Source organism: Python bivittatus, unplaced genomic scaffold, assembly GCF_059951505.1.
Source record: "Python bivittatus isolate LINGU-HERP-01145 unplaced genomic scaffold, Pbiv_v1 ctg000580_np1212, whole genome shotgun sequence".
Taxonomy (NCBI): Eukaryota; Metazoa; Chordata; class Lepidosauria; order Squamata; family Pythonidae; genus Python; species Python bivittatus.
The window spans coordinates 5,951,986-6,013,551 of NW_028277087.1; the positions used below are offsets into that span (position 1 = coordinate 5,951,986).

Sequence of the window (61,566 nt, forward strand, 5' to 3'; positions counted from 1 at the left end):
AACGAACCTCTGAAGTGGATTATAGTAGCACTTCTCAAGAACCCAAGTCTGTAATTCTATGAATTAAAATTAAATATAGATAATGCAAACACTCACAATGGTATTTAACCATTTCCTCCTTCTGCCAAATTTAAAAGTTACCATTTTGCAAGGGCATTTAGAGGTCTCTGGGAATGCCAGTCCAGGCTTTCACATGCAGCCTGGAGGTCTCAGGTTGAGCTTCTGGTGTCCAAGACCCACCAGTTAGGTTCACACAACATGTTAACCCAAAATAAAACCAGCTATACTGTGACTTAATCTAACCTATGAACCTAGCCATTGTGTTGAATTCAGAGATATATAAAGTTGCCTTGGGAAGAATTCCTTCCTTCCTTCCTTCCTTCCTTCCTTCCTTCCTTCCTTCCTTCCTTCCTTCCTTCCTTCCTTCCTTCCTTCCTTCCTCCCTCCCTCCCTCCCCTCCCCTCCCCTCCCCTTCCCTTCCCTTCCCTTCCCTTCCCTTCCCTTCCCTTCCCTTCCCTTCCCTTCCCTTCCCTTCCCTTCCCTTCCCTTCCCTTCCCTTCTCTGCTCCTACAGTAGAGTAATTCTGACTGCAGGAATTGCACTGGTTGTCAGGAGGCATCTGGGTGCAACTCAGTGTGCTGGTTCTATCCTATGAAACCCTTTATGGCTCATGGCTTCATTACCATCAGCTCTTCTCAGTAGAATTTGTCCATTCAATAAGTACTGGCTAAGAGGGCATGCTATGGATTCCTCCCTCCAGATGTTAATGGGGCAGGAGTCCAGAAACAGGCCTTCTTGGCTGTAGACCCCTTGCTCTGGAATAGCCTGCATCCCCAAGATTAAGATGATCCCTTACAATCTTGCTTTGAGCAGTGATTGGACTAGATGTTGTAGTGCAGATAGAGCAGTGTTTCTCAACCTTGTCAACTTTAAGATGAGTGGACTTCAACTCCCAGAATTCCCCAGCCAGCATGGCTGGCTGGGGAATTCTGGGAGTTGAAGTCCACTCATCTAAAGTTGACAAGGTTGAGAAACACTGGCCTAGGCAAAAGGGGCTGAAACATTTTTAAAGTCTGGAACAACAAGATAACTTTTGGAAGTGGCTCAGGCAGACACCTCCCTAATTCACATGAGTATAAGAAGGGGGAGGAGGTCCAGTACAATCCAGCTTGCAAGACTCTGTTCTTAGAGCCAGTCTCAATAAAAGTCATTTTAGCCTTCCCGTAGAGTGGATTTCCTGGCCTGGTCTACTTAGTGGGGCTGACGGTATGCCATCTTGAGCTGCTGAATAAAAAGCCAGATATAGATAAACGCTGTAGTTTGTATTTCTCAAATAACCCCTGGAAGGCCATCGGTGGATGTCCCCCCATACAATTGCTTGGTCGATGGCTGCCCAGGAGCAGGGATAGCCCCCCCTTCTCTAAGACACCCCCCCAGGCCAGAACCCCTGTCACCTCCTTCACCTTTCCAGAACCAACGGCATTTCAGGCATTTTAATTTCTTTCTTAACAAGCAATGATTAATATGTTAATAATTTTGGTCCTCCAAGGGGGCTTGCTCATATTGACCATTCCCGTAGGCTCTGCTTTGCTGGTTTACCTGCGGCCCCTTTTTACCCCCCCCCCCCCGTTTTCATCTTCAATGCTTTTTTTCACATTGCGATTTTAAGGCGTTTGGGAGCCACTCTTGGGGAAACTGTGTTTTGATGGGCGGCGGGATTTGTTTAACAAATAAACAAAGAGGGCTGAAAGAAAGAGAGAAAGGAATCCCCCCTCAACCTCCCCAATTAATGCCTTTGGATCTTGCTTTGCCTCGCCCTGTCTTGTTCGGTTCCCCCCGCTCTGTTCTTTTCTCTTAAGGGAGAAGGAATTATGGGGTCGGTGGGTTTTCCCGCCCTGGGTTATTCATCCTGGTGACAGCAGGATTGCCGTGGGTCTTCTCCCCCCCCCCACAGCCTCTTCTCGCCCCTTGTTCTAATTACAGACCGGCTGAAATGTATGCTAATGAGGAGTAACGGCTGCTTTCTGAAGCTGCAGTTAGCAAAGGGGCCAGTTTATCATTGGGCTGGCCAAGACAAGGCCCGGGTCACAGACGGCCCCTGCCTCCATTTACCACATTGCAGATGATCATCGTCCCCCTTCTCCCCCGGGTCTCTAACTATCATCCTTACTGGGCATTTGGGAGTTCACAGTGTTCCGGAAAATCTTTTTAAGATGGGTTGAGACGCAGATAGGTTTGCTAGAAGATTGGGAGAGGTGACCCCCCTCTTCCACCACCGATAGTTAAAACTCAAGGTTGCATTCACATTGCGCTTAGGGAAAAATCATAGACTCATTGAATCCTAGGGTTGAAAGGGACCTTTGAGGTCATCTACTCCAACCCTTTGCCCATAGCAGGAATCCCCCAAACCATTCCAGACAAATGCCTGTTGAAATCAGGAGTCTGATAGCACCTTTTCAGAGGAATGAAGGCTATGAAAAGGCATAAGCTTTGGGGAGCTTTTGCTCACTTCAAGGGGCTAGCCCAGTGTTTCTCAACCTTAGCAACTTTTAAGATATGTGGACTTCAACTCCCAGAATTCCCCAGCCAGCCTTGCTGGCTGGGGAATTCTGGGAGTTGAAGTCCACTCATCTTAACACTGCCAAGGTGGAGAAACACTGGGCTAGACTAAGGGAGGATTTGAATTGGGGTGAGGCAGCAGGGAGAGAGGGAAAGCAGGGAGAGAGGGAAAGTTCATACAGATGCAGGTTAGATGTGAGACAGTTGACAAGTACCTGATCAATTAACAGCTGTAATGTTTTAAAAACCCATTGTGTTCAGTGAGACCTTCTGAGATAGCTTAAAATCTTTTGATGAATGGGAGTTCAGCAATCTCTCACTCAACTGAGATGTTAAAGTTTCCTTTTTCCAAATTGATTACTTTGAGATCTGCAAAGAGGCTCCTGGGAGGTTGAAATGCTCTAAGATCACTTTGCTCTTGTCTTGAGTCCTGATTTCAAACTTGTATCCATTCATTCTTTTGCACAAAGTTTGTCCCCTATGTCCATCGTAGAATCCAGAGGGGCATTGCTGGCAGATGTTGGCATATATCCCATTAGAGCACTGTTTCTCAACCTCAGCAACTTTAAGATGTGTGGACTTCAACTCCCAGAATTCCCCAGCCAGCATTCATAGATTTCAACTCCCAGAATTCCCCAGGCAGCATGGGAGTTGAAGTCCACACATTTTAAAGTTGCTGAGGTTGAGAAACAGGGCATTAAGGGAAGAGCGTGAGAAGGCATCTCTAATGAGCTGTAGTTCATGAAAACCTCTCTGCCTTTTAATACAATTTGTTAGTTGGAAAAGATGCAAATTTCTGATTTTTGGCTGCATTAACCAACGTGACTTTTCTACAATAGCACTTAGAGGTTCATGTTGACTGGGAGGCACTAAACTTCGAGAGGTTCAAGACCAAATTGCATGACGCAAATTGATAGGACAGGAACACTGGGGAAAGCCACAGTTTTCCTTTTTCCTGCTTTTTGGGAGGGTGGATTGGGAATGTCTTCTTTGTTATTATAGATGTGTTGCATCTTTTTATGGGCTAATCTGAACCTGAATGTGTGCCACTATTTTTCATTAGCTGTGGTCAAAGGGAACTCCAAAGGCCACAAAAATGAGATTCAGGGGCTCTTGCCCTAACCATCATTTCCCTAGCTGTGGTTTATTGAATAAACCAAGTTGCACAATGTGCTAGGTGGTAACTCATGATTTACAGAATACCAGTTGGATTCACATTGTGCCAAGTCCAAGGAAATCACATTATGGCTTGACGCTCTGTTGAGCCCAGCCAAAACCTTGAGAGAAGAGATGGTATTTTGAGACAGGGGGTAAGAGAGAACACTTTCTAGTTCAACAGTTAAGGTCAATGAAAAGTTCCCAGCTTAAGAACGAGATCTCATTTGACTTAAGACTGTTTTCTATGGCCACAGAAACTAGGACCAGAAATAAGGGCTATATGTTGCAGTTACTGAGATTTTGTTTAAATATAAGGAAGAGCTTCCTGATTGAAAAATCTGTACAATAATAAAACAGCCTACTTAGGGGCTTCTGGGTTCTCTGTCTCTGGAGCTGTTTAAGAAGATGGTTTAAGTAGCTTTCTACCCAATTGGGGTTACCAGATACCTGAGCAGGCAAAGGAGGACAATGACAATTGGAAAGAAGGACAAATCGGGGGTGGGAGGGAAGGAAGGCACACTAACTTCCTCAGCATCCACGACAAAAATTACAGTGAAAAATGGCAAAAATGGCAAAAAAAGTACTTAGGCCAAATGTATAATTTTCCAGCATCAGAAAGTGGTTTTTCACTGGCAGGAATGTGCTACAGCCTCTTAGAGGGCCAAAGGCTTCAGTGTGTGCAGTAACTGATTAAGATCTTGTCAGTTTCAGACAGCAGGGCAAGCCAGGGTCCTAATCAACTAATTCAGAGCTTGTTGATTTGCAATTAGCACTTTTTAAGCTTCTCAGGAAGAGATACTCAAAAATTCAGACATGATTTGATTTTAAGGCTATGCATGCGGGACGGAGGACATGAGGACAAAAAGGAAGACATGTCCTGATGTCCAGTAACCCTATAAACAATGCATGTTTCCCATGCTGGCTGGGGAATTCTGGGAGTTGAAGTCCACACATCTGAAAGTTGCCCAGATTGAGAAACACTGATGTAGTGAGTTGGACTGGATGATCCTTGGAGTGTCCACAGGCGTGTTCTAAAATATGATGGCCACAACAGCGTGTTCAAAGCCCTGCTTGTTTTTTACGTGCAGACGGGAATCTGTTGGGGTTCCTTCCAGTTCTGAAATTCTAGACTTCTATGAAGCCCTTGAAGAAGACCAGATTAGAAGTCTGCTCCAGCTGGTCTTCACATCTAGGCAGGGCTAATCCTGGTTTTTACTGGGTTGGGTAATCATCCTGGAGTTCCAGGGCTACTGGTGAGACTGGGAAGGGAACAGAATGTCCTGGAAGACATCATCAAAGCTCTTCCATAGCACTGCCAGGAAAATGGCATAGATGATGGGATCAGAAGCTGAGGACGACCTGATTTAGACTGGAAGTGGATTAGTGACAGTGACAGGGGGATCCAAGGCTGCAACAGGGTTAGCATTTGGATCTATCAGGAAGCTGTGTTATGCCAAGGGTGGAAGCCAGTTTATTCTGGATGGTTGGAAGGGTTGGTTCATTATTCCCAGTCATTCTGAGCCCATTTTAGGGTTTAACAGCAATTCTCACACGTTTACCACTTCAGCTGTTTGGACTCTGAGCCCTTTCCGCGTGTTGCGCGAGGCAATTTGGGAGCCCGTTTGCTCATTCCTGCTCTAATTGGAGAAACTCCTTTCAGATATTTAGGGAAACCCAGGGCGTCCAAGGAAGAGTGCATGTGCCAAAAAGTGAAGATGGTAGCCCATCTGCCTGGTCAAAGCCACTTTCTTATGCCTGCTCTGAAGGTGTAAGGTCTCTGCCCCACCCGGTTGATAAACATAGGAAGAGCTGCTGATAAGAAAACCCCTGAAACCGTAGCGATCCACTATCGATCAGATTTATGTTTTAGTATAAATCTAAGCATTCCCAGCCAGCACAGGCATAGAGTCTGGGGATGCTGAGGCTTGCAATTTGACATACATGGAGGATACTAGCAGGGCAGGACAGACTCTCTAGACAGAGGTGTCATGGGGGTCAAAAAAGTCAAGATGGCAGCTGTGACCACACAAAACCCTGCCATTTTCTGTATGTGCTTTATGTGCAATGCGCCTAAAAATGTGTGAATTTCACTGCACGGTTGTGGCACCATCTTGGGTGTGCTGTTTCACCCTCCCCCAGCCACCCCCACAGATGCTCTTGCATACAGCCGGTTCCTGCCTTCACCTCAAAGCAATGCAAAATTAATCCTGAGAATCCATCTTCCTTTTTAAAAAAAATCCTATTAAGTATCATTTCCATGGGATCCCTTTTTTTCCAAGGGCCATTTCAACTTCATAAAACGATCAAAGTTAAAACTGCTATGAAAAAAGCCTCCCGATTGAGTCTGGAAACGTGCAAAACCTCAAAGAAAGAAAACGGGCATTTGATGTGGTGCTCCTCCATTGTTTTAGAGGGAGGAGGCCGCCTTTTCAAGACCGTTTCTTCTCACAGTCCCCGGCGTGCGCATCCACGAACAGACAAGGCACGTTGCCCTTCGGCGTTAACCTCCCTTGCCAACGTTGGCTTTATTTAGTGCCTGCCGGTTGCCATAGCAAAGCCGGGCTCCGTACAAACAACACGGACACAAGGGGAGTGTGGGAAAAGGCCTGATTTGAATATATGCTAATGCCAGGCATGCAAATGGAGAGGCCATCAATCAGCACCCGCACGGCTATTCAGTTAGTGAGCAGCAGATTGGCCGCCGGGAGGGCCCACCCTTCATTCTGCGCTGTGGAACACCCCCCTGCCCACCCTTCGCCCCCGTCAGGTTAAGATCAAACAGAATGCCAGGCGGGCATTTTCACAAAAGCAGCCCCCCGTCTCTGCCCCCTCCCCAAACCCCACGGCTGTAATCAGAAGGCCGTGTGGATGGCACCGTTGGCCATCATAGGTGGCATCCCCCCCTTGTCCCTTGTGCCGGGCTGTTTGTCTCTCCCATTCAGAGCGGCCACAATGGTTTTCCAAGGGAAGATTCGGGGGGGGGGGGCAATTTTAGCAGGCAAGATCCTTTGGCTGCTTATTTATGGAGGACGCTGTCTGAGAACTCACGGCCGGTTCTCACGACTGCGTTTTATTCTTACAAAGAGCCTGGGAGGTGGGCAAGGCCGAGGGCGAGTGGCGGGGACCCCAGGTTGTCTGCAGAGCTGCAGGACGGTTAGGAGTTTCGTCTCTCGTGTGATCCCCTCCTGGCCTTGGCACCAGGAAACCCACACTTTCGTTTAACCGGGCACGTAATTGGCAGGATCCCCACCCCAAACCCTAAACCAAACCCAAACTACTTCTTCCTTTCTTAATGTTTGCATTCCCTCAATTTTAGCTCTTACTTCTAGCACATTCGCCGACAAATAAGCCAATACCAAAAAAGCTTGATCACTTTATCCTACATGACACCGTTGATTTGGGGGTACAATTTTTGATAGAACTAAAGAGAACAAATTCACACATATATGTTTCTATGTCTCTGTGTGTGCAAACACACATTCAGATACAAATATGATACAAAAATGAGTTCATCAGGCAAAACCTCTGCCTGTTGTTTAGGTGTGTCGTGGCAGGCCACCATCTTGACTTTTCTGACCATACCCTGTGGACACTGCTGCTGGGCAGACCCTTCCTTTAGATTAGCCAGGCTTGGTCAGGCGCTGCCTCTCTTCTCGTTAATTTTGAAAGGCTGTTTTGATCCTTCCATGTTGCTTTGCATGCTATGCAAATCAGGCCCGCACATTAATCTGTAATATGATTTATTCATCAGGGCATACCATGTTGTGTGAACGTGGCTGTAAGGTCAAAGGCAAGTTATGCTGCCTAAGAAATATGGAGAAAAATCACTAAAGGTGGTGAACTAATTTTTGTTTCTAAAGCCCTAGAGTTCAACTAGAAATTATATACTTATATAGCATATTTATATCTGAATGTGTGTTTGCACACACAGAGACGTAGAAACATATATGTGTGAATTTGCTCCTTTTAGTTCTATCAAGCATTGCCCCCAGCGTTTGGGGTTACAGTCTTGTGTACCCCCAAATCAACCGTGTCATGTAGGATGAAGTGAACAAGATCAGGCTGGATTCTAGATCAGCCAATACCGACCTTCTCCTTTATGTGGATGGCAAATATGGTGTTGAAAGATTTGGGGGTTGCCATTTGTATATCTGGAAAGGAAAACCGAGATTGCACCAGGGACAATCAGCAGAGATTCAAAATGGAAGGAATATGAATTCAAACTCCAGTGGCCCAAATCTCACAAGATAGATACATTTCCATGAGATTTAGGGCAAGAATTTGTTGAGTATCTATGCAGATCACAGAAAGGTCCTCTTTATTCTAAGTACCGATAAACGGAAGAAATGAAAGATCTTCCATTTTGTTAAATAGAGGAAAGGGAAACATTTAGAAGCAAGAAGCAAAGGGGAAAAACTATAATTCCTTCCAATCCTTTTTGGTCTAGCCCTCCACTGATTCTTGCTGGGAGGAAGCAGAACATTTTGGGAAGCAAGGCCGCACTGCATCCTTTGCAGACCACCTTGCCCATGGTTTCAGGTGGCTGTTGTAGATTTACAGAACATCCCATTGCTTTGTGGCATTTCAAAGGTTAACGTATCGGCTGCATTCACACAAGCTTAATCTGGTTACTGAACTATGCTGTTTTCTGGATCCGCAGAATGCACTGAACCGTAAACTCACCAGAGGCTGAGTTTGCACAACATACTGGATGAGAAAATGTGCAAATGCATTACCTGGCGTGGTTGACACAGCTATTCAGCTGTGGCAGTGTTATTTTCTGGGTCACACCCATTCTTCTGATGCATGTGGGCATTCTTCCAAAATTCTCCATTGGAATTGATCTCTAGACTTTAGAACCTGTTTCTGAAATGTAATTGGGATATTTAGACCCTGTCCAGCTCCATGTTTTAGCTGCCAAATATTGTTCACAGAGACGAGAAAAGTTTGTCTCATTTTTCAGTCCCTTCCATTTATCTGTGTTTTATCACCCTCATCTCTGTCTTGCTGAACTGCCTAAGGCCTTATAGTTTGCCAGTATGCTAGCAGGTAGATAAAACACCAGAAAAAAGCAAAATAATTTTGATGTGACTCTATGCTGAAAGTCTTCTCACCTGATCTTTCACCAATGTGCAGGAATTTATGGGCACATGGTGTATGAAGAATCTTAATGCAATCATACCGATGATCAAGATGCTTTTGAATGGGATATATTGATGTGCATTAGTAAACACTGCAGAAAAAATTTGATGACATTTTATTGTATATAGAACCATAACCAATATCCTGCATATGTTATTAATATAGATATAGATATAAATGCAGTAACTGTTGAATCCCTTCATGTAGAGAGGTATTTTTCAAACTTGGCAACTTTAAGAGGTGTGGACTTTAACTCCCAGAATTCTGGGAGTTGAAGTCCACACCTCTTAAAAGTTGCCAAATTTGAAAAACACTGATGTAAAGAATCCCTACAACTGCAAGGTGCCATATACACTGAGTCTATCTCTCTGTTCAGTGTAGGAATCCAAATTAAAGCATCTCTAAAATACAGCTGTCCATCATTCATTTAGACACATCCAGTCAAAAGGAGCCCATTACTTCTTTGCGTGATTGGCTCCTCTGCCAAACTGCTGTTAGGAAAATGGGTTTTGTTTTGTTTTAAGAAAGCTCTCAACTGGAATCTCCTTCCTTAACCCAACTCCATTGTCCTTTGCTCTGGAATGATGTAGAGCAGTGTTTCTCAACCTTGGCAACTTTAAGATATGTGGACTTCAACTGCCAGAATTCCCCAGCCAGCATGGGTCTGGCAGTTGAAGTACGCACATCTTAAAGTTGCCAAGGTTGAGAAACCTTGGTGAAGGGTTTTGGGTGAAGAATTTCTACAATAGCTTTTCCAGAGTTTGTGTTAATTTATGGGCCTCTCATGTTCCTGCTGATTGTCTTTTTTTTTAACATAACCAATTGCTGCCCCTTTCTGGACCTCCTCCAACTTTACTTTGTCCTCTTTCAAGATCCCATATTTAAGTCCACCCCAGCCCCAGAAGATCCCTGGGCTAAGTTTCTGTTCCTCAGCCCAAAGGCCGCATCGGGGTTCAAGGTGTAGGTGCTGGACTGGGAGCAGGGAGACCCAGATTATAGCCCACCCCCACCCCCCTTAGCCACAGAAGCTCCATTTCCAAGAAAAGATTGGACAACCATTTGTCTGAGATGGTATGAAGACTCCTGCCTTGGGCCCTAGAACAGTGTTCCTCAACCTTGTCAACTTTAAGATGTGTGGACTTTAACTCCCAGAATTCCCCAGCCAGAAAGATGTTGAAGTCCACACATCTTAAAGTTGACAAGGTCGAGGAACACTGCCCTAGATGACCTCCAAGGTCCCTTCCAACACTATGATTCTATGAATATTGGAGAAGGGTAAGCTTTTAGCTACTGTGAGCTCGAGGAGGAAAAGTGGGGTATAAATCTAATGAATGAATATAGGACTGCACCTCCATAGCTTTTAAAATCTCTGTTGAGAGGGGCTTCATGGATCATGCTCCCTTCACAGGTTTATAAGGTATTCAACTATTTTGAATTAATCTGCAGAAGCAGAAAATATTCAGGGAGCAGCTTTATAAAAAAATAAATAGCAGACATCGCCATCTAGTGGTAGAAGCTTAACTCTACACCACCATCACAGAAAACTTGAGATGAAGGTTTGGGGGGTTTCTCCAGGTTCAACGTGGTTAGTGATTACCTAATTAATCCATTTCAAGAACACATGGAACCAGACACTGACCAAATGCATGCCCCCAACACATGAAGGTTCAAAACCAGTGAAACTCAGCATGTGGTGTGAATGCTATCATTGACATGGTTAAGCGTGTTGTGTGAACGCAGAAGTCCAAGATAGGAAGCAATTTCCCCATAGCAAACAAATACAAGGAGGCAGAAAACCACAACACAACTGAGATACCAGAATTATTTGAAAGACATTTATTTTTATTTCCAACTTGAATGCAAATCATTGAAAATGGTCCACCCTTCAGCATACTGTATAGATGTCAAGTACTCAATTGATAGGGTGGCAAAAATGTCCATTTTGCATTTACTCTGACACCACAACTCCCTCTCTCAAACCATTTATCAGAGAAACATAAAAATGACATGTTTGGGATCTGCAGACATTTGTCCCCATCCACCAACATTCTCTAACTAGAAAAAATGCAAAAAAGTTCAGTGAAAAAAGCAGGAAAATGACCCTGAAAGGTATCTCACTTTGACCCACTTGTCAAGAGTTCTGCTTGAATCCTTACAAATGCTCTTTTAAAGATGGCAAGAATGCTTCTGAACATACACAAAGTACCTTGCTTAATTACAGGGGTTGGTGACCTCCTGGTGGCTGGCAAGGTGTGGTGTACCTGAGGCCACAGTAGGTGTGGTGATGATGAAAAAACTGGTGGAGTTATGTGGGCAACGTGAAAGTTTGTGTTTATTTTTGGGCTTTGAGAAGTTATCCAGCTATTTTTAAATTGATATATACTTCAACAATGTAATTCTACTTCAAATCTTATACTACAGCCCTCTGCATTTCCCTTAGTGACAGGTGTGCCACTGATTTTTAGTCTCTGGACTACCAAATTTTAGCAGGTTAAGTCAGAAAGGAATTTGGGGGCAATGAAAGAAAGGTTTGGGATCAGAGATTACCACAACCACTCTGGAAGGAAAAGATAGTCCAGACACTCCATCTTATTTCACAAAAAAAGGAAAATATATTTGCCTATATATTTATATTCATTCCAGGGACCTTTTCCTGGGGAAATACGCACTTTTAAATTGCAGAGGAAGATTCCTGCAGCTTGATCACAGATGCCTCGTCTGTTCCAGCAGAGGAAAATAAAAAGGCACAGATAATGACTGGCCTTTAACAAATTTTTCTCACAGATCCTTGCTCTTATGGGCTGCTTCTTTGACCATTAGCTGCTGGAAATAAAATTGCCTGCTCCAGAGGTGTCCGCAGGGTGTGGTCGAAAAGTCAAGGTGGCAGCCACAACAGTGTGATTGAAGCTCCACCGGTTTCTATGTGCGTGCATGTGGACACCCGGAGCCTGCTCCAAGAATTTAATATATAGCCTTATGCTGAGCGCTATTGTCACAGCATCACTCAGCTGTGATCCTGCAGACACTTAGTCAGGATTCACACAACACACCCGGATGAAATGTGTTGCCATGGGTTGTGTGAATACAGCTTGTGTGCTTACTTCCTGATTCAATGGCCCTGCTTCCATGGAACATTCATCTGAGTTAATGGCAGGATGCTAATTTGTTATTGGAACATCAACAAGAGATTAATTGATCCAGTCAGTTTAATCAAAGCAAACGGTCATTTGCATAAAGTAACTTCTCCCACTATGGGAATGGGGGGGAGGGCAAAAAAAGTCAAGATGATAGCTGCAATGGTGCAATTGAAGCCCTGTCCCCTTTTTACACGCATCACAAACATAAAAAGGGGCAGGGTTTCAGTCATGTGCTCATGGCTGTCATGTTGAACTTTTTTAACACCCCCCTCCCTCAACACCCTTGACCTGGTTAGTGATGTTGTGGGATTACCTAAACTTAAACTGACCCATTCTGAATAACTAGACCTCCAAGAAAAAGAGCTGGGGAGACAGAACAGCTTAAAAGAATGCTTCTCTATCACAGAACATGCCTCCCAAATGCTGATTGGCTGCAACGGGCAAGTTGAGTCTGCCACTGGCTGGCTGACTGGCCAATCAGAAGGGCTAATGGAGAAAGGAAGCTTTGCTGGCATTCTGTGGTGCAAAGGCTCTGGCAGTTTCTCCACCTTAGCGACTTTAAGCGGTATGGACTTCAACTCCCAGAATTCCTCTGCCAACGCGCACTGATGACGTTACCTAGTTGGGTAGTAAAACGTCATTGCAGACAATCACCAAGCTCAGAGAGCACCAAGGACTCCACAGTTCAACAGCTACAGATATTCTCTTCAGTTGGCTTTAAGATGCCACGCTGGTTGGATTCACACACTGCAGTAAGCTGAGACCAAGCAAATCACACCGTAGCTCAGTGCGAGATGTACATTAACCTACAATCAAGCGCTTATTTGAAACATGGCTGGGTAGGGAGGCAACAGATTGTGGACTTCTCCTTCATAAATACCCTGCCAGGCAGCAGTAGGGGTGCAATTCATGTGCAGCTTAGTTGACAAATCACTGTGCAAAGGACAGGTGGGCCTTCCTTCCTCCCAAACATCTGGCCAAACTTCTCAAACACTAGCCTTATGTGTCACTCTGGACAAAATATTCTTAGCAATGCAATTTCAGGATCATTATTATTATCATTAATATTTTGGCTTCTCTCTGAAGCACGAGGCATCACAAGTAGGGGAAAAAAATGCAGTTTTCCTTATCAGCCTTAACTCATCTTTCCTCTCCTACCGTCTCTCTTTTCCCACCTTTCTAAAGGCAGCGGACTTATGCTGGTGATTAGCCACGTTTGCGACTCCAAAGTATTTTGCCTGTGGACAGAAGTCCCATTTTACAAGCGAGCAATGACAAGCATTATCCTTAGTTCACCGTTTCTGACGAAAGGTTTTTCAGAGCCATCTCTAACCTAAGCAGAATCACCACTGCTTATTGCTGGGAGAATTTTTACACAAGGGGAAGAAGAATGACACTTTTCTGTGTTTCAAATCTGCTGCCAATAACTTGCTCTGTTCTACCAGCTCCTGAGTTTTTCTTTTAAGGGGAGGCTTTTCTCGCACGTACAATTCTGCAATCAGTTGTTTCCCCACTCTGGCCCCACTATGACTGACAGAAGAACGCAATTTGGAGTGGCTTTTTCTCTTGCACATATGCACGCTCGTACATACAGCCACATCCACAGAGTACGTGTGAACAAGCTGAGCCCCTGATTATTTCTGCCACTCCTCTGTAGCAGACAGTGGCAGGCGATGGGAGGGAGCACTGGGTTGCTTCTGTTCTTCGGTCAGAGGCCTGGAGAGAAGGAACGAGTAATGATAACCCTTGATATAATCTTCCGGAGAATGGAGGTCCATGGGGACATTGTAGAGGTTGGAACGCACAGATGTGGAGAGCTGGGGAGCAGCCGAGGAACAGCTGGCTGTGGGGGAAGCCCGCTCCGACTTCACACTGACTTGTGTGTGCAAGGAAGGCGAGCTGGGGGCTAGAGTAGTCTGGTCACAAATCCGACCCGCTGTTCTGTAGGGAAAAAGAAATATACATTACGTATCTAAAACTTCAGAGAAATCTGTTTATGTTCTGAATTACTGGGGACAGAGGTGCACTTTTGTGATGGAATGGACTTATGAAGGCCATGGTCAGGGAGATAAGCGTGTTCTTAGCCCCCAACAGGAGCGTGGGAAGTTCAGGAAGATGAGGCTGGCACCTCCCTAAGGAATTAACGGTGTTGTGGCTGGCTGGCTTGGGAACTAGGGTTCAGTCTGGGGAGATTTTCTGTCTGGAGGTTGTAGCTAATAAACGCAACAGAACTGTATTTGCATTGTCTCTGGAGTTATTTGGGCTGAACCTGACAACTTTTCTGTTAAAGCGTGAAATGAAGGTTTATTTATTTATTATTAAATTTATATGCTGCCCATCTCCCCCAAAGGGTGACTCACAATTAAAAAATTAGCTCCAGGACACCCCCCTGCACACAAAGACACACCCTTTCTTCCTTGTTAATGTCATGCCCTGTTGTTGACCAATTCTAAGGTACCTTCTCCACTAAAATGGAGAGCAGCTTCCAAAGATTGCCCTTTTCACTTTTGCATCACAACCAGCTTGCAGTCCCTTGGGTGCAGAAACTGCTCAGTAGGTCTTTGCAGATACTGAACGTGGCCGCAAGAGGGCAGCAACGTCTTACTAAAGCTTCCGTTCATCCCCTTGGCATCCAGTTTGGAGGAGAAGTAGATCATGTGTTCTATTTTTTTAGACCTTCTCATGGGGCACACACCTACACACGTGCCTTTAGCCTCAGGAGGCATCCAAGATCCTCCTTATCTAAATCCCTGGATTTCAGATTATCTAGTAATCACAATCCTGGAATTAGCCCAGCGTAAAAGAGGAGGGTTCGACTAGAACACAGGGCAAAAGCTTCAGAGCCACTGCCTCTAAAGCAAAACAAAGAGGATCACCATAAACTCCAAATCAGACCCTTTCCCTTTTTATGCCAGAAGGTACCTTAAAATTTCCCCTTTTATCTTGGAGGAAAGTAACAACTGGAGCACCAGAGGCTTCAGTCCTGGGCCACATTCAGCATTTTTATCAATGACTTGGATGAAGGAATGGAGGGGACGTTTATCAAGTTTGCAGATGACGCAGAGCTGAGAGGGGTGGTTAATAGTGAAGATCAGTGTTTCTCAACCTCAGGAACTTTAAGAGGTGTGGACTTCAACTCCCAGAATTCCCCAGCCAGCATGGTGTAGATGAAAGTGAGAAGATTCAAAAAGATCTGACAGGCTTGATCAGTGGGTGGAAATTAACAGAATGGAGTTTATCAGGGTGAAACAGAACTGAATTTTTCTGTAGGAAAAATGCAAAGCACGAGCATAGGATGGGGGCAACCTGCCTTCACAGTAGTACCTGTGAAAGAGACTTGCATGTCCTTGTTTTTCTATCTTCTTAAAAACAGTTGGTGGGGAATTACCTGTTTTATAAGGGTCTGATTCCTTGGAATGCATTATCTATGTATCTGATATACATTTTATGAGTTGATGTGTACATCTGAGAATGAAATTAAGGGCTCAAGTTATTTCATCTTTGGGTGTGGTCATTCAGTCAACTTTGAGTCTAACGGTAGTATATCTAGCCCATATTTTACCATTTTGTGAAAGAGAATGTCATGAGCCAATCTGTCAAAAGCTTTCTTGAGGTCCAGGTATACTATATCTACAGGTAGTCCTCGACTTACGACCACATTTGGGACCAGAACATCTGTTGCTAAGTGATGTGGTCGTTAAGCAAATCACATGGTTGTTAAGTGAATCTGGCTTCCCCCATTGACTTTGCTTGTTGGAAGCCCCCTGGGAAGGTTGCAAAGGGCAATCATGTGATCCCACGATGCTGCAAATATCATAAATACACGCCTGTTGCCAAGTGCCCCAATTTTGATCATGTGATCACAGGGACACTGCGATGGTCGTAAGTGCGAGGACTGGTCATAAGTCACTTTTTTCAGCACCATCATAACTTCAAATGGTCATTAAACAAATGATCATACATCAAGGACTACCTGTATATCATTCCCCTGATCTACTAAGCTGAACTCCACCGAAGTTGATCAGGTTATTTATCTGCTAAGGATTAGATTGTGAATCTCGAGGGCTGAATTTGGCCTACCCACCAACTATACAGGCCTGAACACCAAACCACAGGGCAGTTTCGCAACTTAACTGCTTGCATGGTTGTAATACAGTGCCCCCTGCCCCTAAGCTTTTCTGGTTTTGTTTTAGCTGGATCTCACAACTGTAAAATTTGTTCTGAGAGATACCCAGAATCACAGCTCATACTCAGAGTCTGGATTCACACAACAGCCAAATGTAGGTTAACAAACCAAACAGACTGACATGTTATGGCTTAAGGCAATGTCCTGGTTCATACAACACGCTAAGACAACAGCTGGGTTCCCATAACATGCTGAAATATAACTACCCAACCCCATGTTTAGCCTAGTTGAGCATGCTGTGCGGATTCGGGCACAGAGGAATTTCTATGCAGTGGTGAGTCACTTCTTACCCTGGCACTGGATATTCTCGGTGCTGCCATGCAGCTGTGGTGTTTCCTTGGAAGCCAAAGGGGTGTGGGGTGCTTTCGCCCAAAGTATATTCTGAAAATCAATCAATGGAAAAACAAGAAGGCAAACACATGTTATGACTGAAGATCCATCTGGAAGTCAAAGGAGTCCAACAGTAAGAAAGTTCTCAGAGCTCCACTGGACTGGCTCATTGTATTTGTACCACACTTGGCTCATCAGGAAGTGTCAAACTGCTTGCTATCATAACATCGCATTATAGGGTCAGAAGGGACCTTCAGAGTCTTCTAGTCCAATCTCCTGCCCAGGGCAGATGTAGAGAGCCAAGGAGATCGATCTTGGAGAAGCAAGGCAACAATTGAATAAAGTATGTTTTAAGTCCAGGACACAGAAGAAGTGTGAGAAAGAGGATAAGACTCACTTCTCCCTAATTCACTAGAGGAAAACTCAGTCAGACTTTCAAGATTCTGTTACTATAGCTTCCATCAATATAGTTCCAACTAGACTTATGGAGTCTGTTTCCTGACCTGGTCTACCTCAAAGGGCTGACAGCAGGAATCCTCAGACCATCCCAGACAAATGGCTGTTCAACCTTGGTTTGAAAACCTCCAGCAGTGGAGCCCCCATGACCCCAGGAAGCAGGCTGTTCCACATAGCTTCACAGCTCTCAGAGTTAGGAAATTTTTCACAGGACTCAGAAACTTAAGGGAACACGGGTTCCAGAAACTCACTAAGGTTGGCCTTGCCCTTGATGAGATGAGTTTCTTTATTCACACCTAGAAACCCCAAGTGTTACCTGATGGGCTGGAGGAGAGGAAGGAGTAACCTGGTAGCCCACGTCCAGGCAGACTTCCGGTGGGCAAATTCTGAAGCCCAGGATACAATGTGCGCTGTGGGGAGAGAGTCAGGTTGAAAACATCTCCCATAACATTTTTCATCTATCAACCCATCAAATGTTCCTTTTAATAGATGTAATGGTATGTGGGAAAGACCTTGGGAGACGGGGCAAAGAGCCTAGGGAACAGTCAGATAAAAGACAGCATACCCCACAACTGGATAATGGAAGGGGCAAGAGGCTCAGAAAGGACCCTCCCTAGTTTCTTGGGCTGTTAAAGGAGACGGCAAGAAAATTGTACTTTCAGACTTGCAAGATTCTGTTAATGTAGCTTTACAATAAAGTAGAATTAGTTCATCTGGTCGTGTTTCCTGTCTGGTCTACCTGGTAAGGCTGATACCAATCTTGCAAGTCTGAAAGAGGGAGTGTGGGGTTTGCTGGCTGTTTATAGATACTAGTTTGCTCTGCCAGTTTTGATGGGGATGTGGTTTCCTCCACACTCAATAAAATGGCCATTTTTCCCCCCAAAGTTTTATCAATGCACATTTGTGTATCAGTAATGCAGAAGAGAAGGTACATCATATAGGAAAGAAATGGAATGAGAGGTAGGTCGCCCATGCAGCACTCCGGGCAATGTTTGAATTTAAGTTCTTAATGTTGGAACCAGGAAGGCCTTTTTATCAAATTATATCTGAACAAGTGGCAGTAGACCTCAGGATAGCTGGCACTCTTGGATGGAAGCCTCTGCAGTTTTATCTAGTAAAGTGAAAATATTTATTAAATTTATTCGCCGCCTGACTCCCAGTGACTCTGGGCAGTTGATTATGATTAGAGGTCTCAGGGCTAAAACAATCTTAAACTGTTTTCAGACTTTAAACAGATCAGGACATTGCAACTGAACTTGAACATCACAAATTACTCATTGTACTGGTCTCTATATAATAATAAAATAATAAAGAGAATAACATTCCCTTCCCACCCTTGGGCAGATAATTCTTGAATTTCACTCAGCACTCAGTAAGGCAGAACTCTACAATTCAGGGGCAAATGGATCCCACCCTACCCCCAAAATTAATTGCGCAGGATTTAGGAGTACATTTCCTAGGATGCTGCCAGTCCTTGGCTGAGGCAACCAGAGCAAGCGTAGCCTAGCTGTGAAGTCATAGGTAATGTGCAGCCCCAGATTCATCTACAGGCAGTCCTTGCTTAACAACCGTTCGTTTAACGACAGTTCAAAGTTATGATGGCTTCAGAAAAAGCGTTATATGACCTGTACTCCCACAAGTGTCGCAAACTGTCACAGCACCCCCTGCGGTCACATGATTGTGATTTGCTACCTTTTTTTATGACAGTCATTAAGCGTTGAGGTTGTTAAGTGAATCACATGGTCATTAAGCCAATCACATGGTTGTTAAGCAAATTCTGGCAAAACGTCCACTGGGGAAGCTGGATTAGCTTAACGACTGCAGTCATTTGCTTAACAACCATCATAAAAATGGTCATAAAACTGGTCCAGTCAAGTGGTGACTCACTTAACAACCGCCCAGCTTGACCAATTTTCCAGTCCCTATTGTGGTCATTAAGTGAGGACTACCTGTAATGTCAAAAGCTCTGGGTGTTTGTGAGTGACCAGTATTCCATTCAGGAATAATTTGTTCTTTCTTGAGCAACCCTTCAGGTACACAGAAAGAGGTGGACAACTGAGAAGGACTGGTCCCACCCATTTTTTATTTTGCTCCACCCATCGCTGGCTTTAGCCCTGCCTATATCTGCATATGGCCTTTACCCTCTTGGCATTTGGCTGTGCTCTCAAAGTTGTGTATTTGGATTATCTACCCCCAAACATAGATGGATATCGTTACTCACAGCTGATGTCAGATTGTTCCTGCTTGCAGATGGGTGCCCTTCCACCCGATGAGAGTCAGCCCCCAGGTAGAGCGGAGGAGGAGTTTTGCTTGATAACACACGGCTGAGGTTGCTATGAGAGAAGATCGAGTACCCGATACCTGCAGGGTCAGAAAAGGGACGGAGCTCAGACTGATGACTGCCCAGAGGACGTAACTCCTGATTATAGGTGGGCGGCAGCCTGTGGCTACCCTCCCTGAAGCCCTGTTCCTAGATCCCCCTCCTTACCAAGACACTGAAATGCAGTGGTATGGCTTGTCACTGAGAGGGCAGGAAACCACTGTTTAAATAATTATTTAGTAGGTTTTCCTTGCTTTTGTTTCTATTTGCATAACACTTAGAAGAGTTTTTGGGCCATCTGGAGGATTGTAAAATTTTTTATGGCCCCACCAGCCTTGCCCCATTGATATTATGGTCTAATGATGTCTAGCTGACATCGCTGCCCTCTCTACCATAATCCTCAGCTTATGTCTGTTTAAATGTCTGTTAAATCCAAATTTATGTCATTTGTGCAAATGAAGTAAATTGATGCAAAAGCATCAATTATATAATTCTACAAATGACAGAAAGTGAAATGAATGATATAAAGTCAATTATGCAAAAGGTGATGTAAATTGATGCAAATGATGTCAAAGTATCAATTATTCAATTACACAAATGTCCGTACAAATTTTGGAAACAACAGGCTGGTCTGGTATTTCACGGATGAAAGAATACAAATGTGGTCCATTGAATCAAAAGTTTGTTCATCAAAGTTTCACAGTGGAACTCAAACATGGAATCACAAAGGCTGAGAGACATAAAATATGCTGCCAGGCAAAATAAAGGGGAAAAAAGGCTTGGGGGAGTGCAAGGATGTGTGTGTAGGAACTATATCTTTTCCCAGGATCACATGATGTTGGTGAAAAAGATTAATCTGCTTTAAGGAGCTGCTGGCAGTTGTTATGTGAGCACTTTTTGGCTCTGGATCTGAAACGGATCCAAAAGCTCAAGATGCATATAAAAAAATGATCAGGTTTTGATCACGCAGTTGCAAACACCACCTTGACTTATTTGACCCTGCACCCACGGACACCCCTGTTAGAAATCTAAGTGGCTGAATTTGCCCAAGCTGGATGCTTTTAACTATGGGGGCTTTTCGTGATTTAGAGGAAACTTTGAAAATGGGTTAACTTACTGAGTTGAGTATGTTGCAGAAGCACCATTAAGACATAGGATTCCACCTCCTCCTTATTTAAACAACCCATCTGCTTATTTACATTTTCCCCTATCCTTGTTTTAAAACACAGAAATTCTTCCTTATTGCAAGTCTGGATCTCACCCTGTTAAACTTCCACTCATGGGTTCTTGCCTTATGCTCAGGGACTATGGAGAATAAATCCACCCCCTCTGTTCTGTGATCACCAGTTAAGGATTGAAGACTGCTACCATATTCTCCTTCTTTAGGCTAAACAGACCCAGTTCCTTCAGGTCTTCTTCACAAGATTTAGCCTCTAAACCCTCACCATCTTTGTGGCTCTTCTCCACACTCTTTCCAGTTTCTCAATATCAATTTTGTATTGTGGAGACCTGAACCGGACGTAGTATTCCGGCTGCGGTCTGGCCAGTATAGAGGAAAAAGTAACTTCCCATGATCTCAACATTATATCTCTGTGGTATAATGGCTCTTTTAGCAGCTCCAACACACTGTTGGCTCATGTTTAATCTCATGTTTAACCATGTTTAATTAAGATTAAGCATGGACAAGGACTACTGTTAAGCCAGGTACCACCTATCTTGTACCTGCGCGTTTTCCTGCTTTTTTTCAACCCACTCTGGGAATTCTGAAAAGGATCAGTGGCAACAAAGCCCTGAATAGCTCTGGAAATCCAGAGTGATAATACATGTGGTGGGGGGAGAGGAAGGAAGAATCTTGACATATCTCTAGCTGTAAGTACATCTAAATGATCTATGCCAGTGTTTCTCAGCCTTGTCAACTTTAAGATGTGTGGACTTCAACTCCCAGAATTTCCCAGCCAGCCATGCTGGCTGGGGAATTCTGGGAGTTGAAGTCCACACATCTTAAAGCTGACAAGGCTGAGAAACACTGATCTATGCTACCATTTATCAATGCAGACACACGCCTTTAAACCCTGATAACACATTTACTTGGAAACTGAAACCCAGGCATCCTTTGGGAATGACCCACCTGGTCCGAGAGTTGTCGGGGAGCGCACCGAAGGGAAGGCTGGCTTGGGAATTGTTGGCTTGAACTGCTGTGGACGACTCTGTTGAAGAGGAGATTCGCCTGAACTGCCTGCCCCACCCTCACCTCCAGATGGGGGAGTTCCCATGGATGCCCCCTCGAGACTAGACAGGGAAGCGGCCGACTGCAAGGAAAACAGAACGTCAAAAGATCAGGAGGGAAAAACTTGATTATTAGGGTCCTTTTGACCTAGAATGGAATGAACCTGTCTGGTGAGAACATCTTGGGAAGATCTGTTGAAAGTCCTCCCTCTATGTCAGTGTTTCTCAAGCTTGGCTGCTTTAAGATGGGTGGACTTCAACTCCCAGAATTCCCCAGCCAGTCTTGCTGGCTGGGGAATTCTGGGAGTTGAAGTCCACCCATCTTAAAGCAGCCAAAGTTGAGAAACACTGCTCTATGTGAAGTGAGGGGGGCATGGATGAAATGACAGGTCTTCTCTGCGGTGGTCCCCACACTCTGGAATTCCTCATCCCTAAAGATCCTTAAATCCCCCTTTCTCATAGCTTTTAGAAGATGGCTGGCTGGCTTGACCGAATTAGTTTGTTTGGGGGAAAAAAATCAGTCCAGTTTTTGGGGGGCAGGTTAGTTTTACAGATTGCTCTTGGTTGTCTAAGCCACTGTAAGAAGGCACCCATTTTACAGCTTCAATTCTTTCCAACCCCTCCAAACAGGAAAAGGAAGAACAGAAATATTCAGCTTTGACAATCCAGGGGAAGGAGTCTGGAGACCGCAAGTGGGGGCTGGGGGCTGCTTGCAGTTCCCCGGCGGACCCAGCCTTTGGGTATCAAGAGTCAGCAACCCTCTGGGACGCGTTTGGAAATCTGAAAGCATTCTCACAAAATGGCTGCCTTGGGTTTTCCTGTTGTGGTCTGCAAATAATCGAGCGTCTGCAGCCGGTGGGGCCCGATTCAGAGCTGGGCGCCAGATCCTGGCCGAGCACCTAACACAAGATCACTGTGCCAGCTCTGAAGGGTGATCCTGGATCTTGTCTCCTTGATGCTGCAGCATGCCCAATTGGGCTACCCCAGCCTGGGCGGCCTCTGGGCCCTTGCCCCTCCTTTGCCCACAACTTCCCAAACTACAGACCTTTGCTCCTGCAGCTTTTGCTCCTGGCCCTGCCCTCAGACCCTCTGCTTCACATTCCCTGAATCCTCTGATCCCAGATTGTCAAAGATAACTTGGGTAGCTCTCTCTGCTCTTCTCGGTGAGCAAATTGCTAACTGCTCCAGTCACCAGGCGAGTTGCAGACTTTCTGACTCTGGCTAATTACCCAATTCCCAGCTGTTATCAGGACATCTGTGACGTGGCAATAAAGCCTTTCAGACCTGCATCGGTCTGGCTGTTGGTTCCGAATCAGCGGGCACAAGGTATTTCCTTCTGCCAATGGCTGCCGTGACGTTCAGGCCCGGGCCCAAAACACTGACCTATCAAAGGCAGTTGAGGAAATTATTCCCAGCCACTCCATTTAGGCTCCTCATGATACTTCTTACCATCTCCACTTATTTCCTGACAGGTGAGTACACTTTCAGACAATACCCTAGACCGAAACTAAAATTTATTTTTATCTTTCAAATATGGCCTAGAGGGCCTCTTGGGGCCAAGAAGAAAAACTGGTAATAAAGATGATGCTTTGCAGAGTTCCATCGTCCTTTAAAAAAAAATGACGTGTATCTTTAAGTGAATCATTAATATATATTAAAGATACATCTCATATAATATTAATAATATTAAAGTCCTGCCCCATTATATATAATATATAATATATATTTAATAATATTAAAGTCCTGCCCCATAATATATAATATATAATAATATTAAAGTCCTGCCCCATTATATATAATATATAATACAATATTATAATAATAATTATTATAATAATTATATTATAATTCAAAGAGATAAAATAAAATTCAAGATAAAAATAAAAAAATATTTTTATTTATTTTATTACACACACACACACACACAGTGAGGCAGGACTTCTTGCAGGCATAAAGGGATGTATCCACAGCAGCGTTTCTCAACCTTGGCAACTTGAAGATGTGTGGACTTCAACTCCCAGAATTCCCCAGCCAGCCATGCTGGCTAGGGAATTCTGGGAGTTGGAGTCCACACATCTTCAAGTTGCCAAGGTTGAGAAACACTGATCCACAGAGAGACTGGTGGCCATATTCAATTATCAAGGTAATTTTCAGAAGTCTTAGCAAGACAAAATGGAACCTGTATCAGAAGTCTGACTAAGTAACTCCACAAAGCTCTCTCTTCAGATGGTCCCATTCGATATGTTGTACATAAAGTGAGGCGTAACACATTCAAAATTAAGCATGGATAAATCTTCTCAATCTGGACTCATTCCGTTTTTCATGGTTCTGACCCTACATTCATTCTGTTTCATTTCCACCTTTGAGGGGCGGGGCGGGATGGTGGTTAATACAAAGAGGTCCACATGAAAAAATGTGCATGTATTATGTATGAAATTCTCATCCATGCATGATACATATTCATATGACATGCAACTTTTAGCAGGCCATTTCCCCTAATATAATGCATTCTATCCTTTAGGACTGCCAGTAGTGTGCATTTTAAAGCATCAGTTCCCCTTATACTTTGGGGTTGGAGGCTCCGTTGCAACATTTTGAAAAGTGAGCAAATTTCTTGCAGCCTATTCAAATTCTGTTTCAATCCAGCTGGAAGCATCCTGGCACTTTTTGTGACAATTCTGGAAGGTTTCCAAGCTGAGTTTGGAACGGTTCTAGTCCAGAATATTGAGAACAGTATCCAAATCCTTCCACTACTGTCAAAATAATCCTTTTTGAATGTTTAACAGTGGTTTGCATTCAACCTGCTTTGCACACCTCTACTGTGTATTTAAAAAAGAATTTTGAAGCCACCTTTAGGGGCAAATGAGTGGAAAACTCATAGCAGGACCTGTAGCAGTTCTTTCACCCAAAGCAGTAACTCACGCTAAGTTTTGGACGTGCTAATCTAAGGTCCACTCCTTCGCCAAGCTGCCTCAGTTTCTCAGCTGGGTCCAAAGCTTCTACAAGATCCAGTTCTGCACCTTCAAAGCCCAACCCCTTTCGTTTCAGGGTCTGCACGGATTTAAACACATTAATAATATTTATGTAAAATCAAAGAAATACAAGGCTATTAAATAAAGCTAACCTGAACTGCAACTAAGTTACACACCCAATTTGTCTTTGATTTACACTTCTTAATGGATAGAAAGCACTCTTCAAGGAGATTTACAAAATTCAGTATTTTTTTTTAAATGGCTGCAGGAAAATTATTATGCATTTTTGTACACATTTTTCTGAATACAGTCACTTTTGTCTAATATAGATTTATTTGCAAATAATTTAACAGAAAATATTTCTGAATATGACTGTTGCTAAAGTACACATTTCTGTACATATGCTTTCTGCTAATATGTTTTGCTTCCTAGGTGGGCTTGTATCAATATGGATAGTCATTTCTTGATTTCTTTTTTCAGATTATTAATGCACATTTGTGCGCTGAAACATGTTGGAGGAAAAATTATCACAATGCAGTACAGGTAGTCCTTGCTTAACAACCCTAATTGGGACCAGAATTTCCATCGCTAAATGATTTGGTCATTAGGTGAAACATCACCTGACCGCACTGCTTAGCGACGGCAGTTCCAGTTACGGTCATTAGGCCAGGACCTCACGCTTCTCCTGACCTCCATGCTTGCCTCCACTTCAACTCCCCCCACTCACCTATCTCCCCCCCATTTCAGCCCTTCTGGCCACACTGCACTGCTGCTGCCAACTCTGCCGCCCCCCGCTGACCTTTGCCACCTTCTTCCTCCTGCTGCTGACAAGGCCTCGTGAAGGGCCAGCAGCTGCCTTGGCTGGGAACGCCTTGTCAGCAACGGGAGGAAGAAAACGGCAAAGGTCAGCTGGGGGAGACGGAAGAGTATGTGGCAGCATGGCACCAACAGCTGCCACCTTCACCCAGGAAACTGCCACCCTCACCACTGCCCTGTCTCCTCTGCCAGCTCCATCCTGCTGCCTCTTCCCCAGCGGGCCTGGCGAGCTCTCTTTGGCAGACGAGGCCTGGCTGCACTCGCTGTATGCCTCCTGGGGCCGTGCCCTTGCCCAGTGCCTGGATCTCGGGCCAGCAGCGTGAGGAAGAAGATGGTGGTCAGCTGGGGGCAGCGGCAGTGGTAGAGTGCAGGGCGGCTAAAAGGTCAGAGATGGGGGGAGACAGGTGAGTGGGGGGAGCTGGTGCACGCTGCGGTTGTGAATGTCGGCCAGTTGCCAAGCACCCACATTTGATCACATGACCAAATGGGGGTTGGTTGCAGTGGCCGCAACTTTGGAGACCGGTCCTCACTACCACCCGTTCAGTGCCGTTGTAACTTCAAATGGTCGCTGAATGAATGGTCATTAAGCAAGGACTATCAAACCACATGTCTGCACCACTAACACAGAGGAGCTAAATGCTATGCCAAATTATACATGCACAGAACACGTGCAATTTGCCACCTTTAAAACGCTGATCTTAAAGCATCAGATTCACTATGATAAAAAGATGGTATTTGATATTCCAAAATCCGAAGAGCACGTTGGGGAAGCTGAATTTTAGGAGCCTTCCCACATTTTTACCTCCAGAATATCTGAGTTGGTTCGGCTCTCGTGGGGCTCGCTGTACTCGGTATACTTCAAGAGAACCTTGTCCATGTCTGTGCTGGCATACTGGAAGAGGCGGTTGGTGCTGTTGAAAATGATCAGGGCGATCTCGCAGTCGCAAAGGACGCTGAGCTCGTAGGCTTTTTTCATCAGCCCAAACTTTCTCTTGGTGAATGTGACCTAAAAAGGCAGGAGAAACAAGATAGGAAGGGGGTAGATTGGGTCAACTTGCAACTGAGGCCAGGAACGTAAAGCCTGCAGAATCATCTGGCACTCCATTTCTAGATTACAGGTAGTCCTCATTCAGCGACCACTCATTCAGTGACTGTTCAAAGTTACGACGGCACTGAATGAGGAGACTTACAGCCAGTCCTTGTAACTACAGCCACTGCAACGTCCCCACAGTCACGTGATCGCAGTTCAGGCATTTGGCAACTGGCTGACAATTATGCCATTGCAGCATCCCTCAGTCACAAGATCACCATTTGCGACCTTCACTGCCAGCTTTTGACAGGCAAGGTCAATGGAGAAGCTGGCAGGAGGTCCCAAATAGTAATCATGTGACATGCCTAATGACTGTGTGGGATTCACCTAATGACAGCAACTGGAACTGCCAGAACTGCAGTTCTAAGTTGGTGCGGTCACATGATATTGTGCTTTATAACTGCATTGCTTAGTGACGGAGTTCCCAGTTTCAATTACCGTTGTTAACTGAGGACTACCTGTATATTACTGCTTTTATAAGCAGGGGTATCTGCAGATATGGTCAAAAAAGTCAAGATGGTGGACATGATGGTGACCAAAATTTTGCCCAGTGCAATGCAAACAAAAAAGGGTGGAGCTTCCATTGTACTGTCATGGCCACCATCTTGACTTTCTTGACCACACCCTGCAGACACCCCTGATAACGATTAACATTAGCTTTTTTATCGTCAAGCTCCCTGGTTAGCCTTGTCAGAATTTCCAAGATACCTGACTGGCTCTGGCCTCACACTCAGCTCAACACTCTCAACACTCAACGGGGCATAGCTAAATAAGAGTCTTTATTGCACACTAGGAAGAAGCCACTAAAACAGCTGACTGCCCTCTGTCAACATGAAGGTCCTACTCCCTCCTTAAACCCACTGTAACGTCATTCAGGTTCTTCTTTCTCCCACTCTTCCCATGCTTTAAAGACTTTGGGGCCTGCGTTTCTCAGCCTTGCAGCTAAGCCGGGCAACAGTTGGTTGTTGACATAACTGACATCTCTGCCCTGGGAAACTCTGGTTCTCGACTTAACCATCCAAAGTCACTTAATAAGGTTTGTGGTTAAATGGATATACCGCAGTGTTTCTCAACCTCAGCAAGATGGGGAATTCTTGGAGTTGAAGTCCACACATCTTGAAGTTGCTGAGGTTGAGAAACCCTGGTATAGTGTATCGTCCCTTTAACAGGTCTTCGGGTGTAATGAGTCAGCAGATTTCCTTAATCTCTCTCTCTCTTCTTGATAGCTGCTGCTTCTCCTTCTTTATCTTATCCACCCATCCATCCTGCTTCTCCTTCTTTATGTTCCTTATCCATGACTCTTGGATCATCCTATGCCTTGCTGCTGATAGACCCAACAGTGGGAAGCTGATCCTAGGCCTTTCTAATCCAAATCTAATCTTAATCATTGTGCTACCCTGGCTTACAGAAAGCTGCTTGTTCTGCATCCATAAGCGTGAGTATATCGCAGAGAAATCCATAAGGAACTCACAGTTCCTGGACCGCTATTTAGAATAGCACGTCATAATACAGCTCCAATTTTTGGACAACGTTTGTGGCTTAAAAATAGCCTCTAAAGCTGCAGAAATTGGGGGAAGTGTCACATAAAATGTGGCCATGTATGTCTATGCATGTGTGTAGACAGATGAACAATTGTGGTTGTATGTGTAGACAGATGAAAAGTTGCATATGAACATTAGTATATTAGAAAAAAATGAGGTATGAAAATCAATGTCTGGGTTTTTTAGTTTGTTTGTAATTTGCTGTTAAGGAAGTTGGACAGGATGACTAGATTCCGAGTATAGTTGATAGGGTACTTGAAAAGCAAAATATCAGCACATAGAAGAAAGATTTTTGTGAACTTGTCCCAAGATCCTTGATCCCTCCTCACTAAATTCTCTGTCCCACGAGTTTTTAAATGGCTATTTCAATCTAAAAAGTCTCTCCAGGTTGGCTAGAGATGATGGGAGCTGTAGTCCATAGCAGAAGAATCTGGTCAGAGGGGCATCTGATTGCTAGCCCGTTTCTATTTTAGAGGCGCTTACCTGCCGGTTCCGTTGGTCCAAGATTCGGCTAATCTGTATCTTTTTTCGGCCCATTGCAGTCCGGGGGATGAGAGACCTTTCACAAGAGGAAAAAAAGGGCATTATTCATGTATTCGGGAGCTTTTACACTGGTGAAGTGACATTTGAAGCCAGAGCTGAATCCAGTTCCAAACCAGCTTAGTCATCACAGCTCCTAGTCTATGAATCTGGAGGATTTTAGGTTTTATGGAAGTCCAAGGGATATTTTTAGCTGTTGCATGAACTGCTGATCCTAAAAGGGTACGAAGGGAAAGGAAACTGGATTTGCCAGTTCTTGTTGGCATTCACCACCTGAGTCTGGCAGTAGAAAGAGTGATAACATGATCGCACAATGATGCCCATTTTACAGACTGATTGACTTGCTTTGTGGAGACTGTTCACACAATTAAGGGATGAGAGATGGGATTTGCCAATTAACTGCTATATTCAAACTTTGTACTGAATTTTTAATTTATTTGGTACAGGGACTGTTAACTTACTGCCAATCAGAGATTGGTCTTAACATTTTTGGGGGGAAGGCTGAAGACTGTGGAGGGTGGGCAATGGAATAAAAGGAGGTGGGACTTTCATGTATGTGGGTGGGGAAAATTTTCTGGTTTTTTCCCTGAATTTACCCACTAGGAGAGGGATTTTATTTTTTTTTCCTTTGCTTTTTTAACCACACGAAGGCTATCTTAGGGTGTATGCTACATTCCTATGTGTTTCCCATGGCAAAATGACAAGAAACCACACCGCTGGACTGTGTGCCCCTCGCTGCTTTATACCATATAACACGTGGAAGAAACTTTGCAAAAAATAAGGAAATGGGTCTCTGCCCCATGGAGCTTACAGTCTGAGCACAGGCAAAACGGGAGAAAAGAGAAGAGAAAAAGTAGAAAAACACACATAGATAATGTCTTATTTTCTATCGATAAAGTTACAGATTGATTCAACTCACACAATATACTCAGCTAAGCTAGTTAGTTAATTTGAGGCTTGGCAAAGTGTAGGATCGCAGCCATGGTCTTAACACATGGTACGAACCACACCAGGATGTTAAGCTGTTGCATTAGTATATATGACATACCGTATATACTCACATATAAGCCCATCCGTGGATAAGCTGTGCAATTGCAACCCGTGAAATTGCAACCAAAATAGCAGGGAAACCAGAAATGTCTCCTTCGTTTACCTCAAATTCTCCGGCATCAGCAGAATTGTTCGTCTCCTCTGCTCTCCTAATAACTTTTAGCTTGAAAACTGCGTGGGCGATGTCCGCACACGGCAATTACCTACCTACTGCAAACGGGTTAGCAGCAAAAGGTGGGAAACTGCAAATTTTTACACCGCCATTTAAAACCCGTGATTTTTTTAAAAAAAATCTGAGCTCTGGTCCGCGGAGAAGTCAAAACTGATTTTTTGGGTGCATTTTTACAGCCAAATTTTCTCTGCTTCCACGCAGGTCTATACGACGATATAATAGGATTATTATTATATTACGTATTTAGCAGGTAAGAATCCAGCCGTAATGGCACGACGGAGGATCTGAAATCTCCTGTTGCTGGCTTGGAGGTTTTGAGGACTTGAAGATTTCCATTCCTGCGGGTGAATTCCAAGCGCTGGGGCTTTTAATTTCCCTCCTTTCCCTGCCCCACTGTTTGCTCTCTTATCTTCTGCCTCTTAACCATCTTGGGTATATTTAGCCGATCAGAACTAATTTTAAAAGAAATGGAAGGAAATGGTGACCGACTTCCCATGACCCCAAGGGGCAGGACATAATGTGTCATCACCCACGCAGGGCACCGAAAGGTGCATTCGGCAAGATGTTTGCCCGAGGACTGTGATGGGAAGGGGAAATTGAAAAAAAAACTCCCAGGGGGAAGCCCCCTTCCCCCCCACCCAGCGTGTTTCCAGACTTAGCACGTTCAGTTTGCAAAAGGCAAACATCTCAGTTCTTTAGAAGCAGTGATTTATTGAGACAGCAACAGCTGAAAACGGGCTGGTTAGAGCAGTGTTTCTCAACCTTGGCGACTTGAAGATGTGTGGACTTCAACTCCCAGAATTCCCCAGCCAGCAAGGCTGGCTGGGGAATTCTGGGAGTTGAAGTCCACACATCTTCAAGTCGCCAAGGTTGAGAAACACTGGGTTAGAGACTGCCAACAGGGACAATCAATTTCATGCTGGTATAGTTTTCCGCCGCCTCAAAGACGGAAAACACCATCTCAATTCCCTCCACCTTTGCTTTTCCATCTTTCTGGCACCTTCCCTTTTGGAAATCCAAACAGACTTTAATCGGCAGAGTTAAATCTCTGCAAGCCAGCATTCTCAGCTTGGAAACGTGGACTGGTTGTGTTTTAACTCAGTCTGTTTTATGGAGGGGAGTTTTAAGGCGACGTTCTCTTTATTACGCCTCTGCTTCTACTCCATTTTCACTCCCAAAGGACTCGTGGTGGCTAATATTCTCATGGTACCTTTGTACTGTAATTTAATCTACATTTTACGTGTCGGAGCTGGCCCAATCTTGAAAGGAGTCATTCCAATCTCTGTTCTGGGACTGGAGCAGCCCGTTGGAGGCCCAGCCCGTTTCCCATTGACTCAAAAGGGTTTGTTTCAAGGTAGGACCCTTTCAGGTGCCTCCAACTACTTTTCTAAGCTAGAACATTTTGATGGGAAAACATGGGCACGCTTCTACTCCTGAGTAACCAGTTTTCCTGAGTGCTGGTGTGTATTACCACTTACTATTTTTCTTAGCTTGGTGCTGATCTCCATTACCCTTCGTACACACTTCCTCCCTCTTCTTCTTCTTCAAATATAATTTTATTATACGAAACAAAGGATAAAAACGAACAAGAACTAATATAAAGCGAAAAGAAAAGAAAGAGAAGAAAAAGCCAGAAGTGCAAAAAGAAAAAGTAGAAAGAAATAGAAAGTAGCTTCCAATTTTCTTTACTGCAATTGCAAGTACAAATACAAAATTACCTCTTACTCTACGGTTGCAAAAACAAACCCTCTTTTTTCTATTATCTATTTTTTTCTAATCATCAAAACTGTAAGTCATAAGTTCATTTTTTTCCTGTTTCATGCAAAAAGTCTATAAGGGGCTTCCAATTAGTAAAGCTCCTCACTCTTCTGAGACTGGTTTCCATCACCCTGTTCTCCTCTGGACAGGACGGTCTGCAGGGCATGGTCAAAAAAGTCAAATTGGCAGCCATGCTGGTGCAAGTGAAACTCTGACTATTCACATATTTTCCTGTTTGGTTTGGAAAGCCAGGCTGAGCCAGATAGCAAATTTAGGAATGAAGCTTTTAATACAGGTAGTCCTTGTTCAGCAGCTGTCTCATTTAGCAACCGTTCACAGTTACGATGGTGATGAAAAAGTAACTTTACCACCAATCCTCGCCTTTATGACCTTCTCAGGTCTGCAAAGCAAAGCAAAGCTGAAATAAGATCATAAGCCCAGTTGTGGTTTCACTTAACAACTGCTTCACTTAACAACTGAGTTGCCAGTCCCAATTGTGGTCACTAAACAAGGACTATCTGTAGTCAATGTAGCTATTTATTGCCTTTCACAGCAAACCAAAGTCAATGGATGTGTCCACTCATCCCACTAAGCCATGCTTTTCTTTAACCATGGTTTACTGAATAAGCTGTAATTGGCTAGGTTTACCCATTAGTAAACCTAGTACTAATTAGGTTTCCGATAAATCTAGGTTTCCGATCTGCAGTGGCTGGCTTCGCACAATATGCAAAGCAACAAGCTAGCAAACCACACTGTGAAGCGTCCCTCTTGCCTGAGTACGTTCTCCAAAGCAAGATTATACAAATGCTCCAGGGCTGGTTCATATATTGCATGAAGCCATGGTCTGTTTGAACCGTGGCTTAGTGAATTAGCTACAGGGGCTGAGTTTATGGGAAGCCATAAATTATGCTTTGTAGTCATTGTGTCTGAATTCACATGTTGTATGAAATCAAGGGACAAGCAAACTATTTGATGACCAAAAATCCCCTTAATGCTCTTGGAGGGACTGAGGGCCTTAAAGTGGAAAGGGACCCATTGCATACATGAGTCAGGATCAGTTTTGGAAGGAGATGTGGGGAACTTCTTTAAAAAAACAAACAAACCCTCGTGATATGCCTACTTTACAGGAGTTACGCTGCAACTTCCTTCCTTCCTTCCTTCCTTCCTTCCTTCCTTCCTTCCTTCCTTCCTTCCTTCCTTCCTTCCTTCCTTCCTTCCTTCCTTCCTTCCTTCCTTCCTTCCTTCCTTCCTTCCTTCCTTCCTTCCTTCCTTCCTTCCTTCCTTCCTTCCTTCCTTCCTTCCTTCCTTCCTTCCTTCCTTCCTTCCTTCCTTCCTTCCTACCTTCCTTACTTCCTTCCTTCCTTCCTTCCTTCCTTCCTTCCTTCCTTCCTTCCTTCCTTCCTTCCTTCCTTCCTTCCTTCCTTCCTGAAAATATATAAACAAGCACAAAAGAGAACACAAGAAAAAGATGAAAGAATATAGTGCAGCTAAATAAACCAGGGATTTAAAAGCATCATGGAGGTTACAGCCATCTAAAATATTGTTATGAAAAAATGTCACATTAAGAGATTAAGAATCACTACCAAACATAAGCTAAAAATAAGTAACAAAGACCATGTGCAACACGATGCAAATCGTTGAGTGCAACTGTACGCCGTAGTAAGTTCAGTCTCCATTACTAAAAATCTATTCTGAGTTAGCCATCTTATAAAATTGAAGTGCACGTTGCAATTTTCAAGCGTTTCCTTAGGGCGTTGTTCCTCAACCTTGGGAACTTTCAGAGGTGTGGATTTCAACTCCCAGAATTCCCTGGCTGGGGAATTCTGGGAGTTGAAGTCTACCCAACTGAAAGTTGCCAAGGTTGAGAAACCCTGCCCTAACGTTATCAAAACTGAGCTGCAAAACCAGACTGCTAGATGGCAGCAAAGGGATAAGGAAAATCTTAGCTCTCTGCTTCCCTCTAGTGGTCCTCTACCTTTCTACAGCATCTACCCCCCCCCCCCCCGGTATCTCATAACCCTAGCTTTCCTTCTCTAAAATGGAGGCAGCCTGGGGTGTCCTTTTTCAGCAATCCTGGTTAGCAAAACAGAACCTTAGGACTGCACGCATACGTCGCCCGCATGATTCAGACTGGTAATCCAGTCCAGCATTTGCAAACTGCGTTCTGCAGAATCCTAGCATTCTACAAGATACAAGTCGCCCATCCCTACCCCAAACCAAAACCACCCCCCTACACACTACAGCTCCAAGCGCTGTGGCTGTTTTTCAAAGGAGGAAGAGAAGGAGCCTCAGCTGATCCGATGCTTTTAAAGTGGAGCTGTCTGAAAACAGTGGAAGAAGGCAAAGAAAGGCTGGGTCAAAATATTTAAAAATGCTGAGGAGCAACACAATCCCTCTGAGGCATCAAAACAGCAAACCTAAGTCTGCCATTGCTCAGAAGGCAGTTGTAGCCACGAAAAGAGAGTTAGCTCCGCTCTGTACCTGGTTGCCCATTAGAAAGACAGGACCGGGTTGGTGCCTGATTGGCTGGCAAAGCTTATGTAAAAAAATCCACAGATTTCATCAGCCAAGCCTTCCCTAGAAAGCTCATTAGGGGAGACCGGAAAGCAGCGCCGATTTCGTGACCGTTTATCTGCAAGGGCTAATTATGGAATAAAAATGAATATTATAGATTTTAATGGATCTAGCATCCCAGCTCCAAACAGGGAGCATTCCAGATTTTGTCAGCCACAAACTCTGACTTCCAGACAATTTTTCTAATAGATATGAAACAATTAGGCTTCTAATCGTTCTGATGCTAAGAGAGAGCTGCGCAATTGCAGCCAAGAATGCCCTTCGGGTCATTAGAAAGTTATATCTTCCTCCAAATTTCTCACTCTGTTTTGGAAGCGGGGGTTCTTATGCTTGGTGAGGCTGTCTCGGCATGCTGAGATGCTCAATATTCCTATTAAAGTCACTCAGACCTGCATTCCAATATCCTAAGTGTAACAATACATTGCATATCCCTCCTTGTTGGTATGATAAGAGCAGCGTCAGTATGTTGGCCTGCAAGGCGGGTTCTTGATCAGAGACCCCAGCTTGCCACAAAATAGTGTGTGCTGGCTTTGGGGAAAACGGGACTTCGACCGTGCTTCTGGCACACTCATCGAGATGTGCCCAGACTCACTAACACTGCCCTTCCTATTAGCAGCAAAAGCCGCCTGCGTCATCCGCGTGATTAAGACTGGTAATCTAGTCCAGCATTTTGCAAACTGCGTTCTGCAGAATCTTAATGTTCCACAAGACACTTGATGGGGTTCCGTGAGAGATTAAGGGGAAAAAACATTTGCTCAAACCCACTCTTCTATCACTTGAGCTTGGCCTCCCTGTTAAGGATCCTGGGTACTTCTTTTCAATGAACAGGTTCTGCAGCCTGAAAAACTTTGAAAACCCCTGGACTAGGCCTTGCTCGGTGTCCCGTGCCCGGTTGTAGGCATTGCATTTTACAAGCGACATAAAAAAGCTGGAGTGGGTTCAGAAGAGAGCTCCCAGGATGAAAATAGCTTTGGAAATGAAGTCTTATGGAGAATATAGGCTGGGTTTAACTTGCAAATGGGAAGACGAAAGGAGACAACAAACACCTGAAAGGCTGTTGCAAGAGGGGGAAGATTTGTTCTCCATCAAAACCAAGAGCAAGAGAAGGACCTGGGTTGAAACTGAAAGAAAGGAGATCCAGGTTAAATAATAGCGAGAATTTCCTGGTGGTTAGAGCTATAAAGTGGTGGAATAGTCTGGCTAGAACAGTGGTGGACTCCCCCTTTGGGGAGGCAGTCAATCAGGGGCTGGATTCCCATCCCACATCATGGATGGTTTAGTACAAGAACTTGATGGGTTCTGTGAAAGGCTAAGAACAGCAGCAGCAACATTTACTCAAACACAGCCAACTTTCTATCACTAGAGCAGTGTTTCTCAACCTTGGCCGCTTGAAGATGTGTGAACTTCAACTCCCAGAATTCCCCAGCCAGCATGGCTGGCTGGGGAATTCTGGGAGTTGAAGTCCACACATCTTCAAGCGGCCAAGGTTGAGAAACACTGCACTAGAGCACTGCCTCTCGATCAGCAGTTCCGGGAAATTTATTTATTTTTTAAACAACACATTCTGTGGCCTGAAAAAGTTTGAAACCCCCTGATTTAGTTTACACCTTCTTTGTCTTCCTAAAAAGGATGTGAAAGCCGCAGTTGACAAAAGCAATGATGGCAGCAGAGTCTCTCTATGGGACCAGCTGGTGACAACCATGACATTGAGACAAAGAGAAAGGGTGCTACAGGGTCTGAAAGAAGATGCTCTAATCTTGCAGCCTGGAGTTGATGAGGATCTGCACGGAAGTGAGAGGGTGGGCTTAATTGTGAATAAAGGGGCTAAAATGTAGGTCCGAAGAAATGAATTGGTGCCATCTAGGTTGTTATGGGTGAGTACAAAAGTAGGAATCCATAGGGCGGTGATTAATGGCATGTTATGCTCCAGTGAATGGTGACAACAAAAGAACCAGGTGTGAATTCTGGGGAAATTTGTGGTAAATTCTGAAAGTGTGCAAAGCAAAGGGTCAAATTATTCTACCAGGTGTAACAAGTTGAGGGGCTACAGAAAAAGTGATGGAGGCACTGAAAGACCCAAGTCTATTCATATGTACACATGGGAAGAGAATAAATATCTATCTAAAGATATGATTAATTTGTTTATGATGAAAGAATGAATTATAAAGGCTACACAGGCGATAAAAAGTTCAGAAAGTGGGACAGACCCGTTTTGGTAGTGCCAGGACTGGATCTTGAGAAAAAGGGAGATGGAAGAAAAGGAAAAAAACGGAAAAATTAGGAATACGGAAGAGAAAAATGCATTAAAGATTGCTAAAAAAAAAAAAAGATGAAAGATATTCTTTAATGGGTATAGAGAAAAAAAGACAATTGCAAAGAATGTACTGCAGTCCAAAAGGGCAAGGAATGATTCTGATTAAAACAGGTTAAGAAAATGGAGAGAGACTTTGATGAAAACAAAAACTTGTTTTGGAAGTCATTCAGAACAGATAAACAAGGCGTGTCCAGCACAATAAATGGAATTTTTAAAAAAATCATGAAATGATTTGGATAAAATCCCTGGAAGAAATACTGTACTGTAGACATTTGCAGGGGAAGGACAGCGATCTGTTTGCAAAAACAAATGCCACCAAAGTTAATGTCCAAGAAAAAAAGGGGTGAAAGAGAAGCCATAAATGCAGCGAGAATGCTGAAAAATGATAAGGCCACAGGTTTTCAAGCCAAGATTGGCCAGCCTGGGATGGACTGAGGATTGCTACCCTCAGCAGGGGGTTGGACTAGAAGACCTTCAAGATCCTTCCAACCGTAAGATTCTGTAATTTTAAGTGGTGACATTACAGGAGTATTGCTTGGGCATGTGAACATATATGTACTCTTACGTACTGATGATCCTGTGTTGCTGGCTGAGAATCTGAATGATTTGCAGAGAATGCTAGATAGATTGTACAATGCAACAAGGAACTTGGATCTCAAAATTAACGTGTCAAATCCCAAGATAGTTCTATTGGACAGGGAAAAGTGAACAAGCCTAAATTATATAAATGATAAATAACTAGAGCAGTGTTTCTCAACCTTGGCAGCTTGAAGGTGTGTGGACTTCAACTCCCAGAATTCCCCAGCCAGCATGGCTGGCTGGGGAATTCTGGGAGTTGAAGTCCACTCATCTTCAAGCTGCCAAGGTTGAGAAACAGTGAACTAGAGCAAGTAGATGAATTTGTGTACATTGGTAGAATCTACATACTACTAAAACTCTCATTGTGTTTATCTGTTTGTCTGTACCCACAAGTTAGCCTAAATGGTGCATTATACCACAACAATATTTGAATCAAGGTACCTAAAATCTGCTAACTTAAAGAATGCGTAAAAAATCTGGGACCCATTACCCCTGCAGAATTGAAATTTTCAAGATATTCAGACCAGTTTTATTCACAAAGTTGTGGCTGTTGCAGCGTCCTTGAGGTCATGTGATCGTGATTTCTGATGCTCCTGGCCAGCTTTCCACAAGTGAAGTCACTGGGGAAGCTGGCAGGAAATCGGAAGTTGCTCCCACTGCTTTTTTGCCTGCCCATGGTCATTCTGTTTCTCTGTTTAGGTAAGTAAATATTGACTTATTCTTGAAGTTTGTTTGCCACTACAATTATTTTTCTATTTATGATATATACTTTTCTTAGATGATCATGGGACCCCTCCAGCATTGGGATAAAAAAAATATGGTCAGCCTAAAACCTAATGTTCACTCTGGTCACATCAGACTGTACTACCTTTCTCTCAAAGGATGACCCAACAGGTCACAGGGTTGTCTAGTGTCTACTAAACAAGGGAAAACAGATGGAGACATGTCAAGACATGCAAAGGCTGATAGAAAAACAGTGGGGAGTAAGTGAGGAAAAATGACTGCATGTAAGAGCATGATTCTGCTCATTTTGTCATACAGAAATGAGATTTGGATATACCAGGAGATACACAGACACTGAATGAAGTGGGAATAAATAAATAAATAAATAATTAATTAATTAATAAATTTTGGTAGCATAGGCTCAAGAATGAATGGGTACTGGATGAACATGGATTGAGTGCAGAAGTGAGAGACTGGGGCAAAAGAAGATAAGGACGGAGTGGTAGAGCAAATTTATGAAGGAAGAGTGGATGGGTCAAGAGGAAAGCAATACCTGAGAAAGGGTTGGATAGAGTGAATAAGTCTAGAGGAAGAAGACATCTCAGAAAGTCAGGGTTGCTGGAGTATCCACAGAGGTCAAAAATGTCAGGAGGGTGGCCACATCCATGCTATTGGAGTTTTGTCCCTTTTTACTGCGATGCATGTAAAAATGGGCAGAGTTCAATCACATCTTCATGACCACCATCTTGACTTTTCTTACCATATCCTGCGGACACTCTTAGAATAAGGGGCTCCTTTATCAGTGCTGAAATGTCTTCATATCCTAAAAAGGAGAAGTGACTTGCTGCAATACAATCCAGATTGAACAAAACGTTTAATGACTGAGCGAATTTTATATGAATATGACCTGGACCCTCTTTTTTCTTTTTTCCTTAAGTTTTAGCAAAATAAGCTAAAATAAAATTAAAATTAAATCACTTATATACATATAATACAAACACATATATGCATACATTGAGTTGGGTTTTTTTTTTTCTTGCATCTGAAAACTTCTTTAAGGACAATGAAATTTTGGCTATATAAGCAGCTAATTTCCAGAGATTAGAAATCATTAGAAAGTTATTCCAATTAATCCTATCTGCATAATTTATCTTGACTCCAGAATCTAGTTTTTCTAAGAGCTCAAGCTGGATTTCCTGCCTACACCAAGAATTCATTAGTTTGGAAAGCACAGCTCTAGAAACTGATGCTCAGATGCTCACAAGGCAGAATTAATCTTCTAATTGCTTGCTGTATCTATGACAGCCATTACAAACTGGTAATTTTCATTTAAGATCACGAAATTAATTTCTTTCAGAAGCACCAGCTGAAACTGCCCGATGCAACGAATATTCCTATTCAAAAAATCAGCAGCTCCTTATTTTTATAAGTCATATCCATGAGAGCTATTAACTTGTTTTAGTTTAGCACTGAAGACGTTACCTAGCTGGGTAATGAAACGTTTGCAAGAAAAGAACCAACCTCAGAGAACCCCAAGGACTCCACTGCATGTCCAATGCATAATTCAGAATTTCAAACCCAATGCAGAAGAATTACAGTATAAATTCCTCCTTGACTGCATTTCATGGAATTCTAACGAACAACTACCCCACGAAAAGAATCAGAAAGGGAGAACTGGAACTGAGCATTAAATAAACTTTTAGCAGGTGTCTGCGTTCCAGGAAATTGGAAATGTATTACAATGCTATCAAGGAAGAGCCCCAATCCAAGTGGGATAGCCAATAAATTTAAGAAAACAATTACTGCAACATTATAAGCAACATATATAGGCAGTGCAACATGCTTTTAATTTCCCATTCTCCCAGAAAAATAATGGAAACAAACAAAAAACTTCAAGGAATACTCCAAATTGGAGCAGTCAAAACAACACCCTCAGCCTGCTCAAGATATAATACAAAGAACTTCAGAGGTGAAATAAAGCCGTGAGGTCATCTAGTCTAGCCTCCTGCCGATGCTGATCGACAATAAGGGACAGAAATCCTAATATTCAGCCAAAACCCATTATTTCCTTGCAATTTCCCCCTTATTTTGTCGGCTCCTAGTGCAAAAAGGATAGATCTCTCCAAATATATGAAAATAGAAATTACAATACTTCCTTCTGGAATCCAGACTTTGGTTATTATAATCTGTCTAATACATGCCGCCTAAGCAGAGCCTCTGTGTATAGAGACAGTCTACCTCTGAAGTGGAAGCCATCGCAGGGATAAAGCATGATCAGAGGCATTTTGGCTGTGCACTGCCAGAATCAAAACACTGGGTAAGACAAAGCGAGGCTCTCCTCGTCTCCTTACCTTTCTCTGCTTGCTAACTTTAAATACAACAAGCCAAACTCTTCCCTGTTTCCATACCCTTCTCGCACTCTCTGTAAACAGAGTTCAACCCAGCAAAGCTGACAGCATTGGTGCCACACGTGCTACCGAGAGCGATGCCCTGGTGCTCGCTTGTGGGTCGTTTGCATTGTGGCAGAGTTTACAAACTCCCTACTCAGGGTTAGAAGGAAAGCAGAGGGAGACCGGCACAGAGAGAAACCCCAAAGACTTTCTGTTTTTCTCTGCATATTTCTGGCGCAATGCAAATGGCGTCAGGGGGCTGAACACGGCTGCAGCTAAGGGCCTGTTCTTTTTTGAGGGAGAAAACCTGGGTCCAGGTACCCCCATCCCATTCACACAGTCAAATACTTCTCTACCTGCAAAGCATCCCACCTCTAGAAAGCAAGCATATCAAGGAAAAAAGGACAGGCTAGTGGTCCCCAATTTTGATGGGGCCGTTGGACACTTCTTGGGAGTCCCCCCCAAAAAACAACAACTCTCACCAGTCACAGAATACCCATTTGCCAAAAGGAAACTGGCACAGAGCCTCTCTAACCTCCCCCAGAAATAGTCTCTCATTTCTCAGTTTTCCTTGGTCCTTTTTTCTCAGCATGCGAACCCACATTCAAACTCAAGACTGCTTTTGCTGTTTTCAGAAGGTTTCTGGATTTTTGATGATAAATCAGAAAGAGTGTCCCCTCCTGAAACCGCTCTCTGAAATGATGTGGGCGTCCGATCCACAGTCTGGGAGCAAGCTGTGAGTGGGGGACCCGTTCTAGTTACTAGCATGAGTTTCACCCACACCCCCTTCTCCCATACAGGGAGAAACACTCCCAACCCATCAACTAAGAGTGTTAAAACTGCACGTGCACATGAATTCTGCAATGGCCCTAGAGCTAGTCTAGCTTTCACCCCGCAATGCCCTAGCTTTCTATATGCAGGGCTTCTTTTCTTTAAAAAAGTAGGGCTGTATCATTAAGAGTCCAAATGCTACGTAGCGTGACAAATATAATCACTTACCGTCTGGCTTCTCAGGGGGACTAAGTGTCTACGAATACTGCAAATTATCAGATGCATAAAAAGAGGGGAGTCAGAAACCCAATAGTTCTTTTTTAATTTTCTTTTTCCTGGTAGTTTAATTCATTTTTGGGTAGTTTGCTTCTTGCTAAATTTGCTCCGTTTCTCTGTTTCTTTCATCAACGTGTGTGTGTGTGTGTGTGTGTGTGTGTAGTAACAATACAATGGAGGTTTTAATATTGTAATCAGTTTAAGATCAATACCTCTATTATGGAACCAAAACAGGTACTTTGATGTGAGTTGTAGTGGTCCTGTTTTCTATGTTATACTCAACTTTGGATGAGAAAGCCAAATAATTTTATGCTTGTAATACTGACATCCTAAATTATAACTAATATTGATAGAATACTTTTCTTTCTCTTCTCTACTGTCAATATTACTCTAAGCCAGGGTTCCTCAACCTTGGCCACTTTAAGACGGGTGGACTTCAACTCCCAGAATTCCCCAGCCAGCAGGCTGGCTGGGGAATTCTGGGAGTTGAAGTCCACCCATCTTCAAGTGGCCAAGGTTGAGAAATGCTGATATAGGGTGACAACATGAAAAATGGTAAACTTTAATCAAAGATTCAGGGACTTTCTAGCCTGGAGGGGTGATACTGATGGGGGTGGGTGATAGAGCAGCCTTTATTCCAGATCGCAAAAAGCCCCATCCTGCTCAGCCAGGGCAATCAGCCAGGCTGGCTGGGGAATTCTGGGAGTTGAAGTCCACCCGTCTTAAAGTGGCCAAGGTTGAGGAACCCTGCTCTAAGCTATCTAAATAATAGAACGTTACTAATCTTTAATCATACTGTATTATAAAACATCCCCGTATTGAAACCATACAGTGTATCAAGATTTATGACAACATAATAAAAAGGGGAAAAAGAGTCCAGATGCAACTATGCTTTTTTTGATGATAACTAGGCCAAAAAACAGCAACAACAAAAAGCTTGTTAACCATAGAGAAGAACCATGTGTGTCCCTGAAGATCACAAATTGGATATCCCAGGTCTTTTAACAACCCTTGGCCTATGTCCGCTGCTCCATACACATCAGCGAAGATTTATTTCCATGGTGTTTCTAAGTTTTCCCACTGCAGTGTTTGTAACTTCAACCATTGTTGCTTTGAACTGGTCATTTTAATATCCTGCTTCTTTTACACACTTTATACGGATTTGTTTTTATTGTGGGTTGCCCTGGAAATTATTATCTAAGGGCTGCGTTCACCCAGCACGGTTAAACAAGCAAAGACTTAGCAGATGCATTTGCACACCAGGCTGATCTTGGTTAATGTTAATCTTAACTAGGACTTCTGCAGCCCAGTAGGCTGTGTGAACCTAGTAAATAATATTGTGCCAATCAGAAAATGAGTTTTCCATAACTATGTCAAGTGTGTCTTGTGAACCCAGGGAAACTGGACCTTAGAAGATATGATATGGCCCAGGCCATCATTTCTGCCTTTTTTCCCTATTTTTTTCTATTATTTTTCTGCATCTACTTAGAAATGCTCAGTGGCTGGGTTGATACATTGTTGTTTGTTGCATAAACCACAATGGGTTTGTTGCACAAACCATGATGGGTTGGTTTCACATTACATGTTTCTCCAAACGTGTTGGGCTGGAATGAGATTTCATCTACTTTACTGCATATGGTTTATGCTGAAGAAACTGAAAAACACACCTCAGATCAGTGCTAAACTTGAGTTTTGAGCAGGGTTTAATCAAGTAAGTACCAAGGGCATTTTCTCCTTATTTGAAAAGCAAAGCCAGCCCAAACAAACTCTACTGCCTTGCACTCGCAAGCCAGCGAAGAACCAGTCACCCCTGCTCTCTATTTGCAAACCCCAAATCTGTCCTTGGAGAGCTGCCAAGAGACTTGCCTTCCACAATCCTCCCTGCTTTCGTTTGTGTTTCCAAAAGTTTAACCCTGGGAAGAATAATGTGGAAACAAACGCCGAAAATAAGAGCGTCAAACCCAAGCCAAGATCAAAATAGAACAGACAGCAGGAAACTGCCAGCCGGGCTCTGCGGTGACCACAAGAATAGGTAGCCAGGAAGAGGCTCTCGCTGTGTTTTACAGCACAGCGAAAATCTCTCGGTGCCTTTCACGCAAGCTTCCGCATTTCTCCCTCGTTCTCCCCCTAAAACCCAGGACGCAGCAAGTGAGCCAAGCTTGAATTTCTCCTCCCAAGGATGGGTGGATGTTTTGAGAGTCTGCAGCCGTGTCTGGTCTGAGGTTATTGCTTGGCCTCCTTCTGACTTTAGAAGTTGGGAGGACCACTGTCCTTTGCTTCTTTTACACAGAACAGCCTTCACTAGTGTGGCCTAGTGGGGAAAGGGGTGGACTAGAAGTTGGGAGACCTGGGTTCTAGTCCCCCCTCAGCCCCAGAAGCTCATTGGCTGACTTTGGGCCAGTCCCTCCCCCTCAGCCCAAGAGCCAATCAGGTGTGGTGGGGAAGGGGCTGGACTAGGAGCAGGGAGACCCAGGTTCTAGTCCCCACTCGGAAGCTCCCTGGATGACTTTGGGCCAGTCCCTCCCTCTCCGCCCAACCTAATGGCTGTAGTGGGGATAAACGAAGGTTGATCCCCATGGGAGTGGCTCTGAGCAACTTGAGGAAAGGCAGGAATAGCCTAATAAACAAATGCTCGATCTGCTGCCCTCCTGATGAATTGGACTACAATGCCCAGAATTCCAGCCAGCAGAGGAATCATTAACCAATGCATCTAGAGAGGACCAAGGTGGGGGAAACTACCCATAAAAAGCCTTGCTGGAGAGGTTTGTTGCATTCTACTGTTAACTCCCTAATGCGAAGAGAGATCTCTTTGGAGAAGACCCTGATGCTGGGAAAGATTGAAGGCCAAAGGAGAAGAGGACGGCAGAGGATGAGATGGTTAGAGAGAGCATCACTGAAGCAATGAGCATGAAACTGAGCAAACTCAGGGAGGCAGTGAAGGACCGGAAGGCCTGGCGCAATATGGTTCATGGGGTCACAGAGAGTCGGACACGACTTAACAACTAAACAACAACAACAACTGTTAACTCTGAATGACCAAATGTTTCGATGCTAAACTAAATTTCATTTCATTGCCAGTTAATTAAACCTCAGCACAATGCAATCCATCTCCGATCATGCATTTAACTCTTTTTTTCTTTCGATCCCTTAAGAAATTATAGTTTGGTACCAACAACTGGGGATCTCTGGACATAGGTGTAATGTCCAAGCCACAGTGATGTCATAATTCAGACCATTTGCATGACATCGTGAAGAAGCATGTGATGTCCCTTCCCTCCTTTACCCTTTTAGATTTCCAGGGCTCTGGGCCAAGAATGGGGGGGGGGGGGATACATGCTCAGAAGCCAGAGATGGTGCATTCATATATGCAATAAAAACATCATGACAATATGGGTACAGCAAAACACGGGTAATTTAAAAGTCCAGGAGAAAAATGCATCTCTACCCATTCCCAAACTAAAAGAGGGACAGCCAATTATAATTCTGGATTCTACAAACTGGGAGCCACCAAAGAGAAAGCTCTTTCTCCAGGCCCAGCCCAGGAACATTTCCTCAGTAGCAATATAATTGGGAACCACCCCTGAACCTCAGAGCATCTGAAGATCTGCCAAATCGCTGTGCTCTGTTCTTGCTAAAATACACCTTGGCAGGTACAGGTAGTCCTCACTTAATGACCACAATAGGGACCAGAAAATTTGATGTTAAGCAAGGCGGTTCTTAAGCAAGTCGCACCCGATTTTACGACTTTTGCAGCAGTCATTAAGCGAATCACCATGGCTGTTAAGCAATCACGCAGTTCTCCATTGATTTTGCTTCCCAGCACCTGGCTGGGAAGATCGCAAACGGCAATCACGTGACCCCAGGACACTGTAACTACTGTAAGTGCGAGTTGGTTGCCAAGTGCCCGGATCACGATCATGTGACCACAGGGGTGATGCAATGGTTGTAAGTGCGAGGACTGGTTGTAAGTCCCCTTGTTCAGCACTGTTGTAACTTTGGTCAATAAACAAATGGTTAAGTGAGGACTACCTGTAGTAAAAAAGAAAAAAAAGAAAAATAACATCAGTAGAATGTTACTTTTCCTACAATCAACCAGTTACGCCGTTCCTCAAAATATTCCATTCCCCTTGACGGGCTCAGGGGATTACACTGGGTGTGCGATCAACGGAAGACTGCTGGAGGAAGAAAGCCCGGATGATCCAACTCCCCTGTGACCACCGCTGGCCAAGTTTAGTTAATGTAATTGTCAATATGTAATTGTTAGTATATAAATAACATTGTAAGCCGCCCAGAGTTGCTTGTAAAAAGGGAGATGAGCGGCCATATAAATATGATGTATAAATAAATATATAAAAAAAGATGAGAGGCACGGTGTCATGACTGGAGTCCCACAGTCTGAATGGGGCAGGGCTCTGATCGTGTCTTGCAGATTTCAAAAAAATAAAAAACAACCCCGAACCTTGGGGAAAATCTCTGGATGTTTACAGTTCCCAATGAAAGAAAACAAAAAATAAAACTTTCCTTACCCATTTTGTTGCAGGCGAGACTTGGTATTTCTATTTTAAAGAGGAGTTTTACCCACCCGTTTTTTTCTCCCCCCCCCTAAAATTCTTTTCTCAACTTCTACAAACTTTGGGGATCCCCCAAGCCTGTTGGTACCCCAGCCTCTTCTGCATGGAGAATGATATATTGGCTTCGAAAGGATCAGCTTGAGATAAATGTATCCTATAGCAGGAATTATGATTTAACATTTGGCAATATATGCCCCCCTCCTTCCAAAAACTTTTGGCTATGGTTTCCACCCTTCCTGGAAACTAGCCATGTGCCTGGAGCTGCTACATCTGGATAACCACGGCTTCCCTATTCCAGGTTAGCGTATCAGAACTAGGTTAGGGAGATCCAGATTAAAATTCAACTTGGGTTTATTGATGATAGCTTGACTTGTGCAACATGGTAAGTTAAAATGTGGCTGACTTTGGACTGTACAACTTGGTTTATTCAGTAAACTAGGATTTGGTTAAACTTGCATTAATTCCAAGTTTAATACTTGACCTTTCAATGATATATTCAGATACTGAATGTCAAGCCTGGTTTAAGATTTAGACTGCTAGCATTTTCTGAATTCATTTTGTAGGTTTGCAGCAGAGGAAATGCCTCTCTTTATAATTTGACCTTATATTTATATGTTTATTCATTCCTTAACATACACACACTACACACACATCCCTCTGCATTAGCAATGTACAGTATGCAGAACAGCGCTTGCCTGCATCAATTCTGGCTAATTTCTGGAGTGACAAAGAGCGAAAGTCACAGTTTATTTTGAGGGGGTGCTACAGTTCCCCATTTGTAGTTCCTGTCACAGGCCTTTTCTGCAAAGCAGGCAGAGGAACAAATTTAGACAGGCAGGAAAAATTGCACTCAATCTTCAAGAAAGAACAAAAGATCTCTCTAAATCTCAAGACTAAATGGATCCTCCCTGGAACGGAGCAGTCTGTCTTACAAAAATAAAAAAATGAAAGGGAGAAATACTTGGCTTCCTGAAAGTATTTGGCTGGTCAGGGCTGGAATTTTTTCATTTTCTTGGACTCTCCTTCCCCCTTTTTTATAAATGCTTTTAACTGATGTTTTATGTATTTATATATATTTATGTTTTTAATGTTAATGAGTCGCCCAGAGTTCCCCCACTGGGGGGAGATGGGTGGGCGAGAAATTTAATTAATAAATAAATAAAAAATAAAAAGAGGCTGGGCTCCATCAATGGTCTGATCCAGCAAGCCTCATTTGCTTAAAACGTTTTAAAAATCTCACCTCTTCAGTAAAATAAATAAAATAAAATAAAATCTTAGACTGTCTCACTAGCAACACCAACTATTAAACAACAAAACAACATATTAGACCACAGGGTTTTTTTTAAAATAGTAACAGCATTTTTTTTTTAAGTAAAGGTTATATAGTCCAAATCAGCGTAGAATTTGCAGCGCAAGACGGCTAGCAGTTCAAGACGCGCTAAGCGAGGACAATAAAGGCACGCAGTACAGAAGGAGGCCATGGCTGGCTAGTTAACGCCCAGAACAGAAAATATTTTCCACCCTACCACCTTTGGGGAAAGATCTAAGTTATTAAAAAAAGAAAATTAAAATCATTTCACAAAGTTATAAACTGGAGGATAATGACTAGTTATGGTAATAAAATGGACTTTCCATATACAGAGGCAGTCTACCTGCACGTATCAGCTGCTGGATAAATTAACTGCAACTGTCATCTCATGACCCATTTGGGAGCTTTTCTAGAAGGACTCAGCTCAGAAATCAAAGCCAGGCAATTACAATGCTCCCAAGTAATTCAACCCTTAATAGATAGACTGAGAATTTTTCCTAAAAGAAAACTACCTTGAAATTACCTATACCAGTGTTTCTCAACCTTGACCACTAAGACATGTGGACTTCAACTCCCAGAAGCTGACTGGCTGGGGAATTCTGGGAGTTGAAGTCCACACGTCTTAAAGTGGCCAAGGTTGAGAAACACTGACTTATACAGCTGCTGACTTCTATGCCAGAACCATAAGACCCAACAACAGAAGTATGTGATTTACTTAATTAATGAGAATTTACTGTATTCTCATATTTGGTTGTTTTAACTTTTGTGATCTGGTCTTAGACCGTAATAAACTGTTTGTCTGCTTGATATCCTAACAATTAGATAAGTTCACAAGCAATCCAGTTTATTCCCAGTTGTTCGTTTATCTAACTTTGAGGAGCTGATGGCTATATTAAATTAAATCCTCCTCCTCCTCCTGCTGCCAGGTCTTTGGGAAGAACTCGACAGGTGCATAAAAATGCCAAATCCAGTCTAAACATCTGGTTGACTGTGTGGCCAACCATCATCATCATCATCATCATCATGACGACGATGAGTGCCATTGTTCTCTTTGCTTCCTGCTTCCTTCTCATATCAGGAGGCTCAGCAACATGGATTTTTTGGTGGGCGGGGGGTGTCATATCCCAAGATGTCCATCTTGTATGTGTTTGCTAAAGCGTTTTAGAAATTATTTTTATCCCTTTTTAATAGTGAAATACAAAAACAAAACAAACTACAGCATCAACAGGAAAAAAGAGAGCAAATATACAGCGAAGGAAAAAAGTTAGATGTATTATGGTGATTAAAATAATCTCCAAGAGCCAGTTTGGTCTAATGGTTAAGGCACCGGACTGAGTTCTAATCTTGATTTAGGCATGACGCCAACTGGGTGACTCTGGGCCACTGCATGGAATCGCCCAAATCAATCCTTAATTATTCTATCTAGATCTTGTATAAACATATTGCTTCATCTCCTTATTTTTAAACACAGACTTTTCAAAGGTGCACGCAAAAGATACACACCAAAAACTACAGGTAACAAAGAAAAAAGAAGAAAAAAAGAAAAAAGAAAAAAAACCTAATTAACAGAAAGAGAAAAGATCTGTATAATGTCCATTGGTAGCAATATAAAATAAATTCAATCCTTAATTATTATATCTAGATCATGTATAAACATATTGCTTCATCTCTTTATTTTTAAACACAGACCTTTCAAAAATAGATTCACAGACTCAAACCGTAGATCCGTTCCTTCAAATCAGGTAAGTTTCTTTTCATTTATGTAAAATTATCCTCTCTGACGTGCCCCTGGCTTGGTAGTGCCAAAGCTCTTCATGAAATGACAAATTCCATTATTTTAGGAATACAGTTCACCATCATGTTAAGGTTGTTAGCTACAGAATTTTCTCCCAAAGACTCACAGATATATGGAGTGATTTGAAACCAAAATGAGCCTATAGCTGGACAAGGCCAGATCAAAAAGCGTTAAGGAGTCTTCAAATTTCTTACAAAAGCAGCACAAACAATCTAACATCCAACCCTTCTAAAATATTATTTAAAGGGTCCCAAAAAAACCCCCAAAAATATTTTCTGATGAATTAATTTCATTTTTAAATCACAGACTATTTTATGTTTCTTAACACCTGGATCTACTGATTCTCCAAAACTGGATACTCCAGTTCTTCGTTCCACAATTCAAATACATAACTATAATTAACTTTTGTTTTACTTTTTCAATTCCTTATAAAATTGCCTTGTTGGTTTCCGTTCAAGTGCTACATCTCTTAAGGATCCTAAAACTGCAGGTATCTTGGTGTCTGTTAGAGCATCTAGGCTGCATTTTTTAATAAATATATGTTTCAATTGTAACATATTGCCAAACAAATGTTGTAGGTAAGTCATATTCAAAATGCAATCTCTCGAAGTCTTTAAAACAGCCATTAGGAATCAGCTGATATAAAGGACTGATCTCTTTTGTGGTCCCAAACATTCCAAGAAAACATCTGGCCTGCTATGTTCAAATTTGGATTATTCCGCAATGCAATTTCTCATGCGATTCAGATTCAAAACCTCACTACTTACCTATTTATGAACAAAAAGCCTCTGGCAGATTTAAAGGTTAGAAATGAAGTTCCACATTCAATATATCTGGACCCTAAAACCTGCCAAGAATTCAGAGGTGCTACACACTTACTCTGCAAACTGGTCCAAACAGAGGAATATTCATTAAAGATCTCGTTCCAAAAGAATATAATGTTAAAATAAAAGCCCTATGATATACAGTAGGTTAAACTTTGGTAGCCTCTATCCTGTCCCCTGGAGTTGGGCGGCCAATAAATTTAAATAAAATAAAATAAAAATTAATAAAATCATTGTAAGATTGATATATAAGATATCAATAAGATATATACATTGGTTTAATAAATAAATAAAAATAAATAAGATCACTTCCATTTGGCCAAGGATATTTGAGGGCCTTTAGCCTACCATAAACATTTATTAATTTAAAATCAGAAGGCGTCTGGTTGCACCTTTTCAGACTAACAAATGTTATTAAAAGACAGAAGCTTTCAAGAGCTTTAGCTCACCTCACCAGAGGCATGTGAAATTTATTATGTCTTTTAATAAAATTTGTTAGTCTGAAAAAGGCGCTACCAGACTCCTGATTTTTGCCTAGCATAAACTAACACAGATCTCTTTCTACAACTTCATTACTGTATCTGTGTACTGTAAAGCAGTGTTTCCAACCTCAGCAACTTTTAAGGTGCGCGGATTTCAACTCCCAGAATTCCCCAGCCAGCCTGCTGGCTGGGGAATTCTGGGAATTGAAGTCCACACATCTTAAAGTTGTTGAGGTTGGGAAACGCCGGTGTAAAGTCTCCGGTACTGTAAGAATTAACACTGGAATCCCTCTTAAAATACAGACTAATCTTGAGCTAATCTTCATTTTGATGACATTAATCTTGCTCCGGTGTTTGCTAAAGCATAACATAGTTGTGGCTAAGGTGAATGGAAAAAGTAGACAGATTTCCTGAGAACTATCACAGCTCTCAGCCACGATATTTAAATTAAGCTTCCAGTTGCAAAGGTAGTCTACCTCCACGTGTCGAATATGGACAGTCAGCTCCAGAATGGAGCAATCGCCTTCACAGCCTTTCTCGCAAATGGCTAGTGGTAAAGGTCAAACAAATGAGAAATTTAAAATTGGAACTTGAAAGTGCACAGAATAAACTTCTTTCCCCACAATCCAATATCTCATTTAGTTGTATTTATACGATGATATTAGTATGTCTTCCTAAGTATGTCAGTGGCCAGGAAATTACTATGATCGTGTTTGGGGATTTGATGATTTTTTTCTCTTCTAATTCTTTCCATTTTAGTCCTGTACTTTAATCTAAATCACTTAGAGCCTGTTAAAAACTGAGCGGTCTGTAAATCCCAGGAATAAATAAATAAAGGAATACATTAAAATACTATGAACTGAAAATGCTGAAGCAAAAACAACTCTCTTGGCTAATTATTAATTTCAGTGAGAGTTATACAAATGTGTGCGCAGACAAGAGATCAGGATATCTTCGTTCTGTTTTTTCAAAGTTTTTCACTGTTGAAAATCTGTCCAGTTTTTTCTCAGTTTCTGATTTCTGGGAACCTGTTCAGTTCACTTTGTTGAACTTTTTATGTACACATGCTTGGAGACTACATTTTGTAAATATTATTTTCCATAAATATAGTGTGTAAATACATACATACGGATTTGTGGGTACATGTATATATAGTATGTCTGTGTGAGTTTATGTGGGGGGGGGAGAGAGAGAGATGAATTTTAAATAATTACTGTACAAATCTTGGTTTTATATATTAGTTCCAAAATGCAAAATAAGCTAAATTCAAAATTAAATGCTGAGCAAATTTCTCCACCTCTGTGGCCAATTCAGCGTAATACCCTTTAACTGAGCTTAGCATGGTGGAAGCTCAGCCAATTGTCTTAGCACATTATGTGAACTGGGCCAGTACGTTATCCCATAATGGGCACTGAATGATATGCAAACTCAGCAATTATATTTTGTTACTCTGGGTTTAGGGAATATATATTATATAAGTTATATGAACATAACAAGGAACCCAGAGCCAGCGTGGCCTAGTGGCTCCCTCTCAGCCCAAGGGCCAGTCAGGTCTAGTGGGGAAGGGGCTGGGATAGGAGCAGGGAGACCCAGGTTCTAGTCCCACCCCCCCCAGCCACAGAAGCTCATTGGCTGACTTTGGGCCAGTCCCGCCTTCTCAGCCCAAGGACCAATCAGGTCTAGTGGGGAAGGGGCTGGGCTAGGAGCAGGGAGACCCAGGTTCTAGTCCCACCCCCCCAGCCGCAGAAGCTCATTGGCTGATTTTGGGCCAGTCCCTCCCTCTCAGCCCAAAACCCAATGTGGCTGACTTCCAGCCCAGCCTACCTTAGAGGGTTGTTGCTGTGGGGATAAAATAGAGGCGGATCCCCTGAAACTCTGGAGAAGACATAAAGCTTAGCTAATAAATAAGACGAATTAACATCAAAGGGGATATAAGGTCTCTTCGAGTAAAGCTCCTATGATAGCCATTTCTGGAGTGCAACCAGCACACGCGTGTAGCATTTCAAGGGTGCTTCCAGCTCCAAAAGCTTGCTTACCCCTGGTCTAACTACAGGATATTTCTTCTCTGCTGCCTGGAGAGATAAGCGCCTGAAACTAGTGGAGGACAGATGTTTGATTACCAAAGCATTTGAAAAACAGATGGGGGATGCAAAACCTGGAAGCCATGGGCGGCAATGCCATCACTCTCCGACCCTCCGAAAAGCCAGCTCCGGCCCCGAAAGAAATTGCTAATCTTTAAATTAATTCCCTCAATGGCTGAAACACCCAGGTCTAAAGTTAGCAGCCCTGGGAAACTTTCCATTGCTGAAAAAGTCACTCTCCTGAGATTGAGGTCTTTCCGGAAATTAATTTCAGGCAGCGAGGCCAGGGAGAATTCGGAGTCATAACTCCGTCTATGGGGAAAAGGCAGGAATTGAACCTGGTTCAAGCAACAGGCCTCAATGGGAAGAAATCCCGGCCACACCTCTTCAATTGTGAGCTGGCCAGGCTCTGAAATCCACAAGATCAAATTCTCTTCAAACAGCCCCAAAATTTGAGATATAGTCTGATTTTGAGGGAGAGACAATTGTGGGGAGCGGCTCTCATTGTGAAAAATTCCCCCAGAGGTGCCTTGTCTGGAACTCTGACATAGATAAAGATCTAGCCTGGCATGGATCTCTTAATTTTAATTTATTATTGAATTTATACCCTGTCTTTCTGTCTGTTCAACACTTACACTCTTTATCTTGGACTTTATATTTATGCGTATGCGTATTTAATATATTTACACTTATCAATCTTGCCTGGATTTTAAAAAACAGTTTAAAAATGATATAGATGCAAACTGCATGATTTAAATGTATATTCATATCCCTCTGCCTAAAGGCTAAAATTTGTTTCTGGCAGTTTGGGCATTTCACAAGGATTTTAGGAGATGGTGATTTCCCAAGAATGAATCTGTGATTTTTGGAAATCAAACTGCTCTCTGGTCAGAACATAATTTTGCTTGTTTGTTTCAGTGGGTTTAAGGGCTGTCCTTCTGACAGTTATAGCAGATCAGCCAGTTTAAAATAAATAATAATACTAACCCAGAAAACTTTGGTAACAAAGGCATACACATGAATATATATATTATTGATGATCAGAAGTTAAGCCTAGTGTGGCTTCTTTTTAATTCTACCAATAAAAGAATGATGTATAAAAATGGTAGATGCCTTTTAATTCACATATATGTATGTATGTGTGTGTGTTGTATATATATGCATGCACACATACACACAGAGATTCTGCATTTTACAGGTAGTCCTTGACTTATGACCATTCGAAGTTACATTGGTGCTGAAAAAAATGACTTGTGACTGGTCCTCGCACTTATGACCGTTGGGGTGTCCCTGTGATCAAAATTTGGGCACTGGGCAACCGGCATGTATTTATGACAGTTGCAGTGTCCCACGGTCACATGACTGCCATTTGTGACCTTCCGAGGGTGCTTCTCACAAGCAAAGTCAATGCGGGAAGCTAGATTCACTTAATGACCACAATTTGCTTAATGACTATGGTGATTTGCTTAATGACCATGGCAAAAAAGTTTGTAAAATTGGGTGCAACTCACTTAATGACCGCATCACTTAGCAATGGAAGTTCAGGTCCCAATTATGGTCCGAAGTTGAGGACTACCTGTAATAATTACTTGACAGGCAAATAAATCCTCTAAGATCAACTGCAGTCCATCTCTGAATATGATACCAGGAACAGAAAGCTTTGATTTCCTGATGGATTAGCCTGTAGGTCGGACATGTTTGTGATGTTACTACTGTATTACTAAGGATAATAAGCATCAATAATAGTAAAACATATTTACACTCTTCTGAAAAGTTCCTTTCTCTACTTGTAAGGATGAAAAGTTGCCAGCCTGATAAAACTCTGTACTATCACACTCATAGTAATGTGTGGTAAAATGCCATTATTTGTCGATGGTGCCCCAAATCATCAAGATTATTTGATAGTGCCCCAAATCATCAAGATATTCTCTCCCCATCTGCTAAAAGGAGGGATTAGAGTACAGGACAGAAAGCCAGGACAGGTTTATTCAGCTCTTCCCAAAGGAAGCTATAGGAAGTGGGAAGATTTGGAAACAAGAATTAATACTGTATATTCCCTCCCCATCTCTCCCATTAAGCAGCTGAAGATTGAATCATTGATCGAATGGCTTCATTTTACTATTTCTCTTGTATACAAGAACATTTGGAGCAATACGGCTGGGAAGGGTGATTCACAAAGGCTTCACCTGGCCATTGTTGGACCCATCTGGCACTTTCTCTCAAAGACTAACTGGAAAAAATGTTGAAAAAGTCAAACTAAATGCAGAGGTGGGAACAATGCTTCTCTTAGCAGGTGGGAGAGCATGAGGAACAGGGTGTGGGTACATGATCCAAATTTATAGAATTACGTATGGGTGGATCATTGAGCTGTTTTTCTCCTTTCTTCAACATAAAATACTAGGACTTGGAGTCATTCTGTAAAACTAACTGGCCACACATTCTGGATGGACAAAATAAAATATTTCCTCAGAGACGACAGAATAAATGTATAGAAAATTCTATGCCACAAGATACAGCGATGGGCACTTCTTCAAAGGAGGCCTAGAGCTGTGTTTCTCAGCCTTGGCAACTTTAAGCTGTGTGGACTTCAGCATACTGGCTAGGAAATTCTGGGACTTGAAGTCCACACAGCTTAAAGTTGCCAAGACTGAGAAACATTGGGCTAGACAAATCCAAGGCGATCCATTCATTCTTATTTATTTAAACAATTTATATGGCCGCCCAACTCATGGTGACTCCGGGCAGCTTACAAGAATAAAAATCCCACTACAAACCCATTCCACCCCCCACCCCATCTTATATTAAGGTGCTTGCATGATTCTCCATGTCTAGAAACAGACTAACTTTTATATACTATATGTATGTATGTATGTATGTATGTATGCATGTATGTATGTATTTTTTTATATACTAGTTGCTGGAAGGAAAAAAAAATGGGAACTTCCTGCCCATCAGCATCTATTTATTTAGCTAGGGCATTTTTTCTTAAAGTGTCATCCTAGGACCCCTGGGGGACCCCCAAGACCCTCTTAGGGGTCTGCGAAATCAAAATCATTTTCCAGCCTATGATGAAAAATAATACAATATTAAAATCCCATCAAATGACTGTGAGAAGCAATAGCAGCAGCAAATGTGTTAATTTTAATTTTTAATATGGTAAATATCGATAAATATAACCCATACAAACAAGAGCTCTTTTGGGGTCCTCCATAATTTTTAAAAGTGGGAAGTGTCCCGAGAGAAAAAGTTTAAGAAACACTGGGCTTGGGGAAACAGGATCCTAGCGTAAGGGGACTTTTGAACCTAATCATCAGACTCTACTTATAGATGACAACTCACTGTAATATATTTATATGACCGTGATGTAGAGCTTCCATGTCCAGGGGCAATCAACCTCTGAATTATCAGAAATCCCAGACAAAGCACATGAAAGAGAAAGCTATGACTTCTAGGCCCTATTTTCTGGGCTTCCTGAATACATCTGGCTGAGTATTACTGCAAACAAAATGTCGCATTCATCATCTCCTAGGGCGATCTTCAGATCATCATCATAATGATGGAAGACATTAGGAGTCACACTATGGACTTGGTTGGCAGGAGACTCACAACAGACAAAAGGATGCACGCACCCTGACCAGCCTTCTGTAGCAAGGTTAGAAGATTAAGATCAGGGAAAACATTCTATTTTTTATTTCTCTATTCTATTTAAAGTCGCCTAAATCCCCAGTACCCAGCCTTCCACCATCTGGGTACCCTCCAGATCTATGGACTTCAACTCCCAGAATTCCCTAGCCAACCTGCCCATTGCTGAGAATTCTGGGAGTTGAAGCCCATGCACCCAGAATGAGAGGGCACTCTATCATCTCTATCATAACATTCCCCAACCTGGTTTCCTTCCATAATCCTTAACCAGCCCTAAGAGTGCCTTCCAGATGTGACTGCCCTGGCTGAGCAGGATGGGGCTTTTTGCAATCTGGAATAAAGGCTGCTCTATCACCCACCCCCATCAGTATCACCCCTCCAGGCTAGAAAGTCCCTGAATCTTTGATTAAAGTTTACCATTTTTCATGTTGTCACCCTATATCAGCATTTCTCAACCTTGGCAACTTGAAGATGGGTGGACTTCAACTCCCAGAATTCCCCAGCCAGCCTGCTGGCTGGGGAATTCTGGGAGTTGAAGTCCACCCATCTTCAAGTTGCCAAGGTTGGAAAACACTACCCTGTATTATCCGTTTTTCAACCTTGCCCAGTTGTTTTCTGATGGGTGGGATACTGTCATCCTCCCTGGAAAATGTCTTTCCCCTCTCAGTGACAACATCTGAGAGGGCACATCGATTTTGCTTCCTTTTTAAAAAATCCTAAAAGGAAAAAACCGTTGCCTTCTGTAAAACCTTCTACAACAGGACAGCTGGAAGAGAACCTATCAAAGATATGTCTGAATGCCTCTGCCTGGTTCGGAGAGCAAGATCACCTCTACGAAAATGCAACCGAGCCCCCAAATTTAGAATCTGCTGTCAATCAGTGCCAGGATGTTGAATCTGCACATCGGCATTTATTTTCGGTGTCAGGTTGAACTCTGCAAGATATGAAAATCAGAACAGAAAACCCTCCCTCGGAGAATGTGCAACGATTATTTCCTCACCACTGAATTGTTACTTCTCTCACGGATAGACACAAATATTGGGTTCAAGATAATCTTCATTCATTCATTCATTCATTCATTCATTCATTCATTCATTCATTCATTCATTCATTCATTCATTCATATAGCTGCCCAGAGTCACTGGTCTGAGATGGGCAGCTATCTAAATTGAATAAATAAATAAATAAATAAATTTGAAAACTCTGTTTTCTGCAAACAGCCAAAGGTCTGGAGTTACCCCGCAGACCTATATTTATATAATACCCATCACACGGTTCCTTTTTGGAGTAAACAATTTTGTGCCTAGTGCCCCAAAGGAGTAAGAAAGAGTAAACCAAAGAAATTAAAGATGAAAAATTTACCTCTATCAGAAAAAGCTAAATCCAACTCACCCCAGCACCATTCATAGGTACCTCTTCCATATTGTTCTTCTGTTGCAATACTTCGTGGCTTCCGCTACAGGCGTTATACTTTTTCTTGTTTAAAATACTCATTTCTCCCTTTCTGGGGCTCTCATGAACTCCATTCAACCACAACTTTCTGAGCCCTTCCCTTCACTTTTTCTGCATTATTTGTCCTTGATTCAATTCTCCTTTGTGCTCTCTATATGACCAACCCCCCCAACGTACATTAAGCCATGCTGATCCTCTCTCTGTATGCCACCCACATTCGTTCAGCACCCATTCATTCTCGACCTCTCTCTTCTTGCTTTACGATCTGTACTTCTTAAGTATCCCATTGCCACTGCATTCAATTTACACTACTTTTAATTTTTCCTGTCATGCCCAGTTCTCACTTCCACTGGACAAAATGGGAAGAAGCACCCTTCTTACATGCAGCCATTTTGGTCTCTTTCAACATACGTGCCTTGCCATACGTGCCTTTCAACATATGTGCCTTTGCACTTCTCAATATTTCTTTTCACCCATTTCCCCACCTTTAATAAATATTCTGCTAAGATATATGAATTCATTTATTTGATCTTATGTTTCGCTGCTTCTAAATAACTTGCAACTAACTGTTCATTGCATTTTTCCTCTCAAACACAACTACCTTGATTGTTGATATGTTAATTTTCAGTTCCATACATCTTGTTGCTTCCAACAATCTAACTTTCGCCTCAAATCATTTGTATTCTAGGTACAAGCTGTATAACTTAAAATCCACCTTCTCCCTCCTACCTTCTTCCATCCCGCCTACATTTGGAATCTCCGGAATACAAATTTAATGACTGGGAAGATCTTTCCTATAATTAATATATATATATATATATATATATATATATATATATATATGTGTGTGTGTGTGTGTGTGTGTGTGTGTGTGTATATATATATATAAATAATAAATATTATACATTATGTAAATATGTAAATAAATAAATAAATAAATATGACAAATATTATAAATAAATAAATAAGGATTACAAATGTGTACCCCCAATCCTCAAACTCAGAATTGCAATCCCATGTTGGTCTAGGATGTTTCAGTTGCAAAAAGTGTCCCCAAATCTCCAAATGGTTGCAATCAATATCACGAAATAGAGTTTTCTACTTTGTACCACTGTATCGCAGAACACAAGTATTTGTTTCTGACTAATTAAGGTTTTATGTATTTATATATTTTATGTTTTTAATGTTTGTTGTGAATCGCCCAGAGTTCCCCCATTGGGGGGGAGATGGGAGGTTGGAAAAAATTAATTAATTAATTAATTAAATAAATAAATAAATTTGAGTTCTCAATTCTAAAATCTTATGGTTCAAAACTGTAAGCCTAAACACTATTAATTGCATTAATTATTCATTATAATTTGGAGCTTCTCTACTATAAGCCCCCCCAAATAAATTCTAGAATATTTTCCAACTTTTTGCAGACCAGATTAACTATAGGATGTTTATGTTTTCCCAACAAATATATCCCAGTGACCAGCAAGGAACCTCAAACACAATTAACAATACGGTAGTATAATAAACTGGGCATGGCCATGTCATTTCGGTCACTGCAAAAGCATTTGTAGAAATAGTATATTTCAAAGAGCTATATGGTGAAAGATTCAGGGCTTCTCCACACAGTGCACAGCTGAAACTGTGGAACTCACCAACACAAGATGTAGCAAGAGCCACCAACTTGGGACGGCTTAAAAAAGAAATAAAAAAAAAATCATGGCTACAAGTCATTGTGGTTAGAAATTATGTGGAAGGGGATGTAATTTCTGCTCCCAAGTGCTGGTTAAGGACTTATGGCTTCTCAAAAGTATCTGGATGGACCTGAATGAGGACTGTTTAGGCCTCTGATCAGATCCAGTACAGATCCTCTTGATCTAAAACTGCCCATGCACGATGGGTTCCACAGGTCTTGCGCAGAATGAAGAATGTGAAGCCACGCTTGTTTTACTAGGAACAATTTGGCTAAAATCTGGGGAAGCTGAGAATGATACATACAGAATTTAATGATTAAGCCCTCGTTTCCCCTTTCTCTTTCTCAGATATTGAGGCTGTTTATATTGTAAGTCGCCATAGAAAAATAGATCCCAGCCAGAGACCTCCTTTGAGAAGATCCCAATCATGGTCGTAATAATTAATAATAATATTTACAATGGCAGCAACACATTATATTGCAAGGGCATGAAGGTTATATTGCCTAAAATTGAGAGAATGCTCTCAGATGTTTTAAAAATATGAATTATGATGTTGATCATCAATGGATATGTTATTAATGCAAGACTCTTAAGTATGCAATGCTATTTGCACCCAGGAAATGTCACTGAATTTGGCAGGAGACTAAAACGAACCCAGGACTGCACTGTCGTTGCTCAAAAGCTTTCATATACATAAACCATAAACTTTCTTTAATGCACAGCTACAACTACCTTGTACGGTACCATTATTCCACATTGCAACTCGTGGTGACTGGGGGCTGGGATCAATGTTTATTTTCTTATTTATTAAATATACGTACCTCTACATTGAGCAATTATTGTCGCATTATAAGGGAAAGTGTGGCCTAAAAGCAGGTGGTAGAGATTCAATCCTGCCACTTTTGACTGTTTTTGGCAAAATGCTGGCCTAGCAAACTGCCCTTCCACCTCTCCCCCATTCTTGTTTTTTCCCTCCTACAATATTCCTTTCCTACTGGACCAATTCCACTGTAGATTTACCAGGCACCGATTATCTTTTCTGTAAACTCCGTAGCAGTGCCCTGCGGTCAGAAGGCGCTGAAGCTGGCTTTTGCGAGTGAATAAAAATAAACTTTCCAGCACCATGTTAAAGATCTGCTCCTTACGATTGCAGGGTCCTGTCCGACGCTAACTTCCCTATTTGCAGACAGATCCTAAACAAGACTGTATTTGTCCAGATGCTGTTGAAATATTCTACAGTAGTTTTATCTGAATGGTTTTCTGGTCGTTTGCATTTTATCCTTCTTTTCTGTGCTGTGCTGATATTTTTACCTTAGGCTGGTCACAGATCATAATCCAATTTTTGGACTCCTTCCCTTTTCCTCTTTCCACTGGGATAAACTCCGTCGCTGACCACGAACAGAGTGATCGACTCCCACTTTCCACCTCGGCGGCTATTTGCAGAAAATTAGGACGAGAGCAAGCAATAACTGGAAAGGGGAGCCTCAAGCTTTGAAACAGCCTTTCCTGCAAAGAACACCTCCAAAAGCAACCCCCCGAACACGTTCCCCCCCCCTTTAATTCTGCTGCCCATTCATTCTTTACGAATTAGCCTCCCGGATGGCTTACCTTTTACGCACCTGCGCTCAGGTGAGTTGCTGCTCGTGTTTCAATCTCCCTCCTTCAGCAGCGAATGCTCTGCCCAAGCCCCGTCGCCAGTACCGGATAAACTTCTCTTCTTGCAAACAGCATCGCGTTAATTGCAAAATACTAAGAGGAACAATGCAAAGTAGTATTATTTTGCAAAAGGCGCTAACGCTGCTGCCTCGGCAATTTAGCGCCGGACTCGCGCTAGACAATTCGGCCCGGACTCGAAAGGATGCTCTTTTGCATAGCGGCACCTCCTGCTTCTTCCTCATTGGCTCTGCCTGGCCGGGTTATTTGCATTGAGGGATCCCATTGGGGGAATAGAACTATGGATCTTACGTACCACCCCAAACCGGATGGCTACTAGCTCCACCCACAACGTGGTTTATTTGGTTAAAAAAAAAGCAGAGTCATTTGTGCTCGGTTTGAAGCCTGGAGTTTCATTCCCACGTGCACGTGTCAAGGACGAGATATTTCTAAAAGCCCTTTTCTTAAATATTATATTCCATCTTGCATCGAGTGCCGCTGTCACGAGGAAATTGCGAATGCAATTTTTATTTACTTTTATGTATTCCTTTATTTATTCATCAAATTTGTCACCGCCCATCTCGTGAAACAATAATCGGGAGAGCACGGTAATCCTGTGAGCGTTACGATGTTTACTGCGTTAGATGCGTGCTGCTTCATTAAATCCGTAGCAACAGAGTTCTAGCATTAGCAGGAGGCTGCATTAGGTGACACTTACCAGTCGGTGTATACATTTTATCTGTACAACAGCCCTGTGAGGTAGGTTTGGCTGAATGATAATGGCTGAACCATGGTTCACTGAGTTAACCCAGTTGTGGGTTTGCGCACACATGGAGCCATAAACTGGCCAACCCCACTTTCCCCAGCAGGTTGTGTGAAACGGGCCGTCGTGAACGGTCCCAAGCAGAGGAGACTCTGAACCCAGCCTTCTCCAGGGGTCTTCTGAATCTCTGCCTCAGAGATTATCTGTGGCCCTTCGGAGCAACAACGCA

The 61,566-nt window shown here is 42.7% G+C and overlaps 1 protein-coding gene across 2 annotated transcripts; it reads right to left on the reverse strand.

The window, feature by feature from the left end:
- Positions 1 to 10,690: 10,690 nt before the first annotated feature.
- MEF2B (myocyte enhancer factor 2B) lies at positions 10,691 to 60,730 on the reverse strand. 2 transcript variants are annotated; one of them, XM_088149434.1, is made up of 9 exons: positions 60,530 to 60,730; positions 28,417 to 28,492; positions 26,105 to 26,308; positions 24,437 to 24,565; positions 21,417 to 21,597; positions 19,190 to 19,329; positions 17,285 to 17,378; positions 16,473 to 16,563; positions 10,691 to 13,937 (listed from the first exon to the last, which is right to left on the reverse strand). In XM_088149434.1, the coding sequence occupies exons 2-9, from the start codon at positions 28,468 to 28,470 to the stop codon at positions 13,631 to 13,633; spliced, it is 1,200 nt and encodes a 399-aa protein (XP_088005560.1). In that variant the 5' UTR covers positions 28,471 to 28,492; positions 60,530 to 60,730; the 3' UTR covers positions 10,691 to 13,630. The 2 variants fall into 2 exon arrangements, with proteins under 2 accessions (XP_088005560.1, XP_088005559.1); XM_088149433.1 differs by lacking the exon at positions 60,530 to 60,730 and adding an exon at positions 29,535 to 29,693.
- Positions 60,731 to 61,566: the final 836 nt, after the last annotated feature.

What these genes read in the sequence shown, in the direction of transcription:
- MEF2B (XM_088149433.1), bottom strand. An exon ending in CCAACTCAGATATTCTGGAG is followed by an intron (nt 24,566 to 26,104) that starts GTAAAAATGTGG and finishes AAATCCGTGCAG; the next exon opens with ACCCTGAAACGAAAGGGGTT. An exon ending in TAGCACGTCCAAAACTTAGC is followed by an intron (nt 21,598 to 24,436) that starts GTGAGTTACTGC and finishes TTTTCCTTGCAG; the next exon opens with TCGGCCGCTTCCCTGTCTAG.